The sequence below is a fragment of the Spinacia oleracea genome, chromosome 4 (genome assembly GCF_020520425.1).
Source record: "Spinacia oleracea cultivar Varoflay chromosome 4, BTI_SOV_V1, whole genome shotgun sequence".
NCBI classification, from domain to species: domain Eukaryota; kingdom Viridiplantae; phylum Streptophyta; class Magnoliopsida; order Caryophyllales; family Amaranthaceae; genus Spinacia; species Spinacia oleracea.
In genome coordinates, this window is record NC_079490.1 from 42,807,864 (window position 1) to 42,879,952 (window position 72,089).

Genomic DNA, 72,089 nt, shown 5'->3' on the forward strand with positions numbered 1-72,089 from the left:
ATTTTGGCATCTTGATGACTTGGATTCTTCTTCGTGCTTTCAATTTTTCTTTCGACTTGGATTGCAAGTAATTAAATTTCAATAAGGGACTTCTATTTTTTATTTGTTTTTCTATAGGCTTTAATATTTTTGCAAATTGGTTGGACCGAATCATGGATTGCCTACGTATCCGCCTTAAATAGATTTAATTTGGAATCAGGTCTTGCGTAGTTCTTAGCCTAGAAAATGGTTTCTTAGAATGCCGAATTCGATAAGTATGTTATGAGGTGGAAACATATTATTTGAAACGGTAGAATAAGTGAAGTTTATAATTATTTTAATCTGATGCCTTGCCGTAAGCCAAAAATTTGTTTGTTTTATATTTTTGTTTGATTGAGTACATGTATTTCTTTGGTGGTACGTATATCTGAATACGTGCTATACCCCCCAAGTGTTCGTTATTGTTCCGTGTATGTGCGGATAAAATGACGAGCACTTCTGGACAAATTTTAGCAGGCAGAGAGATTCAGCGCCCAGGCAGGGGCGCTAAAGATTTCGGCGCCCACCTCTGGGCACTGAAAATGACTTATGGGCGGATCCTTTTTGGTGCGCTAAATGCTTCTTTTTCTTTTTAGACTAACTTTAGAGGCGATTTGCAAAGTTCCCTTTTTTATTATTCACATTTTATTTTTTTATTATTTTTTTTCTAGGTTGAGCGTAGAATGTACTTTTCATTGGTCTTCTTTTTTTATTCGTGACTCAAGACAGCTTCAAAGATGGGTTGAATGAGTTGGGATAAGTTGTATAGGTATTGGTCAAGCATGAGGATTATATCTGCTAGGACTCATAATTTGCAGCCTCAAGCTAGTGTCATGATTTTACATCAACCAAGGCCGATGAGTAGCATGGGGACGGCTCAAGGGTATATCAACATGATGTATCCAAACAAGTTATATGGTCATTATGCTAATGGTGGTGTAAGAGAAGGTTTGGACTTTGGAAATGATGGGCATGACGCACGTGTCAATGGCCGTGCGGGGTTTGCGGTTGATAACAAGTTCAAAAACAAGAGTTGAGGTAATGGTTTCTTGGGTTATGGAAATGAGAACATGGAGGGGTTAAATGAGCTGCACAGGGACCCCAGAGCGAAGGCGTCTAAGAGCATAAGGATTGGAAAGGGTAGACATCGTAGAATTTTATGATTTGGATTGGTTGACTCAATTCTTTTCCTTCGTTTACTTGGGTAGATTTCGCACTTTGGGAGGTACGGGCTAAGTATTTCATGGCTCTTTTCGCTCTCCCTTTTCTCTTTCTCTTTTTTCTTTTTGCTTGCGATTTCTCCCCAACATAAATCCTTCAATCAATTTTTTTGTTTGGGCTAAAAGGTAGATGGTTGTGGTTTTTGAGTCACGAGGCGAGACTGAGTGAGCCTCGTTTGGTAGGCCTATAGTGGACCTTTAATTTTAGTGGGCCTAGGGTGAACCTTTAATTTTAGTAGGCCTAGGGTGGACCTTTTAAATTGTCTTACTTTGCAAGCGTATTTAGTTGTTTCTTAAAATGTGCAAATAGCGTAGATTCAAAATGTTATTTTTACCTTATTGAAATTTAACGAAAGAATTACATCGAAAATAATTTTTTTTGCTTCTTTTCAGATTCCAGTTTTCGGGATTTAATTGGAAGTTGTGATTTAGACTCGAACTTTCATTAGTTTTTCTGATTATAACCCGTGTATGAATACAAGGAGGTGGCCTAGACTCAAAATAATGACGTGGCGTAAGCCTATAATACTTGACCAAGCGACTCTCAGACTTAGGCTAATTGGACCATAACTTTCGTTGGTTGACACTTTAGATTTTAACCCTTGGGTGTTCATTTGTCATGCGCCATTTTGCTTAATGTTGGCGAGGTAGTTAATTGGGGAGATCGAATTTTTATCTTTGCAAGACTAGAATCATTAGTGCGGCTTCTCTCTTAGTGTGTATTGCTTTACCCCAATGGTAGCCTTATGGTATGCCGATTTGGGTATTTTCATGGTTCGTCATGTTGCATTCATGGAAAATCTTTTAGTCCGTACTTAGGAGTATTTCAAGGAGCGAGTGGCTCGAGAGGACTATGATGGTCGTGACCCAATGTGATCATAAGCCTTGAGGCCATTAATTTTTGCTAATGGTATTGACACCTTAGGTTCACTTTGGGGGTTGTGCGACTATGGAGGAATGATTTTCAGAATGTGACTGTTTCAACTTTGCAAATACTATAATATATTCTTCTTGTTGGTGAGAGAGAGTATTGAGGCCGTGGATTCTTAGCAAGGGATGACAATTACATATGGGTGCTTATTGATTTAAATGTTAGGAAGGGAGACTCAATATGGTTTAACCTTTTAACTTGCAGAACGACACTAAGCATTAGGACCGATTCTATGGATAAGACAACTAAGACTTAGGATTTAGATTGTACTTTGGCATAGCCTAGTCTAGACTCGGATTTATTTATTTTATTCGAACATTATTTTTCCTTGAAAACTTCATTTGAACATTATTTTTTGAATATTTTACCCATGTGACATTCATAGTTATTAGCATGTTCGGTTTTGATGCCGAGCATTGTCGTCGTAGGAGGCCTAACAAAGACACAAAGAGTTATTCTATTTTTTTATTTTTTAGTCGCTTTAAGAATCGAGTGCCTTTTCATACGCCCTCGCAACAATTTTTTTTTTTACGAAAAGTTTTTTTTTTGCTACGTAATTTCTTTATGCGCGGGCACCGAGGCTGTTGTGCCTGACCAAAAGGCCAGGCAGTAACTTCAGCGCCCAGCTGTGGGTGTGAGAAATTATGGCGCCCAGCCAGGGGCGTTGAAAATGCGTCCCTGGCTGGTTCTCGTTTTCTGTTTGCGTCTACTTTTGTTTATGCGACTTCGATTTTGCGTGCTTGTCTAATAACGTCCTTTACGCATTGTGCAGCGTTTGTGGGATTCGTTACAGGCCATCCCGAGCGTCGCTTATTTTTGTGGCGATCGTTCGGGTTTGCGGAACACGTATTTCGGTATAACTCATTGGCAAATTAGTTTATGAATGTTTGGGCAATTTTTAAGGTCGTTGGTTTTTCTAGGATAGTTTGTCACACGCAATCATATATTTCGCTACACATAACTAGCATTCCATCATGAGGCAATAATAATATGTCATGTAGTTTATGATAGGCTTCTATGGGTAGTTATTTGCGCCTGGCTTGGTACCGCTTCTATCGCAAATCCACCACATGCCCCGGGCGGGGTAGTGCTTTCAACAGACGAATTTCGTCCCAGAAGGCCAACCCGCAAGTCCAAGCCAAGGGGGCATGCAGGCGAGAGGGACCTAGTGGGCGAGCGATTGGGTTTGGGACGGGTGTACTACTAGCGAAAGTGCCGAGTGGACAACATTAGAAGCGTATGCACCCCCCGGTTGGCGATGGGTATCCTTAGTCCCAACTCCCGAGATGAAACACCAAGGGAGCCAAGATTCGTTATGCGGTTCTGTCCGTTCACATTAATATGCTGATTTTCAGGTCGTCCCAACTTGATGGGGAAATAAACGCGGGGTAGGATCGTTTCACCCTTCGGCTATTTTGATTACCTACAAGCACGAGTATTTCCTTCACTATCCCCAGCGGAGTCGCCACTGTGAGGGGGTCGAAAAAGCACGAGGCTAATGCGTGACCTCGTCCCTCGTGGGTGTGACGCTTCTTTTTGTCAAATCAAGTGTAATTGGATTTCCTGTGAGTTTACACCCAATTGACTAGTAATATAGGAGTCGCCATTTAGTTTTTAACGACAATGAGAAAAACTGACAAAACCCGGTTATCGTGACATAAAGGGAGTGCAATTATGTTTGACCACGACGGCCGTAGGTTCCCTTGTGATCCCTGGTGGTGGGGATCGCTCAACGTACACCCGCAGGGTAGAGATTGAGGGTTCGGGGGACTGTAACTACCGAGAGGAGTACTCGCTCTTCGATAACTCCAGAGGCAGGATATCCTTACTAGCTCAGCATAAATAATTGAAGGGACATGCGTTAACTATTAAACTAATCTGAGTCGATTTTAATAATATGCGACATATAGTACTAGATCGAGCGCCATTATCTGATTTAGATTGTTTTAAGGGACCTAGTATGATAATCCATTTTCCCAAAAATATCATATTTATTAAGCGTGATCGAACAATCAGATTTTAGTTAGTTTAACAGTTCATAAAAGGGCGAGGAAAGCAATTAAACGATGGAAAAGGGACACATTACGACACACCCTTGAGAGGTGTGTCACGGTTCTCAGAAAACTAACCACTTTGACTTTGTTATTTCTCCTTTTATTTAACGAATCTCAAGTTATGGGACAGGATACGTTCTGTTCGATTTATGGATCGATTGCGACAGAACGCGTGATCAGTTTTGCAGCGTGAGGCTTAGGCTTAGGGGTTTAGAGTCAATACTCAGAATATAATTGTGTGTTGTTGTGTTTCATTGTTGTGTTCTTTTCACGTCGAACTTAGGGCCCTATTTATAGAAAAGAGTTTGTGGAAAGATAGAATTGCAGAACTCTAATCCACGAGGAATTATGAAAAAACACGTACCAGGTATTTTCAGCGCCCAGGGCTGGGCGTCAAAGATTTCGGCGCCCAGCTCTGGGCGTTGAAAATAGGATCCAAGCAATTTCAGCGCCCAGGGCTGGGCGTTGAAATTGATGTTTAGGCCGTTTCTTTGTCAGATTCGGATTCTTAGAATCCGGAGTGTATGAGACTTAATCGAGTCTTTTAGTGCGTATTAATTTTACGATGGAGTGCATCTGGGCCCGTTACGAACTCTAGGCTCGTTAGGATTTTAATTAATACGTAACTCTTACTTTCGAATCATATTAGGAATAGGATTCTCTCTCAATTTCTACCTCATTTAGGATTTATGTTGGAGTGCAACACCTAATTCTGACAGGTTTCTATCTTTTATGACTTGCCACTTTTAACAACTACCCATTACGGTGGTTACTATTTTTAGCAGGTTTCCATAAATAGCATGTTTCTATAAATAGTAGGTTTCGGGTGAAATGAAAAGGGGAATTGAGATTCGTTATTTTATAGGAGATGCGTTGTCAAGTGGAGATTTACGTTTTCATCATCGAACCTTGCCTTTCGGGAATGGGGACAAAAGTAGGTGTCTACATGGTCCTTTAATGGAGGGGACTACACCAAGTTCATCTATGAACTTCCTTAGCCATATAGCTTCCTTTGCTGCTTCCTTTGCTGCTTCCTTTGCTGCTTCATGTGCAGCAATGTACTCCGATTCAGTTGTAGAATCCGCAATGGTGCTTTGCTTAGCACTTTCCAGGTTACTGCACCTCCGTTGAGGCAGAAGAAAAACCCAGACTATGATCTGAAATCATCTTTGTCGGTTTGGAAACTTGCGTTCTTACAACCTTTAACAATTAATTCATCATCTCCACTATAGACCAGGAAGTCATCTTTGTGCCTTTTCAGGTACTTCAGAATGTTCTTGGCAGCAGTCCAATGTGCCTCTCCTGGGTCTGACTGGTATCTGCTCGTAGCACTGAGTGCGTACGCAACATCCGGGCGTGTACATATCATAGAATATATTATTGAACCAATCAATGATGCATATGGAATCCCATTCATTCGTCTACGCACATTAAGTGTTTTTGGGCACTGAGTCTTGCGTAGAGTTATCAAAAAACATTTCCCAAGCCAAATCTTGACAGAGTTCAACATAGGAATGTCATTTCCGATAAGTAATATGTCGTCGACATATAATACTAGAAAAGCAATTTTGCTCCCACTGACCTTCTTGTATACACAAGATTCGTCTGCGTTCTTGATGAAACCAAAGTCACTGACTGCTTCATCAAAACGTATATTTCAGCTCTTGGATGCCTGCTTCAATACGTAGATTGATTTCTTTAGCTTGCATACCTTTTTAGCATTCTTTGGATCCTCAAAACCCTCAGGTTGTGTCATAAACACAGTTTCTGTTAAAACGCGGTTTAAGAAAGCGGTTTTGACATCCATCTGCCATATTTCGTAATCGTAATATGCAGCGATTGCTAACATTATCCGAATAGACTTTAGCATTGCAACTGGTGAAAAGGTTTCATCGTAATCCACACCGTGGACTTGCCTGTAACCTTTTGCAACCAATCCAGCTTTGAAAACTTCAAGTTTCCCATCCTTGTCCTTTTTCAGTTTGAAAACCCATTTGCTTCCAATGGCTTGGTAGCCATCCGACAAATCGACCAAATCTCATACTTGGTTTTCTGACATGGAGTCTAATTCAGATTGCATGGCTTCTTGCCATTGCTTGGAGCTAGGGCTCGTCATAGCTTGCTTGTAAGTCGCAGGTTCATCACTTTCAAGTAATAGAACGTCATAGCTCTTGTTCGTCAAAATACTTAAGTACCTTTCCGGTTGAGATCTATATCTCTGCGATCTACGCGGGGTTATATTTCTAGATTGACCATGATTCTCACCAGAAACTTCTAAAGATCTCTGAGTTTCATCCTGAATGTCATCTTGAGCATTCTCTAGAGTTTGTTGTTCGACTCGAATTTCTTCGAGGTCTACTTTTCTCCCACTTGCCATTTTGGAAATGTGATCCTTTTCCAAAAAGATACCATCTCGAGCAACAAACACCTTGTTCTCAGATGTATTGTAGAAGTAATACCCCTTTGTTTCCTTTGGATAGCCCACAAGGATACATTTGTCAGATTTTGGATGAAGTTTGTCTGAAATTAATCGTTTGACGTATACTTCACATCCCCAACTCTTAAGAAAAGACAATTTTGGAGGCTTTACAAACCATAACTCATATGGAGTCTTTTCAACAGCTTTAGACTGAGCTCTATTTATAGTGAGTGCGGCTGTATTTAGTGCATGTCCCCAAAATTCTATTGGAAGTTCGGCCTGACCCATCATTGATCTAACCATGTCTAACAAGGTTCTGTTTCTCCGTTCCGACACACCGTTCCATTGTGGTGTTCTAGGAGGAGTCAATTCTGATAGAATTCCACATTCTTTCAGATGGTCATCAAATTCATAGCTCAGATATTCACCGCCTCTATCAGACCGCAGTGCCGTAATCTTCTTGCCTAATTTATTCTCTACTTCATTATGAAATTCCTTGAATTTGTAAAAGGATTCAGACTTATGCTTCATTAGGTAGACATAACCATATCTACTGAAGTCATCAGTGAAAGTGATAAAGTAGTTGAAACCACCTCTAGCATTGGTACTCATTGGTCCACATACATCTGTATGGATTAAACCCAATAGTTCAGTTGCTCTTTCTCCAACTTTAGAGAAAGGTTGCTTTGTCATTTTGCCAAGTAAACATGATTCGCACTTACCATAATCCTCTAAGTCAAATGGTTCTAGAATTCCTTCCTTTTGAAGTCTTTCCATGCGTTTCAAGTTAATATGGCCTTATCGACAATGCCACAGATAGGTGAGATCTGAATCATCCTTTTTGGCCTTTTTGGTATTTATGTTATAAACTTGTTTGTCGTGATCTAATAAATAAAGTCCATTGACTAATCTAGCAGATCCATAAAACATCTCTTTAAAATAAAACGAACAACTATTGTCTTTTATTAAAAAGGAAAATCCCTTAGCATCTAAGCAAGAAACAGAAATGATGTTTTTAGTTAGACTTGGAACATGGAAACACTCTTCCAGTTCCAAAACTAGCCCAGAGGGCAACGACAAATAATAAGTTCCTACAGCTAATGCAGCAATCCGTGCTTCATTTCCCACTCGTAGGTCGACTTCACCCTTGCTTAACTTTCTACTTCTTCTTAGTCCCTGTGAATTAGAACATAAGTGTGAGCCACAACCAGTATCTAATACCCAAGAAGTTGAATTAACAAGTGTACAATCTATAACAAAAATACCTGAAGATGGAACGACTGTTCCGTTCTTCTGATCTTCGTTTAGGTTCAAGCAATCTCTCTTCCAATGCCCCTTCTTCTTGAAGTAGAAGCATTCAGATTCAGAAGTGGGTTGACTGACCTTCTTCTTTTCAGATTTGGCGCCAGTTTGCTTAGTTGGGCTGGCCTTGTTGCCACCTTTCTTAGCGTTCCTCTTCTTTCCAAATTTCTTGAACTTGCCCCCACGCACCATAAGCACATCTTGCTTATCACTTTTGAGCGTCTTTTCAGCGGTCTTCAGCATACCGTGAAGCTCAGTGAGCGTTTTGTCCTAACTATTCATACTGTAGTTCAGTTTGAACTGATCATACCCGTTATGAAGAGAATGGAGGATGGTGTCTACAACCATTTCCTGAGAGAATTGCTGATCCAACCGACTCATATTCTCAATGAGTCCAATCATTTTGAGAACATGTGGACTTACGGGCTCACCTTTCTTAAGCTTGGTCTCATGAATTTGCCTATGAGTCTCGAATCTTTCGACCCGAGCCAGATCTTGGAACATGTTCTTTAACTCACTGATGATCGTGAAGGCATCTGAGTTGATGAACGTTTTCTGTAGATCTGCACTCATGGTTGCAAGCATTAGACATTTCACATCCTTGTAGGCATCAATCCAATGATTGAGGGCTCCCTGAGTGACCCCTTCGCCTGCGGCTTCGGGCATCGCCTCTTCCAGGACATACTCCTTTTCTTCCTGCATAAGAACTATTTGCAAGTTCCTTTGCCAGTCAAGGAAGTTTTTCCCGTTCAACTTCTCTTTTTCGAGAATTGATCGAATGTTGAATGAATTGTTGTTTGCCATAATTAAAACTACAATTGAAAAGAATAAACAAATAAATAATCATTCACAGTTTCTCTTCATAAACTTAAGTTCTAGCATGTATGCATAATTTAATGTTCATTAAGCATTTTATTCAAGTTATGTGTTCCGGCAGGTGTGAATAAAATGATTCCAAGATCCTAAAAACCATTGAAGAATTAAGCACATTATGTATTTAGACTCAATTCTAAAATCTATTAGGTAAGCAAAAGCCTTTTTCTAATAGTCTAGAAACTACTCTTGGTTGATAGGTACGTCTAAGAACTTATTAGGTAAACCTATCGATTTTGCCACGACATAAAAGGACTCCTTACTTATATCGTTGAGTTTCACCAAAACTAACATATACTCACAATTATTTGTGTACCTTACCCCTTTAGTATCGATAAGTAACACCTCGCTATGGCGGAAACCTATTAATAAGATCGATGAAAAAAGGATATCCAAGTAAGTGTTATTTTGGCATGGCACCTTTTAACTCAATTTTTAAGTTTGGAACTTAAGGCTCTTACTATGTTGGTTAGATTTTAAGTGAACTAAAATCCTTAATCATGCAACATAGTCAAGCCACAATCTAATGCATATTTAAGACATATTTAAAAGCAATAAATAACTTAAAGCATGAATAAGATAAATGTGATCTAGTATGGTCCGACTTCATCTTGAAGCTTCAACTTCAAAGTCCGTCTTGAAAATCTCCGTGGGAGGCGCCATTTTCTTCAAATAGGATAAGCTATAATTAAACTAATTACAACTATTTGATGGTAGGCAGACCATATTTGAATTGAAAAACAAATTTGGTGCTTTAGACCAATTACATTCAAATTAATGGTACGCAGACCATATTTTCTATCCTATTTGGGTCATACTAGTCACTTCATAACCTGCAAAACAGTACATATACAATATATACCATTCACCCATTCATTATCATGAATGGCCCACATAGCTGGTTAGTAAAACACGTTATACATCACATAAATATTTGCAGCAATATATTAATCAAGGGCACCAATAATCTACCAATTATTCAGTCCTTATTATTTCTAATCAAGTTGTTTCACCTTAAAGGATTTGTAGACCTAATCAAGAGTTTATGACTAAAATTGCTCGCACTTAAACCAATAAATTCATATGCTTTACTAATTTTAAACAAAAAATGTATTTCTAGTCTAACCGGAAACATACAAATTTAATTAAAATTTAAAGCTCATATAAATTTATAATTGAATCCACTTATTTAATTTATTTTCAGTAGAATTTAAATTAATTCAAGGTTTTTAATTTTAGTAAAATAATTAGAATAAATTAAAATTTATAATAATTATAATATTCAAAATTAAAATCCAAGAAAACAATTTAAATTATTAATTTTAAAATTAATTAAAATTACTCGAACTGAAAATCTCAAATTAAAATTTAAAACGATTTAATCGTAACACGACGAGCACTTGGGCTTGCGCCCATGCCCCATCGTGTGCACGATTGGTCGCTGCACAAGGCACGCACATCACCACGCAACACACATCCATAGGCCACACGCACACGCAGCCATCGCTGGCCACGATGCACGCAGCCTCTGTGCTGTGTCGCGTCTGCTGCTTTTTTCCCCTCGCAAGGCACCGCTCGCTGCACGCGAGCCAGCGCTCGCTGGCGCGAGGCAGTGCGCGTTGTGGCGCAGCTCGCTTGCTGCCCACACGTGACTGCTCGCTTGCCTTGCCCCTCGCCCACGCCCATCGCATAGCACACACAGCCAGCTCCTTTGCTTTGCGCGCGCGCTACGCTATGTTGCTCGCTGCATTCGTACCGCACGGGCGACTAGCTCCCTTGCTCGTCGTCGCGTGCCCGCACTATAGAACACCCTTAAGGGTAACACGTAGCTTCCATTTCTTTGTGCGTGCAACATTCATGAGTGTATTCATAAAAAATTAAAGTTTTTAATTTAAAATTAATGACAAATTAATAAATCATATCAATTTCATAATTTTAGGGCGTAAAATCGAAAATTTATTAATTAATTCATTTCCGATTAACATGGATTCAAATCTAGGTCATAAAAATTTAAAATTTAACATAAATTAACAATTTTTATGGTGGATTTTAATCATTGGTACCTAATTAAATTATTATTTAATTATGAAAATCAAATCAATTCTAAATTATTCAAATTTCAACAAATTAATCACAATTACAAATTAGGTTGTATAATTAACAAGTCCAGGCATTCATAATTCTTAAACATATACTGTAGGTCAATCAAAAACTCAAGATTTATCAACAAGAATCGCAAATATTCAATTTAACATCTTAAATTTACAAACTTTTGCGTTCGAAAAACTAAAACCTCCTAAAAGTCATAGTTAGGCTTCGAATTTGGGAATTTTTGTCAAAATTTTAGAATGCCTTTTACATGCGGAATTGACACATAAATCACTCAATTTGGATGAGTAACGAATATTCTGCCGAAAAACTGCGTACATATAATTAAATAAACGCAATTTGCAATTAATTACGAAAATTAATCACCCCTTTAATTCTTTGCAAATTTGTAAAATTTAACCATGTCCATGCAATTTAGATTATGAAAATAATAAGAGGCTCGTGATACCACTGTTAGGTTATGATACATATGACTAAACATAAATCATGCGGAAAAACCATAAAGCCAGGAAACATATTATTTACACATAATCATTTAGCATAATTCAGATGCATACACTTTGTAGCGTGCCCTCCCTAGCTGCGCCCCAACCGAACAAGAACAAGTCTTTAGGACTCCAAGTGTCGTCCCTCCGTAGATAGTCCACATCACGTCCGGATCCGCCTTAAGCTTGACCAACTAGAATCGCCCTTAAGGTTACTTAGGATTTTCGGCTATTTTGGGTTGCAAGTGTTTGGCTGATTTTTGCTTAAAATCTTACCTTTGAATACTTCAATATCGTCTATCTAATATGTGACCCTAGGCCCTTATTTATAGAGTTTATGGAAAGGAATTATAATCCTACTAGGATGTGGTTATTAATTAAAATCCTATTAGAACTCTAAATAATAAATTTAATCTTTTAGGATTAGGATTTAATCAATGCACGAATTCCGATAGGATTAGGATTCGTTATGAACACGAGCGTGCACGACCACGAGCATCGCACACAACCCGCGCAGGCCTTACGGCCCACACGAGCAGGCGCTACTCGCAGCCCACGAGTATCAGCCCGCGCGCGCCCCATGGCCTTGCTGGGCCTGGCCTTGCACTGGGCCAGGCGAGGCTCTGGCAGCTTTGTGTTGGGCGCTTGGCTTGCTGGGCGCGGGCCTGGCTTCGTGCTGGGCCTTCGTCTAGCAAGCCTCGTCCGATGCTTATTCGTACGATGCGCTTCCGATTAAATTCCCGATTCCGGAATTCATTTCCGATACGAACAATATTTAATATTTCCGATTCCGGAATTAATTTCCGTTTCGAACAAATATTTAATATTTCCGTTTCCGGAATTATTTTCCGATTCCGATAATATTTCCGTTTCCGGCAATGTTTCCGATTCCTGCAATATTTCCATTTCCGATAATATTTTCCGATACGTACCATGTTTCCGTTTCCGGCAACATCTACGACTTGGATAATATTTATATTTCCGATACGATCCATATTTCCGTTTACGGCAATAACATCGTTTCCGAAGCATTCATTTCTTGCTTTGTGACGATCTCAGCTCCCACTGAAACCAAGATCCGACGATTCCGAATATCCATAGATGGAGTACTTAATGCCATTAAATACTTGATCCGTTTACGTACTATTTGTGTGACCCTACGGGTTCAGTCAAGAGTAAGTTGTGGATTAATTCCACTTGAACTGAAGCGGCCTCTAGCTAGGCATTCAGCTCACTTGATCTCACTGAATTATTAACTTGTCAATTAATACTGAACCACATTTATTAGACTTAACATTAAATGCATACTTGGACCAAGGGCATTATTTCCTTCACTAGTATGACCCGACTTCATCTTGAAGCTTCAACTTCAAACTTCGTCTTGAAAATGGATTGGAAACTCCGTCTTGAATTTCACCATGGGAGGCGCCATTTTCTTCAAATAGAATAAACTATAATTGAAGCTAACTACAACTATTTGATGGTACGCATACCATATTTAAAGCAATAAAACTTTGGTACTTTAGACCAATTTTACATTCAAATTAATGGTACGTAGACCATATTTTCTATCCTATTTGGGCCACACTAGTCACTTTCCATAACCTGCAAAACAGTACATTTACAATACCATTCACCCATTCATTTATCAATGAATGGCCCACATAGCTGGTTAGTAGAACATATTATGCATCATATAAATATTTGCAGCAATTAATCAAGGCTTCCAATAATCTACAAATTATTCAATCCTTATTAATTCTAATCGAGTTGTTTTAACCTTAAAGGAATGTAGACCTAATGAAGAGTTTATGACTAAAATGCTCCCACTTAAACCGAATGTAAAGCATGACTAAAATTTTACATGCTTTACGAATTTTAAACATAAAATTGTATTTCCTAGTCCAACCGGAAACATACAAATTTAATTAAAATTTAAAGCTCATATAAATTATTATTTAAATCCTTTAATTTATTTTCAGTTTATTAAATTAATTAATTTAAATTTAATCAAGGTTTTAATTTTAGTAAAATAATTAGTACAAATAAAATTTATAATAATTAAATTATTCAAAATTAAATTTAGAGAAAAAATTAAATTACGAATTTTAAATTTAATTAAAATCGTTTTTCCAACTGAAAATCAAAATTAATTTAAAACAAACCAATCGGGTCAAGACGAGGCTGTGGGCCCGGGCCCATTCCCCATCGAGTCCACGTAGCAGCAACGCCCCACTCGACTGATCGCATAGCAAGGCACGAGCAGCCACGCGTAGACGCAGCAAGCCGAGCCACGCCTACGCGCAGCAGCAGCTCGCTCGATGTGGCGAGGCAGCGCTCGCTGCCCACGCGCGCGCAACTGCTTGCTTGGTGCCTTGCCTCTCGCCCCATTCGCCCACTCGTCGCAGCACTCGATGCAAGGCAGGGCTGCTGCCCTGTGCTCTCGTGCCACGCGCTTGCTCGCTGCATTCGTACCGCATGGGCGACGAGCTCCCTTGCTCGTCGCCGCATGCCCGCACTATACAACACCCCTTAAGGGTAACACTTAGCGTCCATTGCTTTGTTCATGCAAGATTCGTGAGCGGATTTTATAAAAATCAAAACTTTATAATTTAAATTTATAGACGAATTAATAAATCATATTAATTTCATAAATTTAGGGCGAAAAATCGAAAATTTATTATTCAAATTAATTTCCGACCAAGTTTATTTTCATGGATTCAAATCTACGTCATAAAATTTTAAAATTTAACAAATTTAAAAAATTTATGGTGGTTTTTAATCATGGATTCCTAATTAAATTGTCAATTAATTATGAAAATCAAATCAAATTCTAAATTATTCGAATTTCAACAAATTAATTACAATTACAAATTAGGTTGTATAATTAACAAGCTTAGGCATTAAAATTGTTAAACATATACAGTTGGTCAATCATAGATTCAAGATTTACAAACAAGAATAGCAAATATTTAATTTAACATCCAAAAATTATAAATTTTGCTTTCGAAAAACTAAAACCTCCGAAAAGTCATAGTTAGGCTTCGAATTTGGGAATTCTGGGTTCGGCATCAAATCTTTGATTTAAGTCAAAATTTTAAAACGCCTTTTACATGCGAAATTCACTATAAAAATATACGATTCCGACCATTATTGACTAAACTGCCGAAAATTCTGCGAACATATAATTAAATAATCGCACGAATTTGCAATTCATTACTAAAATCGAAATTAATCACCCCTTAATTCATTGCAAATTTATAAAATTTAACCATGTTAACTTTAATTGCTTATGGAATTAAAAAGAGGCTCGTGATACCACTATTAAGTTATGACAAATATAAAACATATATTTCATGCGGAAAACCCATAAAGCCAGGAATCCAAATTAATTGCCACAAAACAATTAGCATAATTTAGGTTGCATACATTCGAAGCGTGCCTTCCCTAGTTGCTCCCGAACCGAACAAGAACAAGTTTTTGACTCCAAGTGTAGTCCCTCCGTAGATAGTCCACAGCACGTTCGGATCCGCCTTAGATTCAATTAACTATAATTTAGCCTAAGGTATTATGTTATTCGTTTATAATTTTGTGGCAAATTATTAACCTTAGTTTTTAACTTAAAACTATATGAATACTTGAATTGATGTGTTATAAATTGTGAATGCCATCACCTATTTATAGGTTAGGATTTATCGGAACTAGAAACCTACTAGGATTCAACTTATCTAATTCTATTAGAATTAGATAAACTAATTAAATCTATTAAATTAGTTTTTAACTCAACAACTAATTCTAGTAGTTTTAGGAAAATAATCTTTAATCGAACTAATCCTAAACTCTTAAGAATTCGATGCATGCACGAACTCAACGCACACACACGCACAACCCACGAAGGGCGCTGGGCGCGCGCGCGCGGAGAGCTCGGCCCAGCAGTGTTGCAGCCCACGCTTTGGGCGTGCCAGCCTGGTGGCCTTGCTGGGTCTGGCCTTGCGTGTTGCTTGGCTGGGCCTTGCGGTGCTTGGCGGGCTGCTTGCTTGCCTTGCTGCGCGTGGGCTTTGCTAGGCGCAGTCCTGGCTTTGTGTTGGGCCTTGCGTCTAGCAAGCTCGTCCGATGTTTATTTCGTACGACGCGCTTCCAATTAATTTTCCGATTCCGGAATTCATTTCCGATTCAAACTATTTAATATTTCTGATTCCGGAATTAATTTCTGTTTCGAACAAATATTTAATATTTCCGATTCCGGAATTATTTTCCGATTCCGATAATATTTCCGATTCCGACTATATTTCCGTTTCCGACAATATTTCTGATTCCGGCAATATTTCCTTTTCCGATAATATTTTCCGATACGTACCATGTTTCCGTTTCGGCAACATCTACGACTTGGATGATATTTATATTTCCGATACCATCCATATTTCCGTTTCCGGCAATATCATCGTTTCCGGAGTATTCATAATTTGTCTTTTGACGATTTCAGCTCCCACTGGAACCGAGATCCGTCGATTCCGAATATCCATAAATGGAGTATTTAATTCACTTAAATAATTGATACGTTCATGTACTATTTGTGTGACCCTACGGGTTCAGTAAAGAGTAAGATGTGGATTAATATTATTAATTCCACTTGAACTGAAGCGGCCTCTAGCTAGGCATACAGTTCACTTGATCTCACTGAATTATTAACTTGTATAATTAATTAATACTGAACCACATTTATTAGACTTAACATTGAATGAATACTTGGACCAAGGGCATTATTTCCTTCAGGATTTGCCACCAAACATTTTAAGGGTCCTGTTTGAAAAAACCAAAGTTGACTTTTTTGGACAAGGCATTGAATCTTGAAACCGAATGTGTAAGATTCGGGTACGGGAACAAACCGCTCATTTTGATAGGCTTTAGAAACACATTCAAACACAAGAGAAGGATTGTTTTGCGAAATCCTAATCATGGAACTAGGTTGGTTGAACCATGCATTTAGAAACATTGAAATTGCTACTTGTACGTGGTCACTTTGCTTTAAAATTAATTCAAGGAACCTAAGGCCGGTTTGTCCAAAAATTATCTTTGTTAAGCATGTTGTAACCTTTTGTATATTGGTGTATTTAACATGTTGGGTGATGAAAGTAATAAACACATAAAGCATCATCACAAATAGAAAATGAATTATTGAAATGCGTACAAAACCACATCTCCTTGGAAAGGCGAGTAAAGGATGCGATATTGAAATTGCGATATTAAAAGTGCGGTATTGAAAGTGCAATATTGAAATTGCGGTATTGAAATTGCGGTATTGAAATTGTACTATTTTATTTTAGATCCGAACGCCAAACAACTTCTTAATAATAAGTGTGCCCGACACGGATTAAATTCTCTAGAAAATCTTAATTGTAGATGAGTTGATCATCTTGAAGCATCATTGATTTTTAATATCGAAATAGAACTTGAAATTAAACTTGAACTTGAATATAGAACTTTAATATTGAAATTAGGAGGTTTGATTCTTAAAGATTAGACCTTTCTATGTTAAAAGGCCTTACCTTTAATATTCTCCATGACTTGAAATTAATTCTAGTTTAAATAGAAGTTGATCCAATTTAAACATCATTGAATACTGAATGTAGAACTTTGAATATTGAACATAGAAATTTGAATGTTCATTTGTTCTAGTTTGGAATAGGGTTTGCACTTTCCCAAACATCCTTGAACATGTATAAAATTTAGGTTTTTTGAATATTTGATGATGATTGTTGTAAGGAACACTTTCAAGAATGAAAGCTTCAACTTACTAATCATATTGTTTGAAAACAATGCATAAAGATTGAAACTTGAAACTTGTAACGGGAGTTTGGAAGATCATTTGAGGGGGGGTTACAAGTATGAAATCCCCTCAAAGATTACTCCTTTTGAAACATTTCCTAATTCAAGTGAATATGAACATAACAAGAAAATCATAGGATTAGTAAACTTGAAATAAAAAAGGTAGAACATTGGAGTAAATCATGGTGATTTGTATGAGGGATTCGGTTTTACCTTGTTAGGTATAGGTTAGATTTCCGATTTGTACTCCAAATTGATTTAATGTTTGAAAAATTGTAGGAAATATCGAAGATTTTGAAGATTAAATTTTGTATTTGGAATTTGAGAGGAAAAATGTGTATTACGATGTTGTGTTAAAATCCTCCTCCTCATTTGGGTGAAAATGAAGGGTTCAAATAGGGGATTGGTCGGCTAAAATCCAAACCACGCCAGCGCCAGGTGCAGGGCTAGCGCTAGGCGCTGCTGATGTGTCCCAGATGCCACCAAAGAAGGACGATGACGCCGTCTTTTCTTCGTATCGCGGCTTTGTACCTTTGTACGAGCTTTCGAGCATAGGGTTTACTTGGTGGTTAAGGCAATATTTTGCTACTATAAACTCACCTTTTGTATCCAGGTTTTGTATTTGGACTAGATATTACGAGACGGAGCCCGATATGCTCAGTTTTGTGGGTCGGCTCCCGATTTTGGATTGCTTAATGGCATTTTTGATTAGAAATGGCATTGTAAAACCAATGCATAGGTCCATTGGGTGAGATTGTGTTCAGATTTTGAAAGAATTTTGGAAATTGAATTTTGTACCGAGTTCGGAAATGGGAACGGGCTTGTGAATTGGACTTTCGATTTTGGATTTTGGAATACATATTAGAAGTTGGGACTTCCGCAAGGAGTTATTCCAACCACCTAGCAAGAATAACGGTTTCGTCATAATCCCTTTAGGGGAGACACGAATTAGGTGTCTACACTAACTCTAGAGCATCTACTTCAGTACTCCAAGAACTATCATCACCTGGAGAAGATTCACAAAAAAGAACTGCCTCTAAAGGATCCCAATCAAGGATTTGGGACATGTTATAACATTTATTGGTGAAAGTATTCCAAAAAAGGAAACTGTTGGCAAAACAGAGGTACCAACAGTTAGCTAACCGTTGTAACAAATGGTTATTGCCAACAAATGAACATTACCTATTGGTAATACTTTCAGCAACAAAGTTTTTCCCAACAGATGACCAACAAATAAGTGCCTTTTCCCAACAAATACGAGCATGTTGTAAGAAGTCAATTTTCTTGTAGTGTTATCTCGCACAATAAAATCAACTACATCAATTCGATAGAATTGTTCTTCAAGCAGATGTGAGAAGCTCAATATTACTCATCTGATGTTTGCAGATGACTTACTATTGTTTGCAAGAGCTGATAAGGTTTCTGTAAAGTTGCTCCTTGTTGCTTTTTCCAAGTTCTCTTCAGCTTCAGGCCTTGAAGCTAATATGGATAAAAGTAATATATACTTTGCTGGTGTTTCAGTGTTTGATAAAACAGATATCCTATCTGATGAGAAAATTTCAGAAGCTTGTCTTCCCTTCAGATATTTGGGGGTGCCACTTTCTTCCAAAAAACTCTCTTACCGGCAATTGAAACCTCTAGTTGACAAGATTCTGGCTAGAGCTAAGGTGTGGTCAGCTAAGTTTCTATCTTATGTTGGTAGATTGTTGCTCATTAAAACAATCTTGTTTGGCATGCAGACTTTTTGGTGCCAAATCTTTATTTTGCCTAAGAGAATCATCAAGGAGGTAGAAGCTTACTGCAGGTGTTTTCTCTGGACTGGTGACACTGCAGCATCAAAAAAAGCTTTAGTAGCATGGGATAAACTGTACCTGCCTAGAAATTCTGGTGGTTGGAATGTAAAAAATATAGCTGCTTGGAATAAAGTAGCCATTGGGAAACTGCTATGGGCTCTGGCTTTTAAAAAAGATAAATTGTGGGTGCAATGGGTTGATAGCTTTTATATGAAAGGTGAAAATCCTCTTCAGATGTCTACTCCTGGTTCTTATTCTTGGGCTCTTAAAAAGATCTTCAATAGTAGAGAGATTATTCTACAGATTGGTGGATGGGACAAAGCTACTGCTAATGGGAAATATTGTATTAGCAAGGTTTATAGATGCTTGCAGGGTGTTGTTCCTAAGGTTAATTGGTGGAGAGTAATGTGCTATAACAAAGCTAGCCCAAAAAGTTTATTTTTCACTTGGTTGGCTATTCTCAACAGGCTCTATACTACTGATAGGCTTCAAGATTGGGGGATTCAATGTTCTGATCAGTGTGTGTTGTGCTTAGCTGGGAAAGAAATAGTTGAACACTTGTTTTTTTGTTGTAGTTTTTCTTCTGCAGTCTGGACTAAAGTGTTGCTGCAGATTGGTGTTCATAGAGGAGCTACTAGTTTTGCCTCTGAGCTGCATCAAGTTATGAAGAGAAGCAGGAAAAATGGAGTTGTTGATCAGTTGTATGTCATGTGCTTCACTGAAGCCATTTATAGTGTTTGGCTTGCTAGAAATGCTGTAATTTTTAAAAGGCCTACCAAGAGTATAGATAATATTGTTAGGGAAATCTTGTTTAGAGTATGTTGTAGAGGTTCTGAGGAACTTAGAAGTAGATTTCTACACAATTGAGTTTGTGTAGGTTTGTTTTGGTGGCCTGGTTTTCCTGTATCCTTGAGTGTTTTGCTCAAGCCTTTGGTAATTAATACAATTATTAATTGCCAAAAAAAAAACAATCCAATTGACATGCGGAAAAACTATAATTGCCAGAATCCAAAGTAATTGCACATAATCAATTAGCATAATTCAGTTTACATACTTTATGATGTGTGCCTTCCCTTGCTGATACTAAACCGAACAAGAAAAAGTTAGAACGCCAAACGTTGTCCCTCCGTAGAAAGTCGACAGTGTGTTCGGGTTCGCCTTAAGTTATACCAACTAGGATATAAACTAAGGTTTATGAATTGATCTCACTTTATATGATAGGAAAAGTATGTTGTTTGATCTATTTAATTCATGACCATAGGCCATGTATTTATAGGAAAATAGGAAAAACCCTAGGAGCCAAAATCCTAAAATAAATTAGGTAGTTTTGGGAAAATTCCCAAAACCCTAAAACCCTAAGGTTGATCGGCCGCCTTGGTGCATAAGAAAAGCCTTGCGGGCTTGCTATGCGCAATGGCCCAGCAGCACTGGTGAGCTCTAGGCGCCGCGCACTGGGCGCTAGGCCCGGCGTGCTGTGTTGTGCGCCGGGCCTTGTAGGCTTGCGTGCATCATTATGCCCTCGGCCTTGCTGTCTGGCGGGCTGTGATGCACTTGTGGCTAGCTCGTCAAGCGATGGGCTAGCCTTGCGCTGGCCTCTCGCTGCCAGCCTATCTCTTGTCGAGCTTCCGAATCGTTTTTCCGACATGAACAATATTTCCGTTTCCGATAATAATTCCAATTCCGACAATATTTCCAATTTCGACAATACCGATTCCGATAATATTTCCGTTTTCGGAAATATTTTCGATTCCGGTAATGTTTCTATTTCCGATTATATTTCATATATGAACCATATTTCTGCTTTCGGCAATATCTTGGACTTCGAAAAAATTTGTATTTTCGTAATGAACCATATTTCCGTTTCCGGTAAGATCTTCATTTCCAGCAAATATTCTTTCTTTTCTTTTTATGGTTAGTTTAGCTCCCACTGAAACTAAAAACCATCATTTTAGAATATACATAATTAGAGTATTTACTGAATATAATATTCACCTAAATAATTGATCCGTTCACGTACTATTTGTGTGACCCTACAGGTTCGTCAAGAGTAAGTTGTGGAATTAATAATATTAAATCCACTTGAACTGAAGCGGTCTCTAGCTAGGCATTCAGAGTACTTGATTTCACTCAATAATTAACTTTCTTAATTAATAAAGTACCACACTTATTAGACTTAGGATTAAATGCAAACTTGGACAAAGAGAATGAATGTCAGTATCAATTTTTCCAAGTTTGCATTTTTTCCAAGTCAAGAGAATGAATGTCAGTATCAATTTTTCCTTTCGTCACCCCAAAGTTGGGACCTTCCATAATCATTTGTAGTTTGTCCCTTTTAAAAATGAATGTCCATAGTTGGGACTGCTTTGTCAATTTTTCCTTTGTTCTAACATTACTTAAGTAGGTCATATGACCTTTTCTAAGTTCTAAAGCCATGTCACTTTAACTTCTTAGTATACTAAGCTTTTTATAATCATCCGTAGTTTCTAATAATAATTCAATTACTTTTTCTTTAGAAAGCAATTGAAGGGATCTGGAACTTACCTTATTGGTAGGAACTTGTGTAGTTCCATCTACTTTTTCCATGAGACAAAGGTTTGCAGTTCTTTCACACGATTATTCCTCATCCTCTTCAAAATCAGTCATTTCTCCCCATGCAGTTATCATGGCTCTTTTGATGTTTGGTCTTATGAATGTAGGTTTTTTGAGTCTATCTCGAGGTTATTCCTTGCCCTTGTTCTTCCCTATCTCATTTTCCCATTGAGGGAATTCACGAATTTGATGGTCACTTTCACCACATTTGAAGCATCCTTGATCTGGTTTGGAGCCGCTTGGTTTTCTTTCGGTGTTCCTTCCTTTCTAAGTTCTAGGTCTATAGTTTTATAGAACCTTTTCATCCTTCTAACTAACATAGCTACTTCCTCTTTATCAGGTTTCGATTCATCTTGTTCCTCGTCTTTTAGTGTTAGTCCTCGATTCCTGGAAATCTTACGAACAGTTGCTCCCAAGTGCATCTCATGTGTCATGAGATATCCAGCTAACAGTTCGATAATTAACTTTGTGAAGTCTTTAGTTTCGAACAGAGCTGTGACCTTAGTTCTCCAACGATCGTCTTGTGGCTACTTCATAAAAAATTTCTGACCTGTTCATCTGTAGAAATATTCTACCAAGGGACACTAATTCATTTGTGATGTTAGTGAAGGGAGTAAACATCTCCTGAAATGCTTCTTTAGGTTGCATTTCAAAGCGTTCATATTTGGACATTAACAAATCAATTTTGGAGCTTTTCACTTGATTAGTTCCTTCATGAGTAACTTAAAAGGAGATCCCATATTTTCTTTGTGCTCTTGCACCCATAACCATATTGTGTTCATGTGGTCTAAGTCTGCAATGCAATTTTTTGACTGTCATAGCATTAATCTCATATTTTTCAAAACCCACTGTTATGAATTCAAACATAGGTTTCGAAACTACCTCGTTTTGTGCGTTGGTCATGGTTACCCCAAAATTGCTCACTTCAATGACTCTCCAGACTTGGTAGTTCTCGGTCTTGACGAAGACCTCCAATCCATTTGATTCTTCCAAGATGTGTAGTACTTTCCATTGAATATTGGATGTCTATGAGTTGAGTAACCTCCCTTAAGCTTCTCGTGAGTCTTCATGTTAACCAGGAGCTTTTCTCAACAAGGTTTCTTGTGTTTTGTGAGTTCCAACTTTGACACCAATTGATCTTCTAATTGGAACATGCACAAGAGGGGGGTCAATTGTATTTGGAACTTGGTGTAAAGTTTCTTCCTAAATAAAACTTTAAGGCATAAATAAACAAAGTACGAGAGAATAGTATATCTTGAGGATCTTCTTGACACTGATCAAGAAGTAAAAACCTCCAAATCCTTTTATTAAGTAATACATATATTACAAAATACAATAACTCGAGTTCCACTTGAACACGAGTTCCTCACTAACAATCCCTTTTGATTATTGTGCATTACCTTCTCCCAAACTCTTTGACTTTCCTCAAAATCTCTCAAAGATCACTCAACACTTTGACCCATAATTACAACTCAATATTTATAAAACTATGTTATGAAATAAAAGTTTATTAGTAATAGGAATTTAGGAGCACACTCTTATCAATCTGACCTTTTTGAAAACTCTTTTAAGAACGATAAGATAATGGTTTTTCATATGTGTTTTGTACGAAATAACACTAAGCCTTTTATAGAGGAACTAAATTAGGCTAGTTTCCACATTTTCCTTAACTACCCACTAATCACCAGGTTCTTGGCAGCCACTTAGCAGGATTAGGTAGTTGAGACAAACAAGGAATAATTAGTCAATTTCTCAAGAAAAATCATTTTAACGAAAGAGAAGTTTTAGGAAATAAAATCTTTGAAATATAAAATCTTTTTCCTTGTCGGCCAAGGATCTGTAAACATAATCCAGGGAAGATATATTCAGAAAAGAAAATACTTTTTATTTACTTACGAAAATTTTATTTTAATTACTTCCTAAATCTACTTGAAAAGTATGCTAAAACCTTGTGTTCCTTTATTCCATATACTAAGAGAAAATATTAAATACTTACATAATCCTGAAACAAAAATCATTATTTTATGGACTTATGTAGATACTTCATGCAGCATCAACTCCAACGGTTTATTGGAAGTTCCTTCTGTGGAACTTTAGAGTTTCAGTTGAGACTCGATCTCTTCTAGAACTTGTGTGATTGATGTTCCTTTAGCAGCAGTATATGTGAGTCAACAATACAAAGGATAGGCTTCATCCTTATCTTGTTCCATCATGAAAACTCCTCAGCTCAGCTTGTTCCAACTAAGAAAATATGTCATAACCTTCACACAAACTTGACTCAAATTAGGAAGTTTGCATTTTGTCATTAACCAAAACCATTAGGGTCAACAAATATAGTTATAAAGTCTATTCTTCCCAATTGGATATCATAACGGGTTCCCGGTATCCGATCCGAATGTTTAGGTACCCGAAGTTAACGGTTCGGGTTCATGGATATCAATTTTAGCATTATTCGGGTACCCGAACCGATAATGCTATCAGTTCAGGAGTCTGACCCATGTTCACCCTTAATGGTGCGCACAAGGAGAACCAACCATGTCTTATGTCACAAGGAGAATTGTCCATGTCTTACGTCACAATGAGAACCGATTTATTAAAAAGTGTATCATTTATTAAAATACGGTTAAATAAGAAACGTGTATTACTTAATAAAATGCTGAGTGAAAGTAGTTAGACCAAAAATAAGAAGATGGAAAATATTGATTGTATTAATGTGTTTTAATTAATCTACTGCCAAACATACGAAGGAGTATAAATACAAACTAATGGGGAGTTAAACCACATATTTGTGGGTATGCCAAAGTAATATTACCCTTATACCCTTATATTTATGTACAACTCCCATACTCTCCCCTCAAGCTGGATTGATCAAGAAGTCCAAGCTTGGACATCAAAGTCATCAAAGTCTAGTGCTGAACAGACGGCAGTGCCTTTGTGAGCAAATCAGCATGTTGTTGTGCACTTGAAACATGTATCGTGTCGATAAAGCCTTCTTCAACCTATTCTCTAACATAGTGATAGTCCCATTTGATGTGTTTAGTACGCTCATGGAATGCGTGATTACGTGCCAGAAACTCTGCTGAATTGTTGTCACAGAACAAAGGCACGGGTTTTTGAACATTTGTCTTCAGATCTTCTAATAGGCCTGCAACCCAAACCATTTCACTTGTTGTGCTCGACATACTTATGTATTCAGCTTCTGTTGAAGATTTACTCACTATTTTTTGCTTCTTTGTCTTCCAAGACACTAGATTATCTCCCAAATACACACAATAAGCACTTAGAGATCTACTAGAGAATTGGCAACCACTCCAATCAACATCTGAATAAGCATTTAGATCAAGTGAAGAGAATGCAGAATAAAAAAAACCAACATCCACAATAGTCTTCAAGTATCGCACTATATGACGTGCCGCTCTCAAGTGAGGTTCTCTTGGACAACTCAAAAATTGAGACAAATGTTGAACCGCATAAGACAAGTCAGGCCTCGTAATACTGAGATATAGGAGTCTGCCAATTAATCTTCTGTAATCTTCTGGGTTTGAAATTACCTCACCAACATCAGTTGAAAGCTTGAGACCCATAGGTAGAGGAGTAGAAAGACCAGGGCTATTATCTAAACCAGAAGAATTGATGATATCTTTGATATACTTCTTCTGAGATATAAGAGTTCCAGCATTTGTTCTCATTACTTCAATCCCCAAAAAATACTTCAGTAGCCCCAAATCTTTGATAGTGAAAGCCGTATGCAACAATTTCTTCACTTCGTCTATTTGACTTTGATTTGTCCCAGTAAGGAGCATATCGTCAACATATATGAGTATGACAGTGAATTCTTCATTTTGCGTTCTGGTAAACACAAAATAGTCTTGAGTTGACTGAGTGAAATTCAAAGACACCAAGAACTTGCAAAGTTCTTTGTTCCACTGTCTTGATGCCTGTTTTAGGCCATAAAGACCGTTTTAATCTGCAAACTTGACCAGGTTTGCATTTGGTGTAACCACGGGGAGGTTTCATGTAAATCTCCTCCTCGATGTATCCATGAAGAAAGGCATTGTTTATGTCAATTTGAAACAGTGGCCATCCTTTCATTGTTGCCAAGGCAATAATAATTCTCACAGTAGCAAGTTTTGCAACTGGTGAGAATGTGTCTTTAAAATCCTGACCTGGTTTTTGTTGATAACCAATGGTTACGACTCTTCCCTTCAATCTTTCAACACCCCCTTCAGCTTTCATTTTTGTTTTGTAAACCCACTTAGAGCCTATGGCTTTCTTTCCTTTGGGCAAATTAGTGATTTCCCAAGTCTCATTTGCTTATAAAGCCCTCAAGTTCTTTATTCATTGCTTCAACCCAACCAGGGTGTTGCTTAGAAATTTCATAAGAACTAGGTTAAATGCAATTCATCACATTTGCAATAAAGGATAAGAAAATTGGATCTGCGATTGAAATTACAAGAGAAGAAAAATGTCTAGTTGGATGAGGAGGCAGCTTACATACAAAGTCTTTGAATTTATTTGGTGGTTTGACATGTCTAGAGGATTTTCTGGAAACCACAGGAAGATCATAAGTTGTGTTAAGAGAAGAGATAGGAATCGTGTTTATGGCTTGTGTATGAGTTGCATTATTATGAATGGTAGTAGAAGTTGGAGAATCGGAAGCAAAATATTGTATTTCTGAAGATGTAGACAAGTCTGAATCATTGCCAAAAAAAATAGGAGCAGGGCTATACTGCTCCTTAGGAGAAACAGAATCGTGGAAGGGAAAAATAGATTCCTTAAAAAGCACATTTCTGGTATTGAATACTTTATGATTCGAGAGATCATAAACTTTGTAACCTTTTTGTCCATAGGGATAACCAATGAAAACACATCTTATACCCCTATCATCAAACTTATCTTTGTCTCTATTATCGTTATACACAAAACACTCACACCCAAACACTCTAAGGTGATCATATTCAGGTTTTTTATTCTACAAAACTTCATGAGGAGATTTCCATCCCAGAACAGGGGTAGGAATCTTGTTGATCAAATATGTGGCTATAAGGATACAATCACCCCAGAACATCTTTGGTAAATTTGCATGAATTTTCAAGGCCCTCGCTACTTCCCCAAGATGTCTATGTTTTCTCTCAACTCTTCCATTTTGTTGAGCGGTACTAACTAAACTGCGTTGGTGAACAATACCTCTATCACCAAACAAAACCATACATTCACTCTTAATCATTTCAGTCCCATTATCTGATCTAATAACTTTCACATTCTTTCCAAATTGAGTGTTCACCATATTCAAGAAATCAGAAATAGTTTTATACACTTGCTCCTTATTATGTAATAAGAAGGTCCAAGTAGTCCTGCTATGGTCATCTACGACAGTTAAGAAATAAGAAGCATCATTTGTAGCTCGTATCCTAAAAGGCCCCCACAAATCAATGTACACAAGATCGAAAACATCAGAAGCACGACTATCACTTCTAGGAAAAGGCAACTTATGAAATTTGGATTTATAACAAACATCACACCCGAATTTGTTCATTCCACTACAATCACACACATCAATATGCTTCATTCTGGAAAGAGATGCATGTCCTATTCGAGCACGAAAAACAGACATATTCACATCACCTCTAGCAGCATTCACACACTCATTATCTTTTACAGATTCAACTACAACAGTGATAGTTAATCTTATAGATTCATTTATTTGGTTATTTACATACTCACAATTACCTGACACCTTCAAGTAAAAGAGATGTCCAACTCTCTTCCCAACAGCCAAGCACTACTTAGTAGTATGGTCCTGAAACATACATTCAGTCCAATTGAATGTTACACGCAATTCATTGTGATCAATAAACTTTCCTACAGAAAGTAAATTGTACTTGAAATCCTCAATCAACATCACCTCCCTTAACATCAAACCATTATTCAAACTTATATTTCCTACTTCTTTCACATACTTATAACTCCCATCAGGTAAGCAAATTGGAATAGAATTCTTAAGGGTTCTTTTTGAATCAAACAAACTAGAATTATGTGTCATATGGTCTGTTGCTCCTGAGTCTATAATCCAGTTAACATCATTCAACAAATGATAGGATTTAGATTCAGTAGAGGAAATTATACCTGCACTTTTTGCAAATGAAGCAGACTGTGCATCAGAGTTTACACTATTGCCAGCATTCATCTTCATTGCCTTCATAACCTCCTTGCATATCATGTTCACCATATCAGCATTCAGTTGTAAATTTCCTTGTCCCGTTGAGCTTTCTCCAGGTTCATCTAAAGGAGTATCAAGCATTTCTTCATTTTCAACATTCACATGGGAAACAACTCTAACATTTCCACCATTCTTGCTATTATTTCCATCCATGTACCAATCTGGATACCCAATCAACTTGAAACATTGATCTCTGGTATGACCCTTAGCCTTGCAATAATCACAAAATCTCTCCTGTTTTTCTTTCTTCCAATCTCTCTTTCCTCCTGTAAGAAAATTAGAATGGAACTTTTGACCCGATCTCTGGAATTTCTGTGCTGCTAGAGCACTAACCTCAGTATTCACATCAGCAAGACCACTGATCTCTTTCTGTTTCTCTACTTGTTGCAGGATAGAGAAAGTTCGATTCACAGTTGGAATAGGATCCGTTGACAACACATTAGTAATCGTATTGTCAAATCCGTTGTTCAAACCAAGCAAAAATTGCATAACCTTCTCTTCAGATTCAAAATCAGATAACCTCTTCAAAAAATTACAGGTACAACTATTCAATGCTCCATAGTTGCATTCTGGAAAACTCCTCAACTCCTTCAATTTATCCAATAGCTTCTTCATCTTATTGTAATACATGAGAACAGTGAGATTTTGTTGCCTCAATCCATCCAATTCCTTCTTCAGTTGTTAGATTTGAGGTCCATTACTTTGACCATAACTCTCCTCAACTTCAGTCCACAAAATTTCAGAGGAATTCACCAAATTAAAATCTCTGCTATTTCAGGTTTCATTGAAGCCAAAAGCCAACCTATAACCATAAAATCGCATCTAATCCATCGTTGATAGTCCTTATCAGTAGAAATCGGTTTCTTCACAAAACCTTCAATGAAACCTAGCTTATTCTTAGCACCTAAAGCTCTTTTCACATTCTTAGACCAGCCTAAGTAATTATCTCCATTAAACAATACAGAAACTAACGGAGTATTAGAATTATCAGATGGCGCTAAGAAGAGAGGATCGCTGAAGCAGTTACTTACGGTATTCTGATGATTTGTATGAGGTTCGAAATTTTGTGGAACTTCATCACCGACCGCCATTGATGATTACGAAAGAACTACTCAGAAAGAAAAACTCGAAGTATTCAAAGATCGCAACCGAAAACAACCAAAATCTCGAAAAACAACCTCAAGAATCTGGGCAAAATTTTCAGAATTTTGACCCAAAAAAAAAAATTCAATGATCAAATAGTGAAATTAATCACACCATAAAAGAATTTGTTTAATGATCAAAGACGAAATTCAATTGAATAATAGTGTGCGCAATTGATTGATCGCAACATTGCTCTGATACCATGAAAGTAGTTAGACCAAAAACAAGAAGAAGGAAAATAGAGATTGTATTAATGTGTTTTAATTAATCTACTGCCAAACATACGAAGGAGTATAAATACAAACTAATGGGGGAGTTAAACCACATATTTGTGGGTATGCCAAAGTAATATTACCCTTATACCTTTATATTTATGTACAACTCCCATACTGAGAGAGTAATATCTAAATTAACCATAACTTATGGTCAAATTAAAGTTTTAAACTTTGACCACAATTACAAGAAATTGTACCATTAACGACAAAAAATTCCGTCGCTAAAGGCTAATAGTGGTGGGATTTCCTATTGCGAACCCGTCATTAAAAGGGGCCATCATTGATAGAAAATCGCGTCGTTAATCCATCGTAGAAGGCATTTGAAACGGTTGTTTCCGTATTTATTTAGTTATTAATCGCATCATAAAAAACTTTTGCGACGAAATTTTTAAATCGTTATTATTGAGTTTTCATTAATGATACAAATCAATACCTAGTATTTAAAAAACATAACCATCTCCATTTCAAGAACACATAAGCAACATCATTTTGAAGACATGTGGCGGACACGTAAGCAACAACATTTTGAAGACACGTGGCCTTCAATCCTCCCTTTCAGCTTCTATAACCTCCAAATTTAATTCAATTTAATTCAATGAAGTAATTAATTAATTTATTCAATTTCTAATTTTCTCCTCTTCTCCCTCCACCTCCCCTTCCAATGTAACTGAATTGAGTTTGTCATTTAACTCGTAACATCCCTTACAAATTCAACATCCCTTATAAGTACCTCATTTGCAGATACTCACTTGGATTGCATTTCTCATCCCAAACTATTAAGCCACAATTGAACGTTGTCGGCTGCCTCAAGATTTCCGGTGACTTTCTATCTCTTTCACTCTATTTTAAGTTGAATTCCATTTATATGTATATATGAGCAGTTGATATTTTTTACTGCTGGTTCATAATTATTATTGAAATCAATGTGTAGAATTCAGCAATAAGATATTCTATCAAATGATTGGATTATAAGGTGAAAATGGACCATGTTAAACAAGGGGGTGGATGAGAGAGTGTTTTAAATTTTTGGAAAATGGTTTCAGTTATGAGAGACTATTTTCTACAATTTTAGACAGCAAAATTATTGATCCATCTTAGATGAAACCATTCTTTTGCGGGTTTAAAGTGGCATTCTCTTTGTAAATATATGCATTCATAGGTAGATTGCCGTTATTTTTTATTTTAAGCATTATAATAGCAGCTTGTGTAATTGTGTTTCATGTAACTTATCATTTGTTTGAAAATTTATAGTTTCTCCCTAAAAAAAAATTCAAGTTTCAAGTGAGTAAAAGCCGTGCGAAGAACGGGCCCAAAAGCTAGTTATTATAATGCACAAGAACAAGTGTACGGGAAAAAGTAGGAATAGAAAACGTAGATAGCGTTAACAAAACTTAAGGCGTCTATTCGGTATGGATTCTTTCTCATAGGTCCACTAAATTTGTTTTCAAACAAAATTGAACTTAAGGTGCCTATTCGGTATGGATTCTTTCTCATAGGTCCACTAAATTTGTTTTCAAACAAAATTGTTTACTTACAAATTACTTTAAGTACTTAAGAAGTACAGTATGCAATTTCCCCTCAAATTTTCTTCTCATATATCATGTTAGGTAAATGCATACTAGTGGAAAGGATTTTCTTCTCATATTTAGGTAACTAAGTGTGCCTTGGCCTAGTGGAAAGGATTTTACCTTCCAACCAAAAGGTTGGGGGTTCAATCCCCACTAGGGGCACTTTGAGGGAGGGTCCCCCCACTCTCAAAGTGTCTAGTTTGCTCATTCGGGCGGGTTGACCCGTTCAGAATTTCGACCCGGTAGGACTATTCATTCTTACCTTGCAAAAAAAAAATATGATGTTAGGTAAATGCATACTCTGTTTTGGGATGACTTTTTGATTTTGACAATCGAGCTGAGTTATATGACTTATAAATCCAAAACTTAAGACCACTATATACTCCCTCCGTCCCTTAATACTTGACCTGTTTCCTTATCGGGTCGTCCCTTAATACTTGACCTGTTTCTAAAAATGGAAATGTTTAACAATATTATATTATTTCTCACTCCCCCCATATTAACCCACCTACCCCTACTCAATACAAAAAATAATAAAAAATTCAACCCATACTCTACCCCTTTACACATTTCCCACTAACTACATTAAAATAAAACCCCACTATCTATTAAACTAATAAGTCAACTCAAGTCCATTAAACTATGTGCCGGTCAAATCGGGTCGAGTATTAAGGGACGGAGGGAGTATATATATATATAGCAACTGTTAATTCTTGATTATCCAAGACAAGACACAAGAAATTTTTATTATAAAAATGGCGGCCTTTTCGTACTCTTCTACCATTTTCCTACTCAACCCAAAACCCTTGTTTTTCAAAACATCAGCACCCCCTATTGTTCGAAATCGCAATCGAACAAACGGCTTTGCGTCGAAAATATCATGCAAATTGGGCAAAGATGATGATTCTCATAGCCGTACAACAAGCAATATTAGTATTGATGAAAATAGTTTGACATTGAATAGAAGAAATATTCTAGTCGGGTTAGGAAGCCTATGTGGAGCTACTACAACCACACTTCCTAGTCGTGCAGACCCTATTGCGATTGATGTCACTAGTTGTGTGTTGAAGGACGATACGGGTCTCCTATGTTGCCCTCCGATGCCAAGAAACATAGTCGATTTTAAGCCTACCGACAACCAAATGTTAAGGCTTCGTCCTGCTGCTCATTTAGTGGATAACAAATACATAGACAAGTATTCCAAGGCTATACAATTGATGAAGAACCTCCCTGATGATGATCCACGTAGTTTCACTCAGCAAGCCAATGTGCATTGTGCATATTGTGATGAAGGAAATTATCATCAATTAGGGTTTCCAAAGTTTGATTTTCTAGTGCACGAGTCTTGGTTATTTTTCCCTTTTCATAGATGTTATCTCTACTTGTTTGAAAAGATTTTAGGAAAACTAATTGATGATCCGTCTTTCGCTTTGCCTTTTTGGAATTGGGATAACCCTGATGGCATGTATATTCCTTCTATGTATACCAACCTTATGTCTTCTTCTTTATATGACCCACTCCGAAATGAAAATCACCTACCCCCAAACTTAACGGATCTTTCCTATGACGGGGTTGATAATAATGAGCTTACCCAAAACGAGTTGATAGCTTCAAATCTAGTAACCATGTACCGTCAAATGGTGTCCAACGCCAAGAACCCACCATTGTTTTTTGGTAAATCATATCGAGCAGGTGACGAGGAACCAAGAGGAGCAGGGACAATCGAGATTAGTCCACACAATACAGTTCATAGATGGACAGGTGATCCAACCCAACCTAATGGAGAGGATATGGGTGCTTTCTATTCTGCAGCCAGAGACCCAATCTTCTTTGCCCACCATGCAAACATTGACAGGTTGTGGACCATATGGAAAACACTAGGGGGTAAGAGGAAGGACATTCAAGATCCAGACTGGTTGAATGTTTCATTCCTTTTCTACGATGAAAATGCCCAACCAATACGTATTAGGGTTCGAGATTGCTTGGATCCTAAGAAACTCGGGTACGTGTACCAAGATGTTGATACCCCCTGGCTTAATTACAAGCCTACTCCATCTAAGATTAAGCCTGGTAAAAAAACACAAGATTCCACCTTCTCGTTTCCTAGAAGATTAGACGATACAACTATACGAACACGAGTGGCAAGGCCACAAAGGTCCAGGAGCAAGAAGCAGAAAGAAGATGAAGAAGAGGTGTTAACGATTGACTTAGAGCTCTTGCGAATGGATACTTATATCAAGTTTGATGTATACATAAATGAAGAAGACGATTATCCAAGGAGTATCAGTCGTATGAACACTGAGTATGCAGGATGTTTTGTGAGTTTGCCAAACCGCAAAACTAGTAATAAAAAGACTAGCTTCACGGTTAGTCTTACAGATTTAATTGATGATCAAGGAGTAGATGACGATGACAGCATCGAGGTGAGTGTGGTACCTATATCAGGATCAGATGCACTTGTCATCACCGGTATGAACATCGAATTCATTTCTTAATCATACTAGTTTCTATATCTTCTTAATTACCATGTACGCTATAATCCCCAAAGAGAGTACGTACACTGGTGTGTGATATTTGCTTATATCTCGTTCTCGGGTGCACCGTACCAATTAATCGAGAGTGTTTTTTCTTTTTCTTTTTCTTTTTCTTTTTTATTAGTTGTACTAAAAGGCTCTTGGGTTTATACTCGAGTACTCCATGCGTAAGGGAGGCGCACATATTTGTTTGGTTCCGTCGTAATTCGATACTTATTGTTTTTTTTTTTTAATTTGGATCTGTAATAATTCAATCAACATATTCAGATTATGTAACACTTCAAGTATAAGACGCATTGTTATATATTATCTCCGTTTCAAATTTATTTTTAATCACACTTGTCTTTTTAATCCGTTTCATAATATTCTTTACATTGTGTTTTATATTACTTTTGGACACGAACATGTACCATTTTACCCCTCTTACCTCCAATAATTTACCACATTTTTATACTATTTCTTTTACTTTATAAATATGTTACTATATTCACTCACTTTTAACACACTTTATCATATTTGTTTTAATACTTGAGCAAATAATAATCGTAATGATCATTATAAAACGGAAGCAGTAGCTAGGTAATATCCGAAAATTTTATGATTATGGAAGAAATAAAAACAGTACCATATTGTTCTACTATTCAAGGTTATTTAAACTACGAATTACATGTCTTTTGTTGAAAATAATCCAAAAACTTTTCACTAGTTTGTTGGTTTATCATGAATATTCTTTCACTAGCTAATTGGTTGGTTTATCATGAATATTCTTTCACTAGCTAAATGGTTGGTTTATCATTAATATTCTAGGATGGATGAGAACATATACACATTAACACATACTATGTATAACGGTGTAACCTGTGTTGCATATAGAACTACATATAATCAGATCAAAATAACTTTGTTTTGTGGAACAACAAATTGGAAAGCTTGTTACCCCTCCATTTGGAAATGGTTGGTGCACTTTGACCAACACGAGGTTTAATGAAGGTGAATTAATTTTATTAAAAAATGAAGCGTACAATAGGATAAGTGTAAATTAAATAATTGAAATAAAATATAATGGAAGTGGTATAAGTGGGGTAAGTGTGGATTAAATGATTAATTTAGTATTTGGGTATTTGGTGTAAGAAATATATAATAAAATAAGGGGATAAAGTTTCAAATATACAAAATGCACCAATCATTTAATTACTGTCGATTACAGAAAGTGCACCAATTATTTTCATAATTACGGGTATTTAATTTGGTGTTTCAAATAAATGGAAAAACCCACACAATATTCATTTGATTTTTTTTCTCAATATGACTAAAAAATCTAAGATTTGACATAATAATTTAACTAGTGTGTAGCCCAGACGATGTCACAGATTTTTATGCTCCTATACAAGTGATGCATTAAAATACAAATAAAAAAGCAGTGGGAATCTAAGTTAATGTTACGTTTTTCATTTTAGCTTCTTAAATAAAGCACTATAGAAGAAAAAAAGGCCAAATTCATATGTTTCCTAAGATCTAGCTGGACTTGTTCTCAATAAATGAATATGATTTATCTTGGGCCCGTTTAAAGAAAAATAAAACCTTAGCTCATGTTTTGGCCCAATGGAAAGAAATTGAAGACCCGTATGGCAAACTTTTGGCTACAACCAGCACTATGCTATATATACCACCTCCAAAACGACGTTGTTTTATGTTGTTCGACCTGAATTTAAAAATTTGAAAATGAACATACGTTTACTGATTTGAAATAACATTTACTTATTGATTTAAAATAAACATTTATTTACTGATTTGAAAATTGATATATATCTAATGATTTGGAAATAAACATTAATATGTTTATCTACTGATTCAGAAATTTACATATATCTAATAGTTCAGAAACTAACATTTATCTACTATTTTGGAAACGAGCATCTATCTATCTATATATTATACTCAAAGATAAGAAATCAATGTGGAGCTGACAAGTGACACTCTCTGATTTGCCTCTCTTATAATTAAAAAAAAATGAAATATACTTCGTATAATTCTATGGGATTATATCTTTAAGAAGATAAGGAGTAAAATATTTTGTTGTATGATTTTTTTTTTGTTAACTTTCCCTATATAAGCGTAAGTTCATTCTAATACTTCGTATATAACAGGGATAATTGCAGTCAAATAAAATCAAAGTATTTTTTTTATAGAAAAAGTTATAATTCTCATTACTTATTACAAACTTAGAATACTAAAAATAATGGATATATGTCCTAAAAGCTTTGACAAGGAGTCAAACTTATTGTTGAATTAAAATTACACATGAAATGATATTGTTTTATCTTAGCTGCAAGTACGTAGTAGCAGCTACTTCTTCCGTACCTAAATGTTTATCCCATTTTCTTTTAAGGTGTTCTAAAATGATATTCTTCCGTACGACATTGATGATCTTCAACAGTACCAATTTGATAAGATAGAGGGATAGAGAGAGAAAAGAGGAGAGACGAAATGAAAAATGGAGTTATGATGGGTTGGGTAATTGGATTAATTTTCATGACTTGGAAGAGAAAGAGTGAAGTAGGAGAGAGAGTGGAATTGAAAAGTGGGTACAATTAATTGAGCGATTTCCGTCAATATTGCACAAAGATATATTAATTCTCAAAATACGCTATTTTTTATGTTAATTCCCACCATACCATCCACGCCAGCAAGGGAGAGAGAAAACTAATTTTTTTTCCGGTTCGCCACTGAACCGCTATCTGAGATAGCTGTTTAGTTTTATACTAAACCGCAATCTGAGATGGCGGTCTCAGATAGCGGTTCAGTATGTATCATTCACCACCCATTATGCTTCCAGTGTTCAGCCAGAAAATGGGCTCCAAGCCATTCTGTTTCAGTGTTCATGCACCTGCCAAATAGAAAACCTGCACAAGATCTCCAACAACCTCTATAATCCAACTCCAACTACCTCCACAAATCATTACCAACCAACCAACCAAAATATTACACTTAGGCAACAAAATAGAAGAGTGCAAACAAAAAGTATCCAAAATTAAATGTCCAATCGTTTTAAAAATCGTTCCAAGAATGATACATGAGTTTCTAAAAGTTCCAATACTAGCAAAAAGAACAAAAGATTACACAAAAGTTTCTAATGTAGCTCAAATCTAAGTTCTACGTTGTTTCTTTGCATGCTCGGACGATGAAAATGAGGACTCATCCTCCTCGGCAATTGGCTAGGGATGATGAGTATCAGAGCAATCCTTTTGTCGCCGGTAAGTGAGAAGCTGCAAAGGAGGAGATGAAATAACTTGTGATGCTGGTGGAGATGCAGTACGAACGGGAGGAGTAAGAGGTGGAGGGCGTGGAGAAGGTGGTGGTGGAGGGGGTGGAGAAGGTGGTGGTGGAGGGCGTAGAGGAGGCGGAAGTGGTGGAGGGTGTGGAGAAGTAAGTGGTGGACGTGGAGAAGGTGGTGCTGGAGGGCGTAGAGGAGGAGTAAGTGGTGGAGGGCGTGCACGTGGTGGTCGAAAACCACGCCCTCGAGAAACATGTGAGGTGGAGGAGGTGTCAGGTGTACATTGAGGCGAGGCTAAATCATATTGTTGCAGGATATGGTCTTGCCCCACTCTTGATAAGGTCTCAATGCAAGAAGAACTCAAATTGCGTAACGTATCAAGAGTGAGAGGAAGGGCCAAACTGGGAGGTAGCTCTAGCGCAGAATCCACTGCTCGAGTGCATCTTGAGGCAAGATCAGCCAAAGTATGTGACTACAAAAAAGAATGTGAAACAATAATTAGAATTCAACATTAGTTATGAATATAAACATTATACATGAAAATGGAACAAAGATTAATTTACCAAAATAATATCAGAGGAAGACGGCTGATAATGAGTGGTGGGGGGTGATCGTGTGACAGGAGTAATGAGGAGCCTCGTGATGCTGCAATACCAATCCATATACTCCTTCATCCTCTCACGATGACCGGCAAAAGGAGTGCCTTGAACAATCCGACTCTGACGATCACGCCACTCCTCCACATATTTGCGATGCATCTCTTCAAACTTCTTGTTTTTATGCCGTGGATCCACATTATGAAGATCAACACTCGTGTCACACGCAACGGGAACTGATTGTTCCAATCCAAACTGACGCATCACTCGATTTTGGTAGTGGTACTCAACAATGTCAAAGAAAATCAACGGTACAACTGAGCGCCATATATCACTATCACATCTACGAATCTCGGGTAGTAAACCAAGTACCGTCTCTGAATATGGCTGCCAAGTCATCTACAATAAGTAAAAGTGAGTATTTAGGCTATTTTAGGTGAAATTAAGCTATTTTAGGCTTTTTTGGACAATTTTTGGTGAATTTAAGCCTTTTTAATCTATATTATGTGATTTTAAGCAATTTTAGGTGAACTTAAGCCTGTTTAGGCTATATTAGGTGAATTTACGCTATTTTAGGTGAACTCAAGCTATTTTAGGCTATTTTAGGTGAACTCAATCTATAATATGCCATTTAAGGTGAATGTAGGCTATTTACGGTGAATGTAGGCTATTTAAGGTGAATGTAGGCAATTTAAGTTGAATTTAAGCAATTTAAGGCGAATTTAGCCCATTTCATGCTATTCTAGTTGAATTTAGACGATTTTTGGTGAATTTGGAAATTTTTGGTGAATTCATGCAAATTTAGGCTATATTAGGCTATTTTGGACAATTTTAGGTTAATTTGAGCTATTTATAGCCTTTTTAAGGTGAATTTAGGCTATTCTAGACTATGTTAGGTGAATTTAAGCTAGTTCAGGTGTATTTAGGCTATATTTGGTGGATTTAGGCTATTTAAGGTGAATTTAAGCTATGTAAGGCTATTTTAGGTGAATTGAAGCTATTTAAGGCGATTTTAGTTGAATTTAGGCTATTAAACTTCACCTACGTTTGCTTAAGTTGACTACCGTGGCTTTGTTGTTGTGGCCTTCTCAACGAAATCGTGGCCTTCTTCAATTCGCCTTTTACCCCAACCTCGTCTTGTAACAAAGTAGGAGTTCACTCGGTAAAACGTCATCCGAACAAGGGCGGTTATCGGCAAACAACGAGCACCTTTCATCACCCCATTAAAATCTTCGGACATGTTTGTGGTTTTCACGCCATATCTAAAACCACCATCATGGTGGATCGACCACCGATGAGAAGAAATATCCATCAAGTACTGATGAGCTTCAACATTCAATTCACCAATTCTTCCCAAGTAGTAATCAAACTTCTTTCTTTGACGAGCATCTGCGGCTTTTCCGAAAAGGTTCTTCACATAAGCATTCTTAAATTGAGTGTTGACATTAGAGGCAAGGTGACGAGTACAAAAACGATGGTGGGCACGTGGCTCCTCCCACCCACTATTAACCTCATTCATGTGTTTGCAAAATCCCTGCATGTCTATCAGATATGACACACAAACCGTCCCTCTGAGTAACTAAATGCCGAATGCATTTCATGAACCATTTCCAACTTTCACCATTTTCACTTTCAACAATAGCAAAAGCAAGAGGGAACAATTGAGAATTCGCATCTGTACCCATGGCTATGAGTAACGTGCCCTTGTACTTACCATACAAATGAGTTCCATCTATGGTGATTAGGGGTCGACAGTGCTTAAAACCATCGATGGAAGGCTTGAATGCCCAAAAAACTCTCAAAAGAATGTGAACAGAAGGATCTTCATTAGAAGCCAAGGTACACCATTCCACTACGGTTCCCGGATTAGACTCCTTCAATGCTTGCATGTACCTAGGCAACTCTTCGTAAGATTTCTCCCAATCACCAAAAATGCTTGCAATAGCCTTTTGTTTCGCTGACCAATCTCTCTTGTAAGTGATGGTATACTTAAACTTGTCTTTCACCGCTTGCACAATAACACGGATTTTCAAAGAAGGATCGGCACGAATAAGATCTTTTATCTCATTGCATACAAAATCAGAGGAGAGAAGAGGATGATCGATTGAGTTTATGTCACCCAAACAATTACTTGCATGGGGGCCATTATACCTCACAATTTTGAATGAAGCAAGACAAGGATCCTTGATTGCACGTAACCTCTATGAGCATTTGCATGAACTCTTTCTTTTACACTCAACTACGTATTTTGTGGGCTCACTCTCCAACACCTTAAATGAATGATTTTTAGCTATGGAATAACCTTTGACTATGACTTTCAATTGCGCCAAAGAATCAAACTCTTGCCCAATAGCAAATTCACCATCAAAAGAGTGGTTGTTGGACCAAGTCCTCCAAGAATCAAGCAAAATCAGATCCAACTCTGCAACATTGTTGAAAATTTGAGATGGAGCGCTTTCTCTTATAGCTTTGTCATTAGCATCTTGTGTATCTTCATCTTCATCAACATCACTATCCACCCTAACCGCTTCATCTCCAAAAAAATCAACACATATTTGATCTTTGAATCGAAAAGTATCATAGATGGATCACCATTTGTAGCTTCTACATGTGGTGTTTGAGTTGGAGAAGTGAGCTCTGAAATGTGTTCACTAGCATATTGTTCATCCGTAAGCATTCTTGTGAATGAACCCGTTAATCCACTTTGATTTGTCAAGGGCAAGTGGGGAAATGGACTCGCCCATGAATCCATTTCATGAAAGGATTCCAAGTGAGATTGAGTTTCGGGTTGCTTTGAAAGTTGCTCGATGAACAATTGCATTGTGGTTGATTGTGTTTAAGACATGGCAATCAACATTGCTTTTAAAGAATTGTCATCATCCAACGGAATGGCTTCATATGAATCGGACATCATTGGATACCTCATTAGTAGCTTCAACTCCACATATCTCGAGTCACATCTCATAAGATCATAAACCTTACTCAAAGCCTCATCATAACTCATTTGACAATTGACAAATCTAAATTTTCGCTCTACTCCTTTATATGTAACATCACCGCTACTTTGCAAAATTTCCCCTCCCCAATGACAATAAATAGGATAGTCTGGCAACTCCATATTCTAAACAAAAAATAATATGATGATTAATAATATGAATCCCTAATTTGGGGCATCATAATCTGATTTCAATTCAAATGAACTTGAGAAATTGAAGACTAAAATTCCAAATTGAAAAACTCAAGAGCTTAAAACGAATTAAAGATCAGACTTTTAAGCGATAAACAATTCAAAAACATATAAACCACAGGATAATCATTTTAACATAATATGATTCATAACATCGCTATCTCAGTTAGCGGTTAGAAATACATTAACAATAAAAAAAATTACAATTCATGGTAATCATGATCATAAACCCATCAAACAAACCTAAGCATGATATTCCTAATAACATCATCAAACAAACCTAAACATAGCAATAAATATTACTGAATTAATAATTATCTTCGAATATATTCATTAAAAAAAATATTAGGGTTTACCTGATGTAGAACCACCGATGGCCGGTGGTGGGTGAGAAAGAAGCTCGACGGCTTTGGTGGCTGATGAGGAAGCTCGACGTCCGGTGGTGTTGAGGAAGAGGTCCGACGGTCGGCCGAGGGCTGAGGAGCAATCCTCGAAACGGAGGAGCGACGGAGAAGGGTGAGAAAGATGACACGAGAATTCGTTGTGGGTGAGGAGGCTCGACGGCCGGAGGGAGGGCGAAGACGAAGGTCGCCACCGGCGATCCGGGCGGTGGAGAGAGATCAGGTACGACTGAGGGTCACATGCAGCAAAGCGGGACGATGGAGAGAGAAACAGGGACGACAGAGCGGGGTTTTTTTTATTTTGATTTTTTGAATTTTCTTTCTGGGAGGTATGGGAGAGCAAGGGGTAAACCGCCATCTAAGATGGAGTTTCATTAAACATTAACGGCTATCTCAGATAGCGGTTAACCCCCATAAACCGCTATCTGAGATAGCGGTTTTGTGCTCCTTATTTAAAAAAAAGACCGGTTCACTATGCTGACGTGGACGGTATGGTGGGAATTAACATAAAAAGTAACGTATTTTGGGAATTAATTTATCTTTGTGCAATATTGACGGAAATCGCTCCAATTAATTAATAGTAATCCCGCCATTGGGATTCATTAATACAGGGTGCACATGCTTTCCATTTGATTATAAACTAGTTTTTGGGCTCGGGCGATGCCCTGAGTCGTTACTTGGAAAACTTTAACTATACCTTTTTTCAAATATAAAAACATAATTAACTCCTTATCTTATTAAGTTATTGGTTTTATCATTACTAATATATTTCATTAGGAAAAAATAACATGTAGCATGACATAACCAAGTGGATAAGGCGTTTGCATTTGAATCAATGTTTATGGGTTCGAATCTTGTATAAACTATACATGTGTTACTAATTTGATTTTGGGATTTTGGAATAATAGATGACAGAGAATGACACGTGTCAAATAAAAAAAAATTAACTTCTACTCTTATTAAATTATTGATTTTATCATCACTTATTTTATTTCATTTGCAAAAAATAACATCTAGCATGACATAGTCAAGTGGATAAGACATTTGCATTTGAATCAAGTGGTCATGGTTCGAATCTTGTATAAACTATACACGTGTTTCTAATGGATTTTGGGATTTTGGAATGTATATAATTGACATGGAATGACATGTGTCAAATTGGAGGAGGAGAGTACCACATGACATGGTAAACTTTCTTACACACGCCTTTTAATATGAAGTATATAGTATAGATTGTACGGGATACTTTTTAGCCATCGAATCAAATTAACCCAATGATGTATAATACTTCTTACACTTCTCACGGTTAATCTCCTTTTCACGTGAGTCTAAACCTATATATATATATATATATATATATATATATATATATATATATAGGAAAATTTGTAATTATTATTCCAACCTTTGTCCGGTTTTCTTTAATTAAGCCTACCTATGCGATATTTCTAAATAATCCAACCTTTATGACCCAACAACATTATTAAGCCTGGATGACCGATTACCTGCTACAAAGTTAAGAAAAATTTGTAATTATTAATCCAACCTTTGCCCGATTTTCTTTAATTCATCCTACCTATGCGATATTTCTAAATAATCTAACCTTTATGACCCAACTACTATTATTAAGCCTGGATGACCGGTTACCTGCTACAAAGTCAACATTAAAAACGTTGACAAGCTAAAGTTGATTTTTCTCCTAAAATATTGGACATGTCATCATCACTTGCCACCTAAACAAGGATTTCATTTTTTTTTCAAAAAACCTTTAACCCTTCTCTTCTCTATACCGTGTTTCAATTACTCTCTCCTCCATTACTGTTGCTTCAACCACAATTGTACTGGTTCATGACATTATCAACGATTTTCTTGTGGAAATAGGTGACTTCATCCACGTGCATTCAAATTTCGTCTCCAAAATCGTACAATTGAAGGTGAACTTACGAACCTTAGCGTTTTTGTTCCTTTTTTGGTAAGTTTTGAATTTTGGGCTTCCTTGATGGTCAGTTCGTAAAAACCCGAGCTGTTGCAATAATATAGTTTTTTTTTTATGTTATGGGATGTTGGTTATTTTGGTCTTGTTGGAAAATTAGAAAGAAAAAAAAACCCTTGAATTAGAAGAAGATCCAGATCCAACAGGAAATTTCTTTACCCCAGCCATAGCAATTGCTGATTATTTTTGATGAACTTCGAATGGAGAGGTATGAGGGATCGACAATGGTGGAGAAGAGGTAGAAGAGGAATAATGGAGAGGAGTGCAGAGATGAAGCAGAAAATCGCAGAGCAGAGAGGAACGAAAATTAAAATAGCAATTAAAGAAAATAAGGAAAATTAAAATAGCAATTAAAGAAAAAAAAAATAAAAAAAAATTATAATTGTTATATGCCACGTAAGGGTGAATACCGCCTATAGCAGGTTAGTAATTTGTTAGGCTTAATAATAGTAGTTGGGTCATAAAGGTTGGATTATTTAGAAATATCGCATAGGTAGGCTTAATTAAAGAAAATCGGGCAAAGGTTGGATTAATAATTACAAATTTTCCATATATATAGGCTCTCGTAAGAACACTTTACTCCGTTAGAACACTTCTCTTGGTAAGAACACTATCTGGACCATAGGATCAAATCAAATCTAACCACCGAGATTTATTATCATGGTAATGGAATTTTTGTAATTGTTTTGAACAAATACCCCCAATTATCTACTTCTTCCACGCCATTTCATTATTTCAGATTTATCTTTCTCTCTACAGTTCTTTTTTCTCTCTCTTTACTTCCTTTTTTTCGATTCTCTTTCCGATCTCCATCAATGGCGCCACCACCAACATCAATGGTGTCACTCGCCGCCGCAATTCTATTTCCTCCTCCTTCCTCCAATCGACGCGATGATTATATTCTTTAAAATTTTGAACGAAATCGATTTCTCAATCGATTGTTGCTACACATATCAATCGATTTCTCAATCAATCGAGCCATTGTTTTCTCACAAACACCGAAACTCTTTCTCTCTCTTCAACGAAAAAAACTCAATCTCTCTTCGCGGCCCTAAATGTCTTCTGGGCGTATCTTTTTTGGTGCGCTAAATGCTTCATTTTTTTTAGACTAACTTTAGAGGAGCTTTGCAAAGTTTCCTTTTTTATTATTCACATATTTTTTTATTTTTCCATTGAGCGTAGAATGTACTTCTCATTTGTCTCTTTTTTATTTGTGACTCAAGACGGCTTGAAGGATGGGTTAAATGAGATTGGGTAATTTGTGTAGGTATTAGTCGAGCACGAGGATTACATCAACCAAGGCCAATGGATATCATGGGGACAGCTCAAGGGTATAGGATGCATCCACACAAGTTATATGGTCATTATGCTAATGGTGGCGTAAGAACAGGTTTGGGCTTTGGAAATAATGGGCATGACGCACGTGTCAATGGCCGTGCGTGGTTTGCGGTTGACAACAAGTTCGAGAACAAGAGTCGAGGTAATGGTTTCTTGGGTTATGGCGATGAGAACATGGATGGTTAAATGAGCTGAACAGGGGCCCCAGAGCGAAGGCGTCTAAGAACATAAGGACTGGAAAGGGTAGACATCGTAGAACTTTATGTAGCTTTTGTGGCATGATTTGGATTGGTTGACTCAATTCTTTTCGTCTGTTTGGGTAAATTCCGCACTTTGGGAGGTACGGGCTAAGTACTTTATGGCTCGCTCTTTTCGCTTTCCCTTTTCTCTTTCTATTTTTTTTTCTTTTTTGCTTGGGATTTCTCCCCAACATGAATCCTTCAAAAAAATTTATTTGGGCTAAGAGGTAGATGGTTGTAGGTCTATAGTGGACCTTTAATTTTAGCGAGCCTAGGGTGGACCTTTTATTTTAGTAGACCTAGGGTGGACCTTTTAAATGTCTTACTTTGCAAGCGTATTTAGTCGTTTCTTAAAATGTGCAAATAGCGTAGATTCAAAATGTTATTTTTACCTTATTGAAATTTAACGAAAGAATTACATCGAAAATAATCTTTTTTGCTTCTTTTCAGATTCCAGTTTTCGGGATTTAATTGGAAGTTGTGATTTAGACTCAAACTTTCATTAATCTTTCTGATTATAACCCGTGTATGAATACAGGGAGGTGGCCTAGACTCGAAATAATGACGTGGAGTAAGCCTATAATACTTGACCAAGCGACTCTCAGACTTAGGCTTAATTGGACCTTAACTTTCGTTGGTTGACACTTTAGATTTTAACCCTTGGGTGTTCATTTGTCATGCGCCATTTTGCTTAATGTTGGCGAGGTAGTTAATTGGGGAGATCGAATTTTTATTTTTGCAAGACTAGAATCATTAGTGAGGCTTCTCTCTTAGTGTGTATCGCTTTACCCCAATGGTAGCCTTATGGTATGCCGATTTAGGTATTTTCATGGTTGGTCATGTTGCATTCATGGAAAATCTTTTAGTCCGTACTTAGAAGTATTTCAAGGAGCGAGTGACTCGAGAGGACTATGATAGTCGTGACCCAATGTGATTATAAGCCTTGGGGCCATTAATTTTTTCTTTGCCAATGGTATTAACACCTTAGGTTCACTTTGGGGGTTGTGCGATTATGGGGGAATGATTTCCAGAATGTGACCGTTCCCATTTCGCAGATACTATAATATATTCTTTTTATTGGTGAGAGAGAGTATTGAGGCCGTGGATTCTTAGCAAGGGATGAAAATTACATATGGGTGTTTATTGATTTAAACGTTAGGAAGGGAGACTCAATATGATTTAACCTTTTAACTTGCAGAGCGACACCAAGCATTAGGATCGATTCTTATGGATAAGACAACTAAGACTTAGGATTTAGATTGTACTTTGGCATAGCCTAGTCTAGACTCGGATTTATGTATTTTTTTATTTGAACATTTATTTTTTCTTGAAGACTTTATTCGAACATTATTTTTTGAATACTTTGCCCATGTGACATTCAAGGTTATTTAATTAGCATGTTCGGTTTTTGGTGCCGAGCATTGTCGTCGTAGGAGGCCTAACAACGACACAAAGAGTAATTTTATTTTTTACAAGTCGCTTTTAGAATCGAGTGCCTTTTCATACGCCCTCGCAGCAATTTTTTTTCGAAAAGTTTTTTTTTGCTACGTATATTCTTTTTATGCGCGGGCACCGAGGCTGCTGTGCCTGACCAAAAGGCCAGGCAGCAACTTCAGCGCCCAGCGTAGGGCGTGAGAAATTCTGGCGCCCAGCCAGGGGCGTTGAAAATGCGTCCCTAGCTGGTTCTCGTTTTCTGTTTGCGTCTACTTTTGTTTTTGCGACTTTGATTTTGCGTGCTTGCCTAATAACGTCCTTTACGCGTTGTGCAGCGTTTGTGGGATTCGTTACGGCCATCCCGAGCGTCGCTTATTTTTGTGGCGATCGTTCGGGCTTGCGGAACACGTATTTTGGTATAACTCTTTGGCCAATTGGTTCATGAATGTTTGGGCGATTTTTAAGGTCGTTTGGTTTCTAGCATTATTTGTCTAGCATTATTCATACGCACAATCATAACATAGTCACATAGTTCGCTACACATAACTACATTACAAACATGGATTTGAAAATTAAATATGTCACGTAGTTTATGATAGGCTTCTATGGGTAGTATTTGCGCCTGGCTTGGTACCGCTTCTATCGTAGATCCAACACATGCCCCGGTCGAGGTAGTGTCTTCAACAGACGAATTTCGCCCAAGAGGCCAACCCGCAAGTGCAAGCCAAGGGGGCATGCAGGCGAGAGGGACCTAATGGGCGAGCGATTGGGTTCGGGATAGGTGTACTACCTGCACAAGTACCGAGTGGGCAACATGCGCGGCGTGTGTACCCCCCTATTGGCGATAAAAGGTATCCTTAGTCCCAACTCCCGAGGGAGCCGAGATTCGTTATGCGGTTCTGCCCGTTCACATTAATATGCTGATTTTCAGGTCGTCCCAACTTGATGGGGAAATAAACGCGGGGTAGGATCGTTTCACCCTTCGGCTATTTTGATTACCTACAAGCACGAGTATTTCCTTCACTATCCCCAGTGGAGTCGCCACTGTGAGGGGGTCAAAAAGCACGAGGCTAATGCGTGACCTCGTCCCTCATGAGTGTGACGATTCTTTTTTATTCAATCAAGTGTAATTGGATTTCCTGTGAGTTTACACCCAATTGACTAGTAATATAGGAGTCGCCATTCAGTTTTTAACGACAATGAGAAAAACTGACAAAACCCGGTTATCGTGACATAAAGGGAGTGCAATTATGTTTGACCACGACGGCCGTATGTTCCCTTGTGATCCCTGGTGTGGGGATCTCTCAACATACACCCGCAAGGTAGAGATTGAGGGTTCGGGGGACTGTAACTACCGAGAGGAGTACTCGCTCTTCGATAACTCCAGAGGCAGGATATCCTTACTAGCTCAGCATAAATAATTGAAGGGACATGCGTTAACTATTAAACTAATCTGAGTTGATTTTAGCAATATGCAACATATAATACTAGATCGATCGCGATTATCTGATTTAAATAGCATTAAGGGACCTAGCATGATAATCCAATTTCCCAAAAATATTATATTTGTTAGGCGTGGTAGAACAATCAGATGTAGTTAGTTTAACAGTTCATAAAAATGGCGAGGAAAGCAATTAAATCATCGAGAAGGGGCACATTACGACGCACCCTTGAGAGGTGCGTCACGGTTCTCAGAAAACTAACCACTTTGACTTTGCTATTTCTCCTTTTTATTTAACGAATCTCAATTATGGGACAGGATACGTTCTGTTCGATTTGTGGATCGATTGCGACAGAACGCGTGAACAATTTCGCAGCGTGAGGCTTAGGCTAAGGGTTGGAGTCAATACTCAGAATATGAATTGTGTGTTGTTGTTGTTTCACGTCGAATTTGGGGCTGTATTTATAGGGAAGAGTTCGTGGAAAGATAGACTTGCAGAGTTCTAATCCACAAAGAATTAGGAAAAAACACGTACCAGGTATTTTCAGCGCCCAGTGCTGGGCGTCAAAGATTTCGGCGCCAGCTCTGGGCGTTGAAAATAGGATCCAGGCAATTTCAGCGCCCAGGGCTGGGCGTTGAAATTGCTGTTTGGGCCGTTTCTTTGTCAGATTCGGATTCCTAGAATCCGGAGTGTTTGAGATTTAATCGAGTCTTTCATTGCGTATCAATTTTATGACGGAATGCGTCTGGGCCCGTTACGAACTCTAGGCTCGTTAGGATTTTAATTAATACGTAAATCTTATTTCCGAATCATATTAGGAATAGGATTCTCGCAGTTTTCTATCTCATTTAGGATTTATGTTGGAGTGCAACACCTAATTCTGACAGGTTTCTATCTTTTATGACTTGCCACTTTTAGAAGCTACCCTTTACGGCAGTTACCATTTTTAGCAGGTTTCCATAAATAGCAGGTTTCTATAAATAGCAGGTTTCGGGTGAAGCGAGAAGGGTGATTGAGATTCGTTATTTTATAGGAGATGCGTTGTCAAGTGGAGATTTATGTTTTCATCATCGAACCTTCCCTTTCGGGAATGGGGAAAAAAGTAGGTGTCTACAGCTAGTAGTCATGCATTTGATTGTGTTTCGTGTTTCTTAGGAAAGCCTCATAGGCTACCTTTCCAAGATGTAATACACTCTTTTGACAAACCTTTGCAATTAGTTCATTCTGATTTGTGGCAATCGCCTGTTTTGTCAAATCTTGGTTTTAAATATTATGTTTGCTTTGTTGATGATTTCTCTCGCTATACCTGGATTTATCCCTTAAAACGAAAGTCGGATGTGCATGATCGTTTTATGGATTTTCAAAAATTAGTTGAGAATTTATTTGATTGCAAAATAAAATATTACCAAAGTGATGGGGGTCGAGAATTTGATAATGTTGCTTTACTTGATCATTTTCGAAAATGTGGAATTTCTTTTCGAAAATCATGCCCAGATACCCAACAACAAAATGGCGTTTCTAAACGCAAGCATCGCCATGTAATTGAACTTGCTCGAACGATGCTCATTGACTCATTGCTTCCTGGACAATTATGGGTCGATGCTGCGTATACGGAAAATTATTTTCGAAACAACCGGATTATTCGTTTTTACGTGTGTTTGGTTGTGAGTGTTTTCCAAATTTTATTGCTAAACCGTCAAATAAATTGACTCCCCGGTCTGTTCAATGTGTATTTATTGGTTATGCTCTAGGTTTTAAGGGTTATCGTTGTTATGAACCAAAGTCGGGTCGTGTTTATGTGAGTCGGGTCGTGTTTATGTGAGTCGGAATGTGAAATTCCATGAGTCGATTTTTCCGTATAGAAATCTAGTGTCGTCTCGTCCTTCATCGTCGATAACTTCTAGTGATACTGATCCCTCTCTCCTCCTATTACCATCGTCTTTGTCCCATAGCGTCGCCCACGCCCCGTCTAACTATCCCGTTGCATTACCTATAGATGATAGTCTCACCAGACCTAGCGTTGGGTTGGATCAGCCTGGCCCACAACCTGACCATGGCAAGGATGACCATGCCACAGCCAGACCGTGGCCAAATCTGCCTGGTCGTGCTACTTCAAACAAACCGCAGTCCCCTTGTGATGAGCCAAGCCCAACCACAAGTAGGCCGTGGCCCAACCTGCCTGCCTCCCCTGACTTGTCTTCCTTTCAAATCCCAGGCCCAACTCCCCGTGCCCAGCTGGAAAGAAATCCAGCGTCCTTGCGTAACTTGTCTTCCCATCTACCACCAAGCCCAACACACTTGGCCCAGCTCGAAACCAATCCAGCGTCCCCTCCCCACATTTCCTTTACCTTGGCCCAACCACTGATGCCCCATATGCCTCACATCCCTATTGACCCATTGTTGTCACCACCACAAATCCATGATTCCCCATCCGAGGCATCTCCTTCGAGTGGTAGTTTACCGGTTCCGTCTATGAGAAATGTTCATCAAATGTGAACACGTGCTAAAGATGGAATTTTTAAACCAAAATCAATATTAATTCTCAGTGCAGTTGAAAAAGAAAAGGCACTGACATGTTTTTCTAAAGCAAATAAAATTCCGAAATGGCGTGAAGCTATGGCGGAAGAGATTAATGCAATGCTTGTCAATAAAACTTGGGATTTAGTACCATTTAATGCGTAAAAGAACTTGGTTGGTACAAAATGGATTTATACGATAAAAACTGACGAAGATGGTCATGTGATTATGCCTAATTAAGGCTCGTCTGGTTGCTCGTGGGTTTGGCCAACAAGAAGGTATAGATTATTCTAAGACTTTAAGCCTTGTTGTTAAATCCACTACTATTCGTTTGGTTTTGTCTTTAGCTCTTTCCTCTAATTGGGTCATTCGTCAATTAGACGTTAAAAATGCGTTCTTACATGGTGATTTAATTGAGGAGGTATACATGAAACAACTTGCAGGTTTCATTCATCCTGATTTTCCTAACCACATTTGTCGTCTTAGGAAAGCAATCTATGGTTTGAAACAGGCTCCTAGAGCTTGGTATCTTCGCTTTAGCAATTTTTTGTTACAACAGGGCTTCTTTTGCTGTCAATCAGATAATTCTATGTTTATTTTTCGTCGTGGCAAATTCATTGTTTATCTACTTCTTTATGTTGATGACATCATTGTCATAGGAAACTCGGCTCATTTGATCACCAAATTCATATCTCTTTTGTCTGTCGAGTTTGCTATGAAAGATCTAGGTGATCTACACTACTTCTTAGGAGTCCAGGCGATACGTACTTCCAAAGGTTTATTTTTGTGTCAGAAAAAATATGTTCATGATTTACTTCTGAAATTCCATCTGCACACTGTTAAACCTGTGCGTACCCCTCTTCCTAGTCGTACCACACTTTATATTACAGACGGTGATTTAGTATCCGATCCTACCCGCAGTATGGTTGGGGCTTTACAGTACTTGACTATGACAAGACCTGATATTACATATGCTGTGCATTTAGTTTCCTAATTTATGCATGCACCCCGCACATCTCACTTGTTGGTTGTTAAGCGTATATACAGGTACTTGCAGGGTACTTCAGAGTATGGTCTATGGCTTCGCCCATCCCCAGACATGTCTCTCATGGTTGCCTACTCGGATGCGGATTGGGCAGGTTTTCCTGATAGTTGTCGTTCCACCACCGGTTATGCGATTTTTCTTGGGGGCAACCTAATTTCCTGGCGCTCGAAAAAGCAGCCCACTGTCTCCAAATCTTTCACAGAAGCAGAGTACCGCGCTGTTGCGTACACGGTACAAGATACTCTTTGGATTCGTTCCTTGTTAGCTGAGTTGGGAATCGTCTTTCACGCACCCGTGAAGCTCTTTTGCGATAATGTTTCTGCATCCAATCTTGCGGTGAATCCGGTTCAGCATGATCGTAGCAAGCATATCAAAATAGATTATCATTTCGTTCGGGAGCGTGTTGCTCATGGTGATTTAGTTGTACGTTATGTCCCTACTGAGTTACAAATCGCTGACATTATATTTTTACGAAAGGCTTGTCAGGTCAGCGTTTTGAGTTTTTAAGATCCAATCTGCACGTGGTTCCTCCTGCACAGATTGAGGGGGTGTAATAGAGTATACTAAGGGTATACTCCTAATTGTACTACTGTACAATATTATTATATATATGAGTCTCTGACACTCGTATTAGGGTAAGCCGTATCATTATATTCACAGTGTGGATCCTGAACTTGTAATTCGATGTTTTGTTTATTGTTTTTCTAGCTTGATGTATATTTCCCTTTTAGAGTAAATGGAAGTCCTTCCTATAAGGTTCTTTTTTCTCTTTGGAAAGATATATAAGTTGTATAGAAATTTCTGAGCAATGATAATTCTTTTCTTTACTTTCAAAAATAGAAAAACAAGAAAACTTAAGAGATCCATAAATCAAATAATAACAGAAAAGGAATTTCGTCAATACATGTGAGTGACACAAATCGAGTCTGAAACTAATGTTACTTGTTGAAGGATCAAATAGTATATAGTTCGATTATCCTGCAGTTGATGCTCTTAAAAAAATTACAATTAGATCCTAGCAAAGGTGGATTAACAACCTTACCTGAATCATTAATAACCTAAAATGATAGGTCGAAAATTTAATCAATAAAAATTAGTGGAGGTTTAGGTTAAGGGTGTATAATATGGTTAGCCCAAATGGTACATACAAAGAGCCAAAATAACAGTTAGTGAAGGCCAAACCCTATTCACTAACCAACTTGACATGATCCCTTCTACCTTGTTAGCGTAGCAATAAGCCGTAGTTTTGGTTATCATTCTTGGTGTAGATTTTGCACTTCCATTGAGATTGTTCCTTGCAAACCCTGCCACTTTCTCGAAAAATGAAGACTTACTATCGACTTGAAACGAATCATCGTTGCTGGTGTTTTTTAATCCTATGGCACGTTGTAAGTATACTTGAACTGTTTTAGTTGGCTGTACGTGGTGGAACCGTGTCTCAGCTAACCACTGGGATGAAACATATAGGCTTTGGTTAACCTCCACCTCCTCGAACACCTCGAAGCTTGGTGTGCTTGAGAAGTTGTCTAAATCGTTGTCGTTGATGAAGCTCTTGTTTGGATCATCTGCATGTATCGATCATATATTCATATATGCATGGTATAGTAAGAAAGATTTGTGATATTAAAGTACGAAAATGATAAAGGTCCCAACATGCGACCTTTAAGCCGTGTCACAATGATGACATATCATTCTTATGTGTCATGATTTAAATTGGATTCTAAAATATTTAACTTATATATCCTATTATACATGTTTAAAATAAAGATGGAGAAATCTTTATATTCTAATTTGTTTCTTTATTTATATCGATTATCTTATTTACATATTTTTATAGTAAAATTTTTGCATTGATAGTAAAAATATTATGATGACTAATATCCTATGTAGCGCTTATATGTACCAATTAAACTCCGACACGTAAGATTGCGACAACTAAATGTTATCGCAACCTGCGACCTTTATCATCACCCATTAAAATAATGTTACATAGAAGAAGATGATAACAAAATTGGAATAGATATAATACCTTGTATGTCGAGCTCCCCGTGGAATAAAGTTGAAGTGTTTTCTATAGGGACTATGCCATACTCCCCCCTCAAATCCTGAGACAACAAGTAATTAGAAAAGTCGATTAGTGAATAATTAAAAAATTTAGATCGAGAAAATAAATATCCAGACTATGGTAGAAAAGTTGCTCATTTAATAAGAACTTTAATTCTAGCTAGGTCGGAAAAAGTTAATCCGATCCCTAACTCTCGTGATAAAGGTCGTAAGTTGCAACAATATTTAGTTGTCGCAATATTACGTGTCGGAGTTTAATTGCTACATATAGGCGTCACGTAGGATATAAGTCATCGTAATATTTTTACTATCAATGAAAAAAAAATTACTATGAAAATATGTAAATAAGGTAATCGATATAAAGAAATAAACAAATTAGAATATTAAGATTTTCCTACATTTATAACTTTATTTTAAACATGTATAATAGGATATATAAGTAAAATATTTTAGATTCCAATTTAAATCATGACACATAAGCATGTCATGTCATCATTGTGACACGGCTTAAAGGTCGCATGTTGCAACCTTTATCATTTTCTAAAAATTAACATGGATAATGTTAGATGATAGTAACGCCTGAGCATGTTACTTGCATCACCATAGGCTGAATTTGAAACAGCTACATACGTACCCCTATGTGTAGCATGTTACCTATAAACATAAATAATGTACTTTATGCACCTTGGACTAGTTAGAATAAGCTAAAAACTAAAACAAAATGTCATTAATTAATACTCCGTAAGTACTACGTAATCTTTATAGAGGATATCATTTAAAAGAGCAATTTAAGTTTACCTTGTCCGAATTTCGTTCATCAAAAACAACCAAATCCGAAAAATCCACCATCCTTTCTGTTTTTGTCAACTCATCAACACCTCCAATTCCAACCAACCTCGTGTTCATATCCTCCCATGAGTTCTCCATTATCGGCCTCATAGAACTCGGTTGCTGGTTCATTATGTTACCATAGTTGTTGTTGTTATAGCTTTGCATCATATCTGGGGTAGTAGTAGTGTTGTTAGGGTGATTTATGAGATCATGTTGAGCTTGAGCTACTGAAAGGATTTCGTCTAGAATATCTCCTCCGGTATTTGTATTGCCATTGTTGTTATAATATGATTGACGTATTCCCATATTAGATAGATTTGTTGCTCCAAAATTTGGAGATCCTTCTACTTCCAGAGGAGGTAAGGTGAAACGATGCTGCATTCTCGCGCATTCTATAGCAATGTCAACCTACACCCAAAATAAAAGTAACTAGGAATTAAATTAAAATACGTTTTAGCCATATAATTATGAAACTAATTAAATTACACTAATAATCCTATATACTCCCATTCTTTTTAACATGTTTTACTTTAGTTCCATTACTCCCTCCGTATAGAATTAATCAATTTGTACACTTTTCATAATCGCTCGTATTTTAATTGGTGCAATTTTCATTTATAGATCGAAATTTCCCCCTTGTTTTATAATTTTGACTCCACTAATAATATTTTATCATTTATTTCTTGTCTTTTATTTCATTTAAAAACTTTAAATATCCTTAATTACGTACAACTATTTATTCTCCATTTACCCCACTTACATCTTATTTTAATAAAATCAACTCACATTCACTAAATCTGTGTCGGTCAAAGTTTACCAATTAATTTTATTCGGAGGGGTAATATATATGTAAAACAAATGTTGGATTTATTTTAATATATTTCCACATTTTCAACAATTTAAAAACTTTTAGTAATTAATTTAGATATTATTAATGATGTAAGTTAGGAGTTGATCATAAAAGAGTATGGACCCGTGAGATAGTACGTGTAAAAATAGTGTACCTTGGAAGGCGGATATGGAAGGGAGGCAGAATTTTGAAAAGCCGGTGTTGGGAAGCTAAAATCATTTTGATCATTTAGATAGTGCAACCATTGGCCATCACCCATATTGCGATGTGATGAAGAAGATGAAGCATGGCCTCGAGCGAAGTTATTGGTTGAGCATGATCTCTCAATGGGCACCGAGTAAGCAGTAGAGCTTTCAAAGTCATCACATCTTCCGTCTGTGTAAATGTCGATGCTTGAGGACTGTTGATCACTCGTCATATTTGTGTTATAACCATATTGTGGTGCAATCTTCGGTGGGCTGGGTGGTGCTGTTTTCTTGAATATTCGACATAGTGCATAGGCATCCTACAGTTTACAATTAACAAAATTAAATTAAAAAATGGGAATGAGAATTCAATTCAAAAATAATAATTAGGAATAATCTAGATAGAGCTTATAAAAGGCTGTATGCTTGTCTGATTGAACAAACTCATTTGTGGGTTAGGTACTGGATTATCATGCATATAACGTCAATGGATAATTTTACAATGACTACAATAATTTAGTACCAGTTACAATCTTTTAACGGCGACTTTTACAAATATTTCATAGTGATACTAGTCCATGATGTAAAAGTTTTAGAAACCTATGATCTGAGGACGTTATATATTACTACGTATTACTCATTATTTGAAATGCTAAATTAATACTAAAAGATAATTGATGACATAAATACGTAAATATATAACCTGCAAGCCAGAAACAACTTCGCACTCCCTCTCATCAAGGCGATACTCATGCATAACCCAATCAGTTCGATGACCGTGAGGTGCTCTTCCTCGATAATAAACCAATGTTTTCTTCATCCCCACCGCTCGCATTTGAGAGTTTACCTTTCGATCTTTTCCCGTGGCCTTCCAATAACCCGCCTTCGTTGCACGGTTTGTCCTTGACCCATTAGGGTACTTCCGATCCCTAGGGCTAAAAAAGTACCACTCCAAATCCTTGCTCGGCAATAGAGATTTACCTACAATAATATGTCAATAATAATTATGTTCATGATACTTTAATTTTCTACCTTATTGTGCAAGAAGAAAATCCAAAAAAATGAAAAATATTACAAAGAGATAAGAATTGGATTAAGATGAAGGGAAGGGAAGGGAAGGGAAGGGAAGTGCTCCAAAAGAAAAGCATATGTTGTACGTAGCAGAAAAGCTAGAAGATCGAACCTCAAAGCCCTAAAAAGAAAGGAAATCATATAAAGCAAAGTATTTCTTTTGACCAGTAAGTCATCAATTAATCCTACTACAAGTTTCACTTGTATTATAATATATGAATTATATGTAATTAGAGAAGTTAATTAATGTACTGAAAAGATTATCTTCTTTAGATATACATTATACACCGTGTTAATTTATCTCTTAAACCCATTATCTCAACTAATTAAGCTTGCCTTAGCTAGCTAAAAATATGATCAACAAAAATAAAGCAAACAGAACCATGATCGAAATATAACTATGCACCATATGTCTACTTGTATTAATTGTATCATTTCATTTATGGCAAAGAGCTACGATTACCAAATGTTATTAAAAACCTCTAAAAATCTACGAAAAATAACCAAGGTAAGTTGAATTAGTTGAAAATGAAAATACTACTTGGAAAAATAAGTTCATATCATGAAAGAAAGAAATACATACTTGGCAAGTCCCAAGGTTCGCATTTATAGAGATCCACTTCCGCAATAACCTCTAGATCAATCTTACGACCATTTATCTTCCTATTAAGGTAATAAGCCACCAATTCTTCATCAGTTGGATGGAAACGAAAACCGGGCGGCAATGAAGCAGGCGCCATATATGATCAACTAACTTGGATGTTCTTCCTTTTTTCTCTTGAGCTTGATTTTTTCTCTCGAGGTTATCTAAGAGGAAAAAGACTCAAGAGAGAAAAGGAAGAAGTTTGAGGAGACCAAAAATGTTAAGGTAGGGTTTGGTATAAAAAGGGAACTAAAGAAATTCCAATTATTATATAAATAGTAATAAAACAAAAAGAAATTATCAAAAAGATAAAGGGTCCCCCTATGGATTTCTGACCACATTACTTTATTTCTTTCAATTAGTTTTATATTTATTTTTTTAATTATTTGTTTGATATTTTAACTTTGCCTCTTTTTCCTTCTAATTATGATTCTTGTTATCGTTTAATTGAAGTTGTTTTAATTTAGTTTTTCATAATGCTTTATTCTTTCCTATGTTGTTTGAAGTTATAATTAATTAACTAGTTTTTTAATGATTTAATTTTCGTTTAAGTGTGTACTTAAATATGAACAACATGAGGAACATTAATATAAAATGAATAAATAGAAGATCCTATACTTTGATTTTGTCCTATCTTGGGAATATGACGAAGGAAATCCACGTGGTATTGTTCGATTCGATGCATTACCTGCCGCTAACTGTCAATGAGTTATCAGACTTTGGTGGTTAACGAATTTCGGCGGGTTGCTACTCAATCTAATTGTTCTAGCATTCACATGATCGATCATAAAACTAACAAACTATAGTTAATTACATTAATTAGTTTTTTACATCATTCTAAAATTAATGTTTATATTAGCTTCATTTTGCTCTTGGTGCAAATGAGTTACTACTTTTGTTTTATAAAGATATTTACGGTTAATATTTGCACAAATATAAAAAAAAAATGGAAAAGTTGGTCAAGCATAATAAGATATGAATAAAGTAAGAGAAATGTGTAAAAGTATGTGTGGGTGTAAGAAAAAAAATGAATTAAATAAGAGAAAGTGAGTGGAAAATTGTAAATATTATGGGCTTAGAAGGGTAAGGTAGTAAATTTTCATTTCCAAAACAAGAATAAAGCAAAGTGTAAAAAAAAATTGTAACGCGCGGACTAGAACAGAAAGTGTAAAGATCATTTTAATTTGAAATGGAGGTAATATAACTTGTAAGTGCATTATTTTCAAATACAAACATGGAACATATATGCGGCCTATCATATTACTACATATACAGTTACGTACTCGGATCCGTATTGTTTTCCACTAAGTGTGTGTTCTCTTCATCTTATTTAAAAAATAAATATATATAAATCAAGTAAGTTTAGATAAGTTTAAATAAGTACATATAAATTAAATAAGGTCATATGAGATTCTATAAGCTAGTTCAATAACGTCCAATAATTCTAATCAATTACGAATTATAATAAGTTCAAATCATGTCTAAGGCCTTGCTCTTTTTGACTTAATTGTAGTTTCATGACTTACTTCGCACTTCGGTTTAATTCAATTCAATTCAACTTATTATTATTATTATTATTATTATTATTATTATTATTATTGTTATTATTATTATTATTATTATTATTATTATTATAGGAAAACACCAAAACGTTACAAGCTTAATAAGCTACAAAGATCAAGTAAACTACAAGAAGTTGGAGGGGATCCGAGATACAATCTGGGCCCCCACTCCTCTAGCTATGGCGAACCCGATCCTGCTGAAAATGTGGGAAGCTGCCCGTGCCCCAATGTTTATTATTATTATTATTATTATTATTATTATTATTATTATTATTATTATTATTATTATTATTATTATTATTACTATTTATAATATTATTATTATTATTATTATCATATTATTTACATTATTTATTATTATTATATATAACTTATTATTTACTATTAATTTACTATTGATTACTATAATTTATTATTATTTAGTACTTCGTATTAATTACGGATTATTAATTATTAATTATGAATTGTTAAATAGTATTCCCTCATTTTCTAAATGTTGTTCCCATTTCTGTTTTTGGCGTTCCTGGATGTAGTTCCCCTACTGAATCATTACTATTTTGGCAACAAATTTTTTGCCAAATTACCCTAATATTCCCCACAATTTACCAAAAAACCTCTAAGATTCTACCTTTTTCCAACCCTAAATTTCCCAACCACCCTTATTTAATTAGTTTATCATTCCCCATACACCCACCTCACCCCCCCCCCCCCCCTTTTAAATCATTCATTTTCACTCTCTCTTTCCCTCATTTCTCATCAACTCCTCTCCGATTTCCCTTTCTCTCTCTCTCTCTCTCTCTCTCTCTCTCTCTCTTCAAAAAATCATTCTGTTATTCGGAAACCCTATTTTTCTCCGCCTTTGGTTTCTCTTTCTCTCTTCGAATCTCTCAGATCTGAAGTATTTTGGACTCCATTTCTTCATACACTTTCATCAAAATCACTTTCCGAGCAGATCCCCTCTATCTTTGTCCCTGTTTTGGTCCCAAATTGTTAGTGCGAGTTGACTTTTCTCGAAAAAAATGAGGAAAAAAAGTCGGAGATTTTAAGGGTTTTCTTGTTAATCATGGGTTCGTCTTCTTCTAGATCGCTTTCTCAATCTTTTATGCGTACTTCTGGCCGAAGAATTCTTGATCCCAATTGTGATTGGGGATTAAATTGTAATTGTCTCAACGACGAACACATGTTTTCAATGAGTTTTTGTGTAACCCGATGATAGCCTAGAAAAATAATACGAGTACTCTCAATTATCTGAAAGTGTGGTTCGATAAGGGGGAAGTGGATCCTGGTGAAGAGGTGGAGTCAAAGTATGATGATCGGTTGCCCACACTCTCAGATCTGCGTTTTTTACAAACGACGAACAAGATGAGCTATAAATCTTGATGTTCTGGGTTTTTTTATTTTCTGGGTAAAACTTTGAAATTAGGCTTCTTGTTCATCTGAATTTCTTTGATCTGAATTTATTTGATTTTTTTTTATTTTTTGGACTTATTCTGAATTTTTTGGACTTATTCTGATTTTTATTTAGTATTTGGGATTTTTTTCGGATTTTTTCGTGCATGATTTGATAAGATCTGAAAGTTTAATGAATTTTTAGAATTAATGTTCATGTGCGTGTCTTTATCTCGTCGATTTGGAATTTATGGATTTTTTTGGGGGATTTTTTTGGATTTATTCTGATCTATTTTGATATTTTTGGAAATTTTTGGATTTATTTGTGAGTGAAATGATAAAATATGAAATGGTCGTTCACGTGCAAGCAATTGTTTCTTTAGTCTGATTTATTTGGAAATTTTGGGATTTTCTGGATTAATTCAAAATTATCTTGAAATGTTTGAGGCTTTTTGGGATTCATTCGTGAGTGAAATGATAAAATCTGAAATGGTTGTTCATGTGCATGTCTGTATTTCGTTGATCTAATACTTTTGGATTTTTTGTGGATCTTTTGGATTTAATCTGAATTACGTGGATATTTTTGGGATTTATTGGTGCATGACCTGATAAAATCTGAAATGGTTCTTCATTTGCTTGTCTTTATTTCGTTGATGAGAATTACTTGGATAATTTTGGCAGTTTTTGGATTAATTCATAATTATTTTTTGAATTTTTTTTATGTCCTCTTATCTATCTGATGATACTAATCACATTTGATGTCCCTTGTTGCATGCAAGGAACCCAATGAATCAGATTATTTTGAACTATTTTATGTTGGTGAGTGTGAGAACGAGGATGGTTTTGCTGATGTGTCTAGTGGGCAATGTTCGACATCGTTTCCATACTCTAAGGTTGATGATCTGGAAAAAAAATCGGCTTCGACATCTTATGATGCTTAGATAAGTCTATCTCCTTTTAACTCTGTTTAAATTATGATATGTTGATACTTGTGGAGTTATATGGTGGATGCCAACAAGTGTGATATGTTGTTGGCCAGGGGTGTTGTTTTGATGATGATGTTGAGATATTGAAGTGTATACACATCCCCTATTTTTTTATGATGATGTTATAATATTGGCATGATGATCATGTATGTTGTACTTGTATAATGATGTTGCCTTGCTGATTATGTTGCCTTGATGATTTTGCTACCTTACTGATTATGTTGGCTTGATGATTGTAATGCGTTGATGATTAGTATGTTGCCTTGATGATTAATATGTTGCCTTGATGATAACGGTCCTTGATGATTATGAGAGGGGTGAAATCATATGGGGATGGGTTAATGAATTAAAGAATAAAACATGAAAGTAAAGCCCCCTCTTAATTTGTGCTTTTGTTGAATGCTTGATGTCCCTATATGTCCCATTAGGATAATTCGTTTAGGGTTTGTGTGGTATCTAGGATGAGTCTTTCAATGTGCTGAGAAGCTATCCTTGTTTCGCAAAACCGCAGTGCGCCATTAGCATCCAGCCATTGGTTGTTTGAGGCTTTTGTATGCTAATATATGGTTTGTGAAATAGTGTGCTTCAATGAAGCCTGGGGACATCTGAGATCAATTTTAACATGATTTGTTTTGGCTTTGCGATCTTTTTCTAGTTTCAATGTGTTAGGAATCAATGCTATTCATTCCTTCACATATAAATTGGCATTAGATTTCTTAGGCAATTGAAGTCTTGTTTAATAAAACTCCCCTTAACTTGATTTGTTTTGGCTTTTTGATCTTTTGCCAAATTTAATGTGTTAGGAAACAAATTGATTCCTTCACATTTAAAGTGGCATTAGATCGGAAAGGCAATTCATGTCTTGTTTATTGAGTTGTTAATTGTCCCCTTAAGTTCCATTGTTGTGTGTGACAATGATGAGTCTTTTATATGCTGAGAAACAAGTCCAATAAACTACAACCGCTCATGCTGCCATTATTATTAATGATGATGTTTTCAGGCGCTGAGTGTTTGTAGTTTGGATTGTAGGGGAATATAGTTAAACATACATAACATGTGCGGAACATCCCCAAAGCTAGGAAACATGTTTAAAGCACAGATTAATCATACTTACATTTGAAGCGTGTTTTCCCGAGTATAGTATCAACGAACACGGACAAAGAACTCCAATTGTCGTTCCTCTATTTAGTTCACCGACACATTCAGATCTATCTTGATAATCGTAGCTTAGACAATCACTCAAGAGTTTGTGCTTTTGGGAAGAACACATCCATGGAGGCTGAGAGAGAATTAGGGTTTCTCTCTCCCTTTAAGATTTGATGTGTAAACTGAATTATTGCATTAGGTTAGGAAAAACTTGTGTGGAATAATATTATAACCCATAGGTTATAATACTAACCGGCCAAGCCACAAAGGCAAGAACCGGACAGCAAGCACGCAAGCCCATACGCGCACAGCCACACAGGCGCTGGGCCTTGGGCCGCGTTGTGTGCGCTGATGCTGCTCCTCACATGCGCGCGTGCTCAGCCGATGCATGAGCCTTGTGCGCGCTGGCTCGCTGCTACACCTAGTGGGCCTTGCGCGCTTGCCTTGGCTCGTTGGGCTGGCAGCTTTGCCTTCTCGTATTTGCGTCCAATGCCTTACGGCAATTATTTATCGTATAATACTTGACGATCCAATGTCGAACTATACGATTATTCGTTTCGCCTATCTTACGAATATACGCAATACGATATACGATTCCGATCCAACGTCATATCGTATATTTATGTTTTCCAAACTAATTCCCGAAAAGCTATTAAATGAATTTCCGATTCATTTAATCCGGTGATTTGTTACATGTCATTGGTGTGACCTTATAGGTTCAGTCAAGAGTAAGTTGTGAGCCTAATATAGATTAGAACTCACTGATCGGAAGCGTTGCTCCATCTAGCTGTTCCGATCACTTGATCTTACTGAATTAATTGTTCACAATTAATCTGAACCTTGGTATTAGACTTAATGCACCTTGGGTGAAGGACATATTTCCTTCAGTCTCCCACTTGTCATTCAGACAAGTGTGCATTCACATTCCTTTGTCGCTTAATGTTACTTGCTGAACATAAGGTAAGATCCAAGCCATCTTTATTAGGTCCATAAGTGTTTCTTGGATTACAGAGCTCAAATGTTAAACTTTTACAGAAGGTTAAGCCTTAACCATTCTGAGCACGGCCATGCATTTTCACAGTATCTAACTCTCAGAGAGGCCTTGTTACACAAAAACACAATATCCTATCAAAGATAGGAGGACAATCCATTCTTGCAATCTATGAACACTCACTTTGATTCATAGTACGCCCAATAACTGCTTTTACAGCCTCCTTCTACGGTGCGACATTTAGTTAGCATTAGAGCGAACTAATTCTCAAACGAGCAGACATAAACACTCATGTTCTGGGGAATGGTTCTAATCACCATTAAAGAGAACTACTTATGACATCACTTTAATCTCTTAAAGTGTTCTCATGGTCAATCCGATACAAGATCCAATAAGTATCTATGCAAAAGATTCTGACATCCAGTCAATCTAGTTCAAGAAACGGAACTACAAATCTACTTGAAATCTAATCTTCATTAGTCATTGGTCATCCACCTTTCAATGACCTAGATTAGGGATCCTTTGTGACTTCAATATTCAAGTTCACTTATGGGTGTTTCTTTGTCGAAGAATCCATCTTGACATCCATTTGAATGTTTTGAATCACTTGGACTTCATCATTTAATACTAAACCAAGATTAAATGATCTATAAAATGTAATTTGATAAATGATAAATGTTAAAACCAAATGCTTACCAATTTGTGGGCCTCTAACCCAAAATCAAGCATTTAATGTTTTACAGATATAGCCCTTTCACCCAATACTTAAAACATTCATGGAATTCAAACTTGATTCCATTTCTGCATATGAATGTTGTGTCTCATTCAATGTAGAGGTTTAGTTTATCATACTTTGCTATTCTTAGCATCCTTTCTATCGAAAGCCTTTCGATGTAAGATGAAAAGATCTTTGAATATGTTTATAGAATGATCTATTCTTTCATTGCTGTTAGAATGATTTCAAAATAGAAAATTATCCAGATAGCAGACTTGTGATCAACCCGAGTTCATTGAAGAACTCCCACTAGAAACAATTCCCTTTCATTACTTCTTTGGCAATAATGAATTCATTTCAATTATGTAGAATTGCAAATGATGCCATCCTTTTGGAATACTCCAACTAGTTCACAAAGATGTGGGGATACATCTTTCAACTGAGAACTTGGAAACTAATCATTGATTCAATTTTCCATGCATCACATATGGTTTAGAACCTATGTTACCACCTTTTAATCACGACGCCTAATTGCTCGTGTATGTTTGTGGTTTGCCTAACAACAAGATTCAACTTTTTCTTAGGCAAATGCATGTAGCATCAAAACTTTAGTTCATCTTTACTTCCTCTTATCAAGTGTTCATCCTACATATCCAGATGTACTGGATGTTCTTGATATTGTTCTAATGATCTTTGATCTAGATCAACAGATATTGGCCTGTATAAACTCGTCACGATCCAATGTTCACGAGTTATCTTGGCGATTTATATATCACATCATACATGATTGATTGTAATTAATGAAAAAACCATTCGCATTTTAAAATCCATCCATGTGACTTTTAGCTTTATTCTGTTTCAAGAGATACTGAATCTTGCTAAAATCTTGGCATTGCCATGTGATATAAGGTGAAGGCACCTCTTCAAGGTCCTTCATGTTTAACTTTAGTAATAACAACCTAGCTTTATACTTAGTTAAAGCATTCATTACTTAGACTTACTCATATGGGTTGAGAGTCTCTTTTGAGTCTCTCAATTGTGTTTGATTTAGTAATTACTTTTACATAATCCAAACAACACTTTAGATCCTATCCAATAGATCTTTAACCCAGTATGTTCTAAGTTTCGCCATTGTTCTAAAATTGACAAATACTTTCAAATATAACCATTTAGAATTTGAATGTCATTTTCAATAGAGAGATATGTATCTCATATGTAGAACCAATAAACATGACTTAGCTTCCACTAAACTCCTCATCTACAAGATGATCCATATTTTCATAAATCCATGATTGCTGAATAGCCTTGAAAAATATGTTCCAATTCCCACTTGCATGCTTTAATCTACGAATAGATTTCTTAAGATTGCTCTTTTATCTAGCATCCAAAACTTTTACATTGTGTGATGTACACAATTCCTTTCTACAAGTCCAATTGAGGAAGGTGTTACCCTTAAGGGGTGTAGCATAGTGTGGGCATGCGACGACGAGCAAGGGAGCTCGTCTCCCATGCGGTACTAGGCATCGAGCAAGGCACGAGCATGCGCGCGCGGGCACAGGGCATGTGCGGTGTGTGATGTGCGAGTGATCGAGCATGGCGACGAGCATCAAGCGCAAGGCAAGTGGCAGGGTGAGCAGCAGGCTGAGCAAGGGAGCTCGCGTGCCACTGCGCCTAGCCCATTGCCTAGCGCACAGGAGCAAGCACAACGTTGGCTGCTGCGTTGCTGGCGGCGATGCACCACATGACCATTGACAAAGAAGGCCATGGGCGGTGCACTCGTGCACGCGGCCCATGGGCGCTGCTGTTGTACGGCTTGGGTAAGGCGTGGGCTTTGGCCTACGGCCTTGCCTAAGTTTGTTGGGTCGTTTCGTTTTAATTTTTTCGTTGAAAAACGATTTTAATTAATTTGATTTCGTAATTTTAATTTTTCTTGGAATTTAATTTTGTTAATTTAATTATAATAATTTATTTTATACTAATTAGTTTAAATAAAATTAAAACCTTGGTAAATTATAATTAATTAATTTTAATCAACTGGAAAATAATTAAGGGATATAAAATTATTTTATGTGAGCTTTAAATTTTAATTAAATTGTAAGTTTCCGGTTGGACTAGGAAATACAATTTATGTTTAAATTTGGTAAAGCATGTAAATTCTTGGTTTTAGTGGGAACTTTTAGTCATTAAACTCTTGATTAGGTCTTTATTCCTTTAAGGTTAAAACAACTCTATTTGAACTAATAAGGTTGAATAATTTGAGTACTAATTCAATTATGTACTATTTGCTTTCTGTCTCTGCCATGAAGTAGGCGCACGTTAAGGGCTTCTTGCTAACGTACACCCTCCATTGCAATGACGAGGAAGAAGAAAACACAGAGGAATGAGGTTCGTGAGGTGACTGAGGAAGCATCTGCTCTCCTCCATGATGAAGTTTCAAGACCCAAAACCCAAAACCAACTGAGAAAAACAATACCCAGTAAACCTGAAGGAAGCCAATCTGTGAGGGTGGTGCCACCAGTTGTTCCGCCTCATCCGAGCAACGGTCCGCCGTCGCTGGAGCTTATGGAGACGATAAAGGCATACCATCACTCAGTTTATCAGCATTTCCTTACCCCACCTGAGAATCTTGTGATTTTGACTCGACCACCTTCAATGGTGAATGTCATGACTAATGCTTTGGAGAAAGGGGTTCAGGGTGATTCGGAGATAGTGAAGATGAGGGAACTCATGAAGAATCTTAATAATTCCTTAGGGCTGAACGTGAATACTGGAATTCCATCTGCGAACCCTGGAATCTGTGAAACAGAGCAACTCCGTACAGAGGGTATTTCACAAACTCAACCTGTTCAACGACGACTTGAGATGGAGGCACCATGGACTAGCTTGTTCAAATCTTCCAAACTTGCTGCTATAGGTATTCCCTTATCCTTCATTGCACCTACAATTTCAGATGGTGAACCAGTTACAATTTTGGATAAAACAGATCTAGATAAAATGGCTAGTAAATGGGATGTTGCCTTAATCCTGTATGTTGTAGGAGAGGTGCCTTCTATTGGTGTTGTTATGAGGTTTATTGCTAAGGATTGGTCTCATTTGAGCAAGCCTAGGGTGTTATTTCATGAGGATGGATATTCTGTAGTTCGTTTTGCTACAAAAAAGGAAAGAGATGAGGTGATTTGTGCAGGTCCTCATACCTTTCAAGGTAGACCAGTGATTGTTAAGCCTTGGTCATCTCATTTGAATTTCTAAATTGAAGTTCTTAGAGTTGTTCCTATTTGGGTGAAACTGCCTAATCTTCCTTTAACTTGTTGGGGTTCTGATTCTCTTAGTAGGATAGGTAGTCTTATTAGAACTCCCCTATTTGCTGATGAATGCACCACTTCTCAGCAGAGAATTTCCTTTGCCATAATTTTGATTGAAACTGATGTTACTAGGGATTTTCCAAAGACTGTGAGTATACAGGATGGTGCAGGGGTTTCTTTTGAGCAGAAAATTGTGTATGAATGGCTGCCTCCCTACTGTAAGAATTTTAAGGTGGTTGGGCATGTGTGTGGAGGGACAGGCAAGAACACCCTTAGATTTAGGACAGCTGCACATGTTCAGAAGAAAGTAACCCAGATTTGGAATCCTAAACAGACTGATTAGATCAAGCATGTTGAATAAACCATAGAGGGTGAAGGTCATGTTGATGGTGCTCACAACCCTGTGCAGGATGACTTAATGCCACATCTTGATGTTACTATCACTCCTATTGTGCCTGTTCAAGATGATGGTTGGAGAGTGGTGTCTAGGAGGAAAGGGAGTTCTAAGAGTCCTGTGAGAAGTGTTGGGTTAGCCCAAGTTCACACAAGGGCAACCAGTGAGCTCATCGAGGAGAGTGGGGGAGTAGAGGGGGATTCAAATGCTGTAACATGATTATATGCACATGGAATGTTAGGGGTATGAATGAACCCTCTAAAGTAGGAGAAATAAGAAGGTTTATGCAGCATAATAATGTGAGTGTTGTTGCTATAATTGAAACTAAAGTCAAAGAAAGTAATGTAAAGAAAATTCAGAATAAATTTGGGTATGTGTGGAGGTGGGAAACTAACTATTCTCACTCCCCAAGAAGGAGAATCCGGTTGGGATGGAAGCATGCAATTGTTAATTTACATGTAACTTATGTTACAGAACAATTGATTCATGCCTATGTTGTTGATAAGAAGGGTGATTTCAGTTCTGCTTTCACAGTTGTGTATGGTCTTCATTCAGTGGATACTAGGAGACCTTTATGGGCTTCTTTGGTTCAGTTACATCAGCAGGTGGTAGGGCCTTGGGTCATTATGGGTGATTTCAACTCTACCCTTCTTTCTGGTGATAGGCACAATGGTAGTTATGTAACTCAAGCTGAAACAAAGGATTTTGAAGACTGTCTTGATCACACTGGTCTTACTGACTAAAAGGTTGTGGTCATTACTTTTCTTGGAGCAATAAGGGGCAAGGTGACAGAAGGATTATGGCCCTGTTTGGTTAGGAGATATTAGCTGTTAGCTGATTTGACTAGCTATTAGCGATTAGCTGTTTGTATTAGCTGATTTGACTAGCTGGTTGCATTAGATGTTTGTGTAAAAGTGTTTGGTAAATTAGCTGATAGTTGTCAGCTGTTTAATATGTAAAATGACCATTAAGGACATTGACATACTTTGTGTCTTATTAATATTAGACAAATATTTTATTGTGTTAATTTTTTCTCTCTATATTTTTCTAATAAACATTGACTAAATAAAATATCTTTTTAAAAAAAAAAAAATTCTTTATTTAATTTTTTTAATAATATATATTTTTCAAATAGATAAAATGACCATGATTGTAATATACTTCATGAAATTTTAAGCATGGTTGCAATATACTTCAATTGCTTCAAAGTACTAAAATAAAATTTATTACAACAAAAAACGATTCTAGTAAATATACTGAAATGAAAAAGAAAGTGTTAGTAATGTTTTTATGAGAAAAATATGTAAGGTACCAAGGTTGATAGTGGTTGTAATAATAGGCAATAGTAGGACAAAATAGTCATTTTCATCCACTTTCTCAAACCTCTAATTGCAAAAAACTCCTATATTGAGCTTTTTCAAAATTAGCTTTTTCACCCCAAAACTCTCTTCCAATCCTCTCCTAACCAAACACTCTCAATTAGCTTTTTCTAAAAGTCAAACCTCTAATTCACCCCAAAAAGCTCTTTTTCCCCCAAACCTCTCTCCTAACCAAACACCCCCTATCTCTAGAATTGATAGAGCTCCAGGAAATGTTGACTGGCACACTAAATTTACTGATGTAGTGGTGGATTATTTAAACCCGGGGTTGTCAGACCACTCTCCTCTTGTTATGACTTGTAGTTCTTCCAGTGTTGGTGGTGGGAGACCTTTCAAGTTCTTTAACTATATGGCTGAGCATGACAAGTTTCTGGATTATGTGAAAAAGGGATGGGAGATGAATTGTCAAGGTACTTCTATGTTTAAGCTCTGGTCTAGATTAAAAAAAGTTAAACAAGAGTTAAAGGCATTGCATCATCAGGAGTTTGCTAGAATTGAAGAAAGGATTGATAAGGTTAGGGAGGGACTAAAAGAAGTTCAGTCTCAATTGGCTACTGATCATCTGGATGTGGACTTGCATGAAGCTGAGAAGAACCTTGTTCTTAAATTGAAGAAGTTCTTGAATGTTCAAAAAATTGCATATAGGCAAAAGTCTAGAATTCAATGGCTACATGCAGGAGATTCAAATTCTAAGTTTTTCTTTAGTGCCATCAAGGAAAGACAAAACAGGAATAGCATTGATCTATTGTATGATGGTTCAGGAAAGAAATTGGAGAAATTTGATGATATTAAAGCTGAAATCAGTTCATTTTATAAGGAGCTTATTGACACTGCTGCTTCTAGTTTGACTGGTATTGATGTTCAGATGGTAAGAAAAGGGAAGAAACTTTTAGCTGATGATGCAAAAGGGCTAGTTAGACCTATTACAAATGATGAGATTGATGCAGATGTGAAAGGGATTGATGTAAACAAGGCTCCTGGTCTTGATAGGTTCAACAGCCTGTTTTTTCTCAAAGCTTGGGATGTGATCAAAGATGACATGTATGATGCAGTAAAGGAATTCTTTAGTTCAGGAGTAATGTTGAGACAGGTGAACAACACTTCAGTAACTCTAATTCCAAAAATCCAAAATGCTTCTAGTGTTAAGGATTTCAGACCAATTGCATGTTGTTCAGTGGTCTATAAAATCATCTCAAAAATTTTGACTTCCAGGATGAAGGGGGTGATGAGTAATGTGGTCAACTGTGCTCAAGCAGGGTTTATTCCTGGAAGGAATATTTCTGATAATGTTTTGCTAGCTTGTGAGTTGGTTAAAGGTTATTCTAGAAAATATATTTCTCCCAGATGCATGCTGAAAGTTGATCTCATGAAAGCTTATGACTCCCTAGAGTGGCCTTTTCTTCAAGCTATGCTAATTGGGTTTCCCCTCTAAGTTCATTGGGTGGATTATGCAATGCCATAAAACAGTTTGTTATTCTGTGCTGATTAATGGGATACCTACTACTCCCATTCCTGCAAAGAAAGGGTTAAGACAAGGAGATCCCATATCTCCTTACCTCTTTGCTATTGGTATGGAGTATTTGTCCAGGTGTCTTTCTTCTTTGAGTACAGACTCTAACTTCAAGTTCCATCTTAGGTGTAAGAAACTAGAGCTCACTCATATGATGTTTGCAGATGACCTACTGATGTTTGCTAGGGGTGATCTTAATTCTGTGGATGTTATGTTTAGAGCTTTCAGTAAGTTTTCTGCTGCCTCTGGCTGAAGGAAATAATGCCCTTGGTCCAAGTATGCATTTAATGTTAAATCTAAAAAATGCGGTTCAGTATTAATTAAAAAGTTAATAATTCAGTGAGATTAAGTGAACTGTATGCCTAGCTAGAGGCCGCTTCAGTTCAAGTGGAATTAATGATATTAATCCACAACTTACTCTTGACTGAACCCGTAGGGTCACACAAATAGTACGTAAACGGATCAAGTATTTAATAGCATTAAATACTCCATCTATGGATATTCGGAATCGACGGATCTTGGTTTCAGTGGGAGCTAAAGATCGTCAAAGGAAAATAATGAATACTCCGGAAAAGATGATATTGTCGGAAACGGAAATATGGATCGTATCGGAAATATAAATATTATCCAAGTCGTAGATGTTGCCGGAAACAGAAACATGGTACGTATCGGAAAATATTATCGTAAATGGAAATATTGCCGGAATCTGAAATATTGCCGAGAATAGAAATATTGTCGGAATCGGAAATATTATTGGAATCGGAAAATAATTCCGGAAATGGGAATATTAAATATTTGTTCGAAATGGAAATTAATTCCGGAATCGGAAATGTTAAATATTGTTCGTATCGGAAATGAATTCCGGAATCGGGAAATTAATCGGAAGCGCGTCGTACGAATTAGCATCGGACGAGACTTGCTAGACGAAGGCCCAGCACGAAGCTAAGCCCGCGTCCAGGAAGCCAGCGCACCACACAAGGCAACCAAGGCCACGCCAGGCCCAGCGCAAGGCCAGTCCCATCCGGCCAAAGCGCGCGCGCGATGGGCTGAGAGTTGCGCTGCTCGCGTGGGCTGCGAGGCTCGCGTGGGCCGCAAGGCTTGCGTGGGCTGAGCGCCCGCAAGGGCGAGGCTCGTGTGTGTTTGTGTCCGATACAAATCCTAAATCTAAAGGGATTCGTTCAACGATTAATTCCTAATCCTAATGGATAGAATTAGTTTTAAAAGAGTTTTAATAAAATTCTAAGTAAAGCTAATTAATATCCTAATAGGATTCCAATTCCCTTTCACTACCTCTATAAATATGTGGCCTAGGTTCACAATTTAAGGACGAGTTTCAAGTACTCAGAGTGACATTTTGAGAGCAAAATGCAGTCATATTATTGCCCCATATTAGCCGAAAATCACTAATACCTTAAGGGTGATTCTAGTTGGTCAATCTTAAGGCGGATTCGGACGTGCTGTGGACTTTCTACGGAGGGACGACACTTGGAGTCCTAAAGACTTGTTCTTGTTCGGTTCGGGCGCAGATAGGGAGGGCACGCTACAAAGTGTATGCATTCTAGACTAATTATTTGATTATGTGCAACTAATTTGAATCCTGGCATATAGATTTTTCCACATGATTGATGTTGTTCATATGTATCATAACCTAACAGTGGTATCACGAGCCACTTATTAATTACATGATCAATAATTGCTTAACATGGTTAAATTTTACAAATTTGCAAAGAATTAAAAGGGGTGATTAATTTTCTTAATTGTTAATTAATTGCAAATTGCGTTTATTTAATTATATGTACGCAGTTTTTCGGCAGTTTCTTCGTTACCCAACCAAATCGAGTGATTTTTGTGTCAATTTCGCATGTAAAAGGCATTCTAAAATTTTGACAAAAATACTCTGACTTTTCGGAGGTTTTAGTTTTTCGAACTCAAACGTTTGTAATTTTAAGATGTCAAATTGAATATTTGCGATTCTTGTTGTTAAATCTTGAATTTTTGATTGATCTATTGTATATGTTTAACAAATTTGAATGCCAAAGCTTGTTAATTATACAACCTAATTTGTAATTGTAATTAATTTGTTGAAATTCGAATAATTTAGAATTTGATTTGATTTTAATAATTAATTGACGATTTAATTAGGTATCCATGATTAAAAACCACCATAAAAATTGTTAATTTATGATAAATTTTAAATTTTTATGACCTAGATTTGAATCCATGAAAATCGGAAATTAATTGATTAA

The 72,089-nt window shown here is 37.0% G+C and overlaps 2 protein-coding genes across 2 annotated transcripts; one reads left to right on the top strand and one right to left on the bottom strand.

Moving 5' to 3' along the window:
• The first annotated feature begins 31,580 nt into the window (after nucleotides 1–31,580).
• On the top strand, nucleotides 31,581–33,843 carry LOC110796902 (polyphenol oxidase I, chloroplastic-like). Its single transcript, XM_022001992.2, has one exon. The coding sequence runs from the start codon at nucleotides 31,581–31,583 to the stop codon at nucleotides 33,318–33,320; it is 1,740 nt and encodes a 579-aa protein (XP_021857684.1). The 3' UTR covers nucleotides 33,321–33,843.
• A 17,920-nt stretch (nucleotides 33,844–51,763) lies between these two features.
• LOC110796905 (NAC domain-containing protein 54) lies at nucleotides 51,764–56,684 on the bottom strand. Its single transcript, XM_022001996.2, has 6 exons — nucleotides 56,410–56,684; nucleotides 55,459–55,736; nucleotides 54,725–55,075; nucleotides 53,688–54,128; nucleotides 52,855–52,930; nucleotides 51,764–52,390 (listed from the first exon to the last, which is right to left on the bottom strand). The coding sequence occupies exons 1-6, from the start codon at nucleotides 56,564–56,566 to the stop codon at nucleotides 51,954–51,956; spliced, it is 1,740 nt and encodes a 579-aa protein (XP_021857688.1). The 5' UTR covers nucleotides 56,567–56,684; the 3' UTR covers nucleotides 51,764–51,953.
• Between the last annotated feature and the right edge of the window lie 15,405 nt (nucleotides 56,685–72,089).

Bases quoted from the DNA above. Each gene is read 5' to 3' on its own strand.
- LOC110796902 (XM_022001992.2), top strand. From the start codon at position 31,581: ATGGCGGCCTTTTCGTACTCTTCTACCATTTTCCTACTCAACCCAAAA.
- LOC110796905 (XM_022001996.2), bottom strand. From the start codon at position 56,566: ATGGCGCCTGCTTCATTGCCGCCCGGTTTTCGTTTCCATCCAACTGAT. The intron at 55,737-56,409 runs GTATGTATTTCT...ATATTATTGTAG, and splicing joins CGAACCTTGGGACTTGCCAA to GTAAATCTCTATTGCCGAGC. The intron at 52,931-53,687 runs GTAAACTTAAAT...TTGTTGTCTCAG, and splicing joins ATGAACGAAATTCGGACAAG to GATTTGAGGGGGGAGTATGG.